At 31.6% G+C, this 57470-nt stretch overlaps 6 protein-coding genes and 1 non-coding gene across 13 annotated transcripts; 3 read left to right on the forward strand and 4 right to left on the reverse strand.

Annotated features, from left to right (window-relative positions):
* Nucleotides 1–976: 976 nt before the first annotated feature.
* LOC105786481 (aldehyde oxidase GLOX) lies at nucleotides 977–2771 on the reverse strand. Its single transcript, XM_012612936.2, has one exon. The coding sequence runs from the start codon at nucleotides 2730–2732 to the stop codon at nucleotides 1125–1127; it is 1608 nt and encodes a 535-aa protein (XP_012468390.1). The 5' UTR covers nucleotides 2733–2771; the 3' UTR covers nucleotides 977–1124.
* A 14079-nt stretch (nucleotides 2772–16850) lies between these two features.
* On the forward strand, nucleotides 16851–20557 carry LOC105786484 (BEL1-like homeodomain protein 9). Its single transcript, XM_012612939.2, has 4 exons — nucleotides 16851–18119; nucleotides 19309–19676; nucleotides 19751–19811; nucleotides 19902–20557. The coding sequence occupies exons 1-4, from the start codon at nucleotides 17343–17345 to the stop codon at nucleotides 20346–20348; spliced, it is 1653 nt and encodes a 550-aa protein (XP_012468393.1). The 5' UTR covers nucleotides 16851–17342; the 3' UTR covers nucleotides 20349–20557.
* Nucleotides 20558–23300: 2743 nt separating this feature from the next.
* On the reverse strand, nucleotides 23301–24410 carry LOC105786485 (dynein light chain 1, cytoplasmic). The gene is made up of 2 exons (XM_012612940.2): nucleotides 24160–24410; nucleotides 23301–23673 (listed from the first exon to the last, which is right to left on the reverse strand). Exons 1-2 carry the CDS (start codon nucleotides 24295–24297, stop codon nucleotides 23476–23478), a joined length of 336 nt encoding a protein of 111 aa, XP_012468394.1. The 5' UTR covers nucleotides 24298–24410; the 3' UTR covers nucleotides 23301–23475.
* Nucleotides 24411–27326: 2916 nt separating this feature from the next.
* On the reverse strand, nucleotides 27327–29013 carry LOC105787123 (protein NRT1/ PTR FAMILY 2.8). Its single transcript, XM_012613565.2, has 2 exons — nucleotides 28802–29013; nucleotides 27327–28721 (listed from the first exon to the last, which is right to left on the reverse strand). The coding sequence occupies exons 1-2, from the start codon at nucleotides 28988–28990 to the stop codon at nucleotides 27327–27329; spliced, it is 1584 nt and encodes a 527-aa protein (XP_012469019.2). The 5' UTR covers nucleotides 28991–29013.
* A 641-nt stretch (nucleotides 29014–29654) lies between these two features.
* LOC105786486 (protein RETICULATA, chloroplastic) lies at nucleotides 29655–32313 on the reverse strand. Of its 4 annotated transcripts, XM_012612942.2 has the most exons (8): nucleotides 32158–32313; nucleotides 31502–32067; nucleotides 31278–31376; nucleotides 30971–31191; nucleotides 30817–30886; nucleotides 30654–30733; nucleotides 30384–30448; nucleotides 29655–30059 (listed from the first exon to the last, which is right to left on the reverse strand). In XM_012612942.2, the coding sequence occupies exons 2-8, from the start codon at nucleotides 32036–32038 to the stop codon at nucleotides 29866–29868; spliced, it is 1266 nt and encodes a 421-aa protein (XP_012468396.1). In that variant the 5' UTR covers nucleotides 32039–32067; nucleotides 32158–32313; the 3' UTR covers nucleotides 29655–29865. The 4 variants fall into 4 exon arrangements, 3 of the variants coding, with proteins under 3 accessions (XP_012468396.1, XP_052476684.1, XP_052476685.1); XM_052620724.1 differs by having other exon boundaries at nucleotides 30817–31191; XM_052620725.1 differs by having other exon boundaries at nucleotides 30817–31191; nucleotides 31502–32077; nucleotides 32158–32306.
* A 1285-nt stretch (nucleotides 32314–33598) lies between these two features.
* Nucleotides 33599–33672, forward strand: TRNAV-CAC (transfer RNA valine (anticodon CAC)). Its single transcript has one exon. It is a non-coding gene; the product is annotated as a tRNA-Val (tRNA).
* Nucleotides 33673–42504: 8832 nt separating this feature from the next.
* Nucleotides 42505–47949, forward strand: LOC105786488 (delta-1-pyrroline-5-carboxylate synthase). 4 transcript variants are annotated; one of them, XM_012612944.2, is made up of 18 exons: nucleotides 42505–42692; nucleotides 42789–42860; nucleotides 43750–43853; nucleotides 43947–44049; nucleotides 44353–44514; nucleotides 44594–44871; nucleotides 44955–45270; nucleotides 45346–45423; nucleotides 45506–45595; nucleotides 45684–45770; nucleotides 45894–45980; nucleotides 46465–46561; nucleotides 46631–46734; nucleotides 46851–47104; nucleotides 47182–47250; nucleotides 47325–47391; nucleotides 47462–47532; nucleotides 47640–47949. In XM_012612944.2, the coding sequence occupies exons 1-18, from the start codon at nucleotides 42642–42644 to the stop codon at nucleotides 47725–47727; spliced, it is 2178 nt and encodes a 725-aa protein (XP_012468398.1). In that variant the 5' UTR covers nucleotides 42505–42641; the 3' UTR covers nucleotides 47728–47949. The 4 variants fall into 4 exon arrangements, with proteins under 4 accessions (XP_012468398.1, XP_012468399.1, XP_052476699.1 ...); XM_012612945.2 differs by having other exon boundaries at nucleotides 46878–47104; XM_052620739.1 differs by lacking the exons at nucleotides 46465–46561; nucleotides 46631–46734 and having other exon boundaries at nucleotides 46878–47104.
* The last annotated feature ends 9521 nt before the right edge of the window (nucleotides 47950–57470 follow it).

The raw sequence follows: 57470 nt of genomic DNA on the forward strand, positions 1-57470 counted from the left end.
CCCAAAAATGAAAAAAATTAAATTACTTATATAACCTTACCATTTTACTTTTTTTTATAATAAATTGATTTGTTTATTTTTTTCCTCCACTTAAATTAGTGTTTAAGTAAGCACTAGCTTCTAATGGCACATACGTTATATATGATTTTATGCGTTTAATATTTAGTAAAATTTTTAAATATTAAATTTTAATTACAATAATTAACGAAAAATAATATTTATTATTTAAATTATTGAATATAATTAAAATATTTTAATTAATCAATTCAAACATTATAATAGAAAATTTTCCAATCATAATTAAAGCATTTTTAATATATTCAATATGCAATAAATTTACACAATTAATGCAAAGTAACATTATTTAAAACAATAATTAATTAACATAATTAACTCTAACATCAATTAAGTGATAATTAATATACTTAATATTCTATTAAATTAATAACTCTATTTTATATTAATAAAATTAGCACAGTTATTTTACCAAAAATACCACTTCTTTTTTACATCAATTTTTAAATAATAATTTTAATTTTAATTTTAATTGTAATTGCAATAGTTTTTTCCTATATTTTATGCTTAGGTTCGATTCAAGTAATAACTCTATTTTAAAATTATCACAATTTTTAACTAATAATTGTGAATTAAATTATAATTATTTTTAAATGTGTAATGATCACAACTTCTATTTTATTTCTCTTTTTTATTTTTTAAATGCGATTTTAATAATATGATGAAAATAAAAAGTATTCTCGTCAGTTCAATTTCTGCTATAAAATAGTATATTTGTTTATAAATTAATTGAATTTTGTCGATTAAGTCTTAGCTTGATTAACATGGACATTGTTATCAATACAAAAGGATGTGAGTTCGATTGCGCTGAAATGTATTATCCTCCTATTTATGAGTTGGGAAGAACTATGGGTAGTTCTAGGTATTGTGTAAAAAAAAGATATGATCGAAATTAAAAAAATTTAATTGAATTTTTGTTGAATTTAAATTAATTGAAAATTTCAATATAGAGAAAAAGTTGATAAAATTGCAAGATTTTTTGCAATATTGGTCATGAATTTTTTTTTTAACCAGTAAAGCAAAAAAAATGTTTTTAAAAAATTAAACAATTAAGGAACCAAATGAACCCAACGTGCGACACTTGGCACGCCCTGGTTAACTGCAAAAGCCATATAATAACCCGGCGGAGCAACCGCTCCATTAGGCGGCGCCGTACACTTAATCCTATACCGACCGTCTACCGGAACCGATGGTGTAACGGTAAGTTTGACCAACCGTTGACCCTGCGAAAACGAATGTGTAGCGAATGGCGCATTCCCGAAATTAACCTCGACAACGCCGACAACCGGCAGCGGCACCGTCACGAAAACGTCAAACGCCTCACCGTAACGTACGGTTTCGGGTATCCCTTCAATTATGGGTCGGATATTAGCCCGATCCAAAGATAAATACTCCGGCGAAAATGCTTCAAGCCTTAACTCCGTCGGGAATTCGGCGGCGAAATTATACAAATAATGCGGGTTACTACCCGCTAATAAAACCCGACCATCGGGTAACAAATTAGCAGTTGAATGATACATTCGAGGAACCGTACCTGGGTTTAAAGTCATAAACCGTAAACCGATAGGTTGATCGGGTCGGTAAAGAACCGGATTCAAACATGGGTTTGAACCCATTTCGAAACCTTGGGTACCCGATTGAGCTCCATTAATGATCAATACATCACCGGTAGGAAGCATTACCATATCTCCCATAACCCGCCCGAATGGCATATCTTCCATTTCCCAAACCGGGTTCTGATCCGTCGCAATAATACGACCACAACTACCGTGAGCCGGTGTGTCCGTACTCCTTTCTATAAAAGCTCCATATTCAGCTCCGCCGCAGATAAGAATCACCGCTGTTTTGAAATCGCCGTCGAGTGCTAACATTACCGATGATCCTGCCGATGGGTAATTCCGGGGACCACCTAATAATTCTGGGTATTCATGAATTACTTTATTGTCTTCATGATCATACATTACAGCTTTGTTATTAGCGAAAATGAAAAGGTGACTATTGGGAAGAAGATGAACGTAAGGGTATAAATTATCCATTTGATTATCTTCTACTTCAGCTAAGAACTTCAGTTCGACGGCGCCGTTTTGGGTTTTTGTCGGTGGGTAATATTCGACGGTGTTTGTTCCTCTGCCGCCGACGATAATCACCGTTCCGTCCGGTAATATTTGGTTCGTTGCATACCACCTTCCGTTTATCAGCTCCACGTCTTTAAGCTCAACCCAATCACAAAACCGGTCCGGTTCACACGGTTCGAATTTTCGTATCTTTTTAAACCCGTCTAAATCTCCTCCGGTTTGTAAAAGCGTCCCGTCGGGTAAGAACTGTCCCGATGAGCACCACGTGTCGGTGAGGATCATCAACGGTCGGATTTCATTTGTTTGTAAATCGAAGACGACGGAGTGAGCGTAACAATCCTTTTTTAAAACGTCGTCGTGTCGGTCGTAACGACAGTGTCCTTTCGGTAGCATTTTTCTCGACGGACCGATGTTGGTTCTGTCTAAAAGAACAACCGTGTTGAAACGTGTCACCGCCGTATGCATGGAAGCTACACCGGCGTTTGAGACGAGTAGTTCCCACGAGCCTGGAAGCTGAGCGTGGACTGTTGATAGAGTAATGAAAATTAGAAGCCAGGGATGAGAAGAAAAAGAGGTCTCCATTACAAAGAAAAGAGAAAGACAATGGAGGATAATAGAGTTACAAAAAGACACTACTTTTAAAGCAAAAAAATCAAGATAAATGAGTAAATATAAGCCGTTGATAATGAAAGAATCAAAATGATCGTAAGGTAATCTGAGAAAATCAGAAGAAAAAAAAAAGTCTTACTACTTGAATTTCTAATTTTAACTCTTCGTCTATTAATTACAAAATTATTTAATCATTTAATTTATTTATAATTATCTGATATTCGACTCACAAACACTTATCATTACTGTTCAAATCAAATTTATAATAGGTTCAATTTGATTATCCGCATAATCAAAAGGGATCATAGATCACCACTTATTCACCTGGTTAACACCATTAGAATTAGGCTCGAAAGAGAGACAAAATGGTAGAGAGAATTTCTCTACCAATAGAAGATTCAAGGTTCGAGTCTTGATATTGTATTTTGAAGGAGCAAAGGCCTTACTTACACCTTTTAATCTGCTTTTGCTGACATGTAAATTTATTATTAGTTGGATTTAAGAGTTTAGAGATAGTAAAAAGTGGGTTTTTATCGGTAAGATGTTGGGTATAAATATGTATTAATACAAGTATGATTAAATTTTTTCATATATTTGGCGAATTTTTAGAAGTATAGCGAGTCAAAAACTTTTTTTTGAGAGGGCCAATATTGAATTATAAATTTCAAGGGTTAAAATACAATTTAACTTCTTAAGGGATCAAACTATAATTTGATATTTTTTTGAGAGGTTAGAGACCTTGCATACAAGCACAAATGGACTTGGTCCTCAAAAATGGTAGATTTGACTTTGCTCCTTAAATTTTTATGAAATTATATGTTAGCATAATGATAAAATTACACTTTGACCCATTCAATAATTTATGATTCGCCTCCGAGCCCCTAAAGCAAATTTTTAAAATGACCCAATGTTGGAACTTGTGAAAGTATGCCTCGCATTTCAATCAAAACAGTGTATGACGCCACGACGAGCAGCTAACGTCACAATAAGTAAAAAGTCCTCATCCTGACAACCAAACGCCACATCACGACGTGGCGGCGTGTTCCTCAAGTTTCTCGGCTTTTTTTCTCTCAGTTAAACTCTGTTTTATATTTTCCACTTAAACTTTGATTAACCTTGGGCTATTCTGGTCATAAATGCTACGAATTTCAGCCTATAGATAGTCCTTAGTTACTCTAGGTTTTAAATACAACAACATAAATATTTAGGTTGAGAGAATTTTGTTCTTTTTTTTTAAGGGTTTTTTTCGAGGTTTCGGGTTTTGTTTTGATTCTCTCCTTCTCTTGTACTCTTCTAATTATAATGAAATCTCCTTTTGCCCGTGATTTTTTATCCTCTTTTGAAGAATTTTTTCACCTTAAATTTGTGTGTTTATCTTTTCAGTCTCTTAATTATTTTTCTTGGTCAGTACACACGGGTTAATTCCCTACAAAATTCAATGAACAACAAAAATATGTCATCTTCAAGTAGACAAGGATGGTGACAATAGAGTTTTTGTTGTTTCCATTATTTTCACATGGAATTTTTTACACAGAATGTTCCATGAATTTTATAATTGAAAGATTTATAAACATATACTGTATTCTTGTTTGATTCTTTTGGTCATTTTAGAAGAAGACGACGCCCAAATGACAACCTGGCTATTTTCTAGCCAATTAAGACTACCTTATCTAATTCACATGGTATAATCACATATGGCTGCAGTCGGTGACAACCCCTTGTGCCTAATTAGGTGTACTCATTGTTAGGGTTCATAATTGTCTCTATTCAATTTAAAATCTTTAACAGGTAGCTAATGACCAGCTCTTCAAGTTTTAATAGTTTTTGTTGTTGTGAGAAATATGATAGCTACTCGTATTATGTATAAGTTGTAGAATTATTTAGGTCATTTTTAGTCTCTCTGTCTTTTAAATTTTATAATTTCAGTCATGATTAAACAGTAGCTATTCAGTTCATTGAGTTAAGTTCTGTTATTTCCAAGATTTGATGCGGTAAATATATATGATAGGTGTAATGTCACATCAGTTTGTTGTTTTCACATATATTACTCGTTAAAAAAGTTAGTTAATAGATTAACTATAGTTATTTGTGTCAAAATTGAAATTTCGAAATTCGAAAAGTATAGAAACTAAAAATGATCCAATTTGAGAACATGGAGTAAATAATCTACAACTTTACACATAATACAAGACTAATAACGTAATTTAACAAAACGGATTTAACTGCTATCGTTCGGATCAAAACTGAAATTTCAAAACCCGAATAACATAAATACAAAAATTTACCAATCCAAAAGGCATAGAGACTAAAATTGATCAAATAAAAACTTAAAGACTCAATCCACAATTTAGTAAGACATAGGAACTAATGGTAGAACGATATGATATTTAGGGCTTCCTATATTGTATATTTTTTTGACACAAAGCTTAGAATTACCCGACCATAGTCCCTTCTCAATCCATAAATAGAAGGATAATGCATTTCAGTGCACTTAAACCCAAGTTCTCCTACATTGGCAACAATCTCATGCTAATCAAGTTAAGACTTAGGGTGGGTTTGGATGGACGGTGTGTTTACCTGCGGTTAGTGTAAAAATAACGGTGGCGGTGAGATTAGATACTGTAGCGATACTGTAGCGTGAGACAAAAAGTAAGCTAAACGCACTGCACCGCAATCAATCGCCCATCCAAACCCACCCTTAATCGGCATTCGAATATTGCATATTAAATATGTGTTAGTATGCATTACTTAAACTAAACCCGAAGTTGATAAGTCGATTATAGATTATTTGAAGAGAGGAATATTTTGGTACATCATGTTGATTTTTTTATTCTCCAATTACACCCATAGTTTTATTTTATTTTATTTTTAAAGGAAAAAAGAACACAAGACTTTTATTCCAATAGCTTTCTATACAATGGGGAAAAAGAAAAAGGTATACGTAAAGACAATATGATATAGGCGAACTTAAAGTCGTGAAAGTGAAGCAAAAATGAGTGAGAATGATTGGTAATATTACAATATATATATGTAAAAGTAAGAGTTGTAGGAATCATATCCATGGCAGGGATAGGGTTTGAGTGGACATGGTTTTGCTGGAAAAGGTGATAAAATTCAGGGACTCGACTTGCTTCGAAGAAGTTAGTGAGGATTATTTGGGATGTTTGTCTTTTGACTTTGTAAAGAGATTAAATTGGAGGCGAGATTCACCGAGCAAGAACGTCTTGTTAGATAGGATCAAATTAAATCAAATCGAAATTCATCGGTTCATATCAAATTCTATTTCATTGATTCAAACCATTTTGGTTGATGGGTTTTTAATTAAATAATAATATTTTTTTTTTTTTACTTTTGAATTGAAAATCGAATCAAGTTGAATACATCTAAATACTAATCAACCCTAATTTAATAAAATTGAACTATATACTATAGTTAAAATATTCCTTATTTGACTTTTTTCGATTTTGTTTTGTTGATAGTTTGGAGCTTATCTATAGGCCTATTCAAAGGGGTTACTCACCCAAGCTTAAAGCTTGATCTAATAATCGAGAGGATTTAGACAAAAATATTAGGTTCAGAAATGAACTTAAACAAAAAAAATTATACCCATTTAAAATATGAGTTGAACTTGGACTTTAACATTTAAAACCCAAATTTGACCTAGCCCGACTCTTTCTTCATATTGTAAGAAATTATAAAATTTATTTTGAAAAGTGGATGCAAGAGGAAGCGGTGTGGATTCTTTTTTTCTTTTGGACAATGCTATGGCATGGTTATGGTAATTATTTGCCTTGCCCCACCTCGTTTCACTATATGAAATTATCATTTTACCATTGCATATATATATATATATATATATATATATATAACTATTAAAATGGTAAATGGTAATAAAGTATTATAGAATAAAATTCATATATTTTATGTTTAAATATTACTTGACTTTAAAAAAATTGAAAAAAATTAAATTGAAGTGGAACGGGGTAGGGCAAGTATGGATGCGTCTAAAATCCATTGAGGTGATAGTGGTTTCAATATTATACATCCATAGCAAAGCGAGACGAGTGATAGAGTAAAGTGTACCAACTGTGAAACAATGATGAATTTAACAACATCCATCTTGCCACCACTTTATTACCATCCGTAATTATCCAACCCTATCCATGAACACCTTAACCAACATATGGGCTCATAACTTGTCATTAGAATTTTGTAGCCTAGCTGATCAATGGTGACCGGTTCTAGTCTTTCATGGCCACATGGGTCAGTTGAAAAACCCAACCTAAAAGTAGACTAAGTCCAAACCTACTAGGCCCAACTAGATAGATTGGGTTAGGTAGATGATTTACTTTTTAAATAAGTCCTTATATTTTTTTATTTTTAATTAAATAAGTCCTATTTTGTTTTTTTATTCATAAAAACCCTTAATTTTAACTACAAGTAAAAATACCTTTGGAGAAACCTTAATTATTTAAAACAATTTTAATTTTAATTAAAAATTAATGATTTTTTAATAAAAATAAAATAATATGATCTTTTAAAAATGATTTAGGTGAACAAAGTGTACTAATTCAAGGACTTATTTAATATATTAGCATTATGAAATACATACAAATAGCCAATCTTGTTGGAACAAAATTGGACTCAGGAAATGCAGCTGCTGGGGGAGTTATTCGGGATGAGAATGGAGATTGGATCTTTGGTTAGAGCTCGACTTTTTATGCCGCACTTTGGGGCATTTTGGAGGGTCTCATGGTTATCCAACGAAGAGGTCATGACATAGTAACAATCCAATAGGATAGTTTGGAGGTTATTTAAGCTATTCAAGGAAGCATTTCCTCCACATCGAACTCAACCTTGATTAGACGAATTCAGAGTATTCTATCACAAGAGAAACAATGGTCCTTACGTTACATCCCTAGAGAACAAAACCAAGTGGTTGATTGCTTAGTCAAACAAGCCTTGCTAAAAGAAAAGATGATTTGCAGATTTTTGATCTCCCTCCCATTATGGTCTGAGCCTTTCTCGAAATGGACAAGACAAGAGCTTTTTATCTTTTCAGAATATTATGTTGTAATTAGTTTGCTTATGTTTTTATTTCACCAAAAAAAAATACATAGGTCAGTCCCCAGTAGAGGTGTCCATGGGCCGGGCCCAGAAAAAAATTTCGGCCTACCTCCTAGGCCCGGGCCTAGCCCCGCCCAAATTATGAGCCTGAAATTTTGTCTAGGCCCGACCCAAGAATAAAATCTTAAGCCCGAGCCCGGCCAGACCCGGCCTATTTTTTAATAAACACCAAAAAATAATTTTAAAAATAAAAAAATTAAAATAAAAGTATTTTAAAATTAATAAATAAAAATAAAAAATATATTTTTATTAAATTCGGGCCGATCTGGGCTGGGCCAAAAAAGTGGTGCCCGAACACTCCCATATTTCGGGCGGGCCGCCAGGCCCATGGACACACTAGTGCTCAAACAGGGGTATTAAGCCTACTTTTGAGCAAACCGAATAATAAACCCAAAAATAAGAATCTGCCCAACTCCAAGATTAAAAAAAAAATGTGGCTTAAAATCCAAATAAAACCCTTAAATTGAATTCATTATTAATAATTTCATATGTATATTCATAATTTTAAGCTTAATTACTATATTGTATCTTACTATAAGCAAAAAAAAAGAAGTATAATTCCTGGTAAAATTTAAGTTTAATCACTTTATTTTAAAGTTACAAATTAATTCAATGGTAAAATTTCATTTTCCCGAACCAACAAGTCGTTGCAAGAAGTGGAAATAATTTTTTCTCTAATTGTTTTGACAAAGTTTAAATCTTGAAATCGATATTATTGAGAGGACTTTACTTGAATACCATCCGACCCGAAGAGGACTAGGTTTAAACCAACTTAAACCATACATATATCGAATTTCTTTTTTAAGACAAAACATGTACATATATGGATGCGAATTAATCAATAATTATATACTTAATGTTTTGAAAGGCTTAAAATTAAAGGTAAATTACCAAAATAGTCACTTACGTTATCGTGTTGTAACATTTTAGTCATTGAGCTGTTAATTGCTGTTAACGGTGTAATAATAAGCTGACGTGGCACATTAAATCATCATTTCAAACAAAAATTTTAGGTTAAATTCTACAATTGGTCCCTATATTTTTTTATTTTGAGCAATTTATTTTTTTCTTTTATGTTCTTTTAACTTTCCTTTTTTTTTTCCATTCTATTCTACTTCTCCTCCTGTTTTCCTCATTTCTTTATTTCTTTTAGCATAGTTTTCTATGTTTTCCATTTGTTAAAACTAGTTCACAAGCTTGCCTCACTCGAAAAAATTAAATTGTTCCAAAAAATAAAAGTATATGGACTAGTTTTAACAAATGAAAATATAAAAAAAAGTACGTTAAAAGAAATGGAGAAGCAAAAATAATGGAAAATAAAGAAAAGTTCAAAAAAACATAAAAGAAAAAAATTGCTCAAAGCGAAAAAACTAATCTTTTTTTTTTTGAAATGATGATTTAATGTGCCACGTCAGCTTACCGTTACACCATTAACAGAAATTAACGGCTCAGTGGCTAAAATGTGATAACGTAAGTGACTAAAACGTAGCATTTCAAATATACGTGACTAAAATGTAACTTAAACTGAACAAAATTTTGATGGTTTAGGGTAAAATTAATGACATAGTCGGTGAGGATAAAGGGTTGAAATCGTTGTTAGTGGCTTTAAGAAGTTTGATTTATAACCATAATTGAAGATTATTGCAACACTTTCCCCTTACACAATTTGACTGGAAACAGTCATTAATGTTTTTCAAACGCACATTTGTTTGGTTTGGTTTTGCTTTTTGAGTTATAGTTATATAGTGCTTACAGCTTGCACCACAATTATTTCATCTTTTATGGGTCCATCTTAGAAATTTTCTATTTGCCCCCACTCATATAGCATGCATTAATTTCACATTTACAACTTGTAACATGTTTGTGTATATAGGGATCATATAATCTTAGGTTCATTTTGGTCTTTGAATTTGACAATTAGATCTATTTTGGTCCTTGACTCGAATTCTGTCAAGATTCGATGATGTGGCTAGTGTAACTGGAACATGATCAGATCTGATTGATTGAGAATTGATTGATATAACGGTCCGAATAAAGGGGTTGAATTGATTGACTCGAAAACTGCTTGAAATTAGTAATTATTGTTGGTCTAGCGGTTGAATCGGGAACCAGCGGTCTAACTTGTTTAGCCATCGATCCGGTTATGGACATATTTTGAAATTAACAATATTAACAGTTGGATTTGAAGTTAGAAATTTAATAAGTAGATGATTAAATTCCTAGAAATACAAATACAAGGACTAAATTCCTAATTGCTGAAAAGTACAAGGACTATAGGCATATTTTAACCTTATATTTTAATTTGTTTCACTATTTTCCTAGCGACTTTCACTCTTAATAATGGTTAAAATATGATATAAGCCTCTATACTTCATAAATTTAAAATATAGTCCCTACACTTTTATTTGCAGTAATGAATTTAACAAAAGAATTTTCACAATATTAATAATTGAACTTGCATTTTAAATCTAAAAATAGATTTTAACCTTTAATATTTTTCATTGGTAAACTACAGATTTTAAATCTAAAGTTACGATAAGATCCCTAACGTTATAAATTTACTATATTTTGGTCACTAAGCCGTTATTTGTTGTTAATAATATAATGACGAATTGAAATGGCACGTATGAAAATTTTAAGTAATTTCACAACTAGTTCCTTTTTTTCTTTTTGAGCAATTTTACCCCTTTTCTTTAATTTTCTTTTTAACTTTCCTTCCTCTTTCTTCTTCTCCTATTGTTTTGAGTACTTTGCTCTTAAACCTATACCACAGGGACCTTCCAAAGAAATTGACCCATTATTTCACTGCTAATGTCAAAGCTAACCGAAGGAGAAACATACAGATTACGTCTTGTCTGAGTTCCCCTCGATCGCCAATGAGTTCAAATGAAATCAAACATGTCATGAAACAAAGAAGCTGTCTTTGAGAGACAAAAGATGACCCAATGAACAGTCTGAAGTGAGGTTTTGAAGAATGAAGCGGACTGCAAGATCAGTGAGCTGGATACGCAATTCACGTTACACCAAAAAAGAAAAAAGAAGTTTGAAGGAGATACTGTCAAATGCCAAAGGTCACAAAGTTCAACAATGTTTTTTGTCTGAAACTTTTCGAAGTTTCATCTTTTGTGGTTTAGGGTTTGGGACCTACTACTACTAATGCCACCGGCAAAATTCCAAACCCAGATCCAATGTTTATTTTCATCACGTTAGTTGTGTATTTTTCGAATTTCGAAATTTCAACATTAGATGATTGTTTCAAAGTTTGTTGATGGTCTCGTAAATTATGAATTTTAAAATTTTAGTATTGAACCAAATGATAGCAATTAAAATTGTTAGGTCAAAGTCTGCCATTGGTCCCGTAAGCTGTGGATTTATTCCGTGTTTTATAACTTCACATTTTTAGTCTTTTTGCTTTTCGAGTTTTGAAATTTCAATTCTGATTCAAACGAATAGATTATAATGAATTATATTTGACAATAGCAACGCTCAAATCTATATCTTTATTGTTGTTGCAATAATGACGATGGCGGTTAAGCATCGTATTTTAAAGATATTTTAGAAATTTAAATACAAAATTTTATAATCTAAAATAAGTAGAAAAAAATTTTAATCATTTGGATCAAATCAAATAATTGTGAATTTTTAACTTGCAAACCACTTGCATTTAAGTGATGATTGGACTCAAATCAAATACAAACTCTATCACTATTACTATTACTCTTACACGTTTTAATACGGGATTTGCGATTTAGTCATTCAAATTTAAAAAGTTATTGAATTATTAAAAAAATTTCTTTCAAATTATTGGGCTGTTAAAATCGTTCTCCATTCGAATTGTCTATACTAATTGAAAGCTTTCTCCTCTTACTTCTCTTCTACAATTTAGTTTTTTATTGAAAAAACTCGACACGAATTTACAAACCAGAATACAAACAACTCTCCTCTTTAATATTCAATACTAGCTGTAATTTACTGTACCGATCATCAAATCGTCACGTGAAGCTCACTAGTCGAATTTAAAAAAAAATTTAAATAATTTTTTGAAATTAAATAATTAAAAATAAAATTTACTAATAATTTTAATAAGTTTGAAGTGCAATTTACTCCAAAGTTGATTAAAGGGTTATATAAGTTATAACTTAAAACATCGTACTACTTCCACAAAGGAGAGTCAAAAACGTGGTTTCTTACAAGCAAAAAAAGCAGAGCAACTTTAAGTTGGGTTTTTCATTGGACAAAGCCAATGTCTGGATTTTCTGGAAAACGTAAGCAAGTAACCAATAGACCTTTTTTTTTTTTTTACAGTAATGGAGGCCGCCAAACAGTAGATACTGTGCCAGTAACAGTAGATTTGAAACCCTAACTTCGAGGGAGAAAAGTTAGCGTCGTTTTGCAGTACTGTACTCAGAGTGTTCGTTTTTGTTATTTAATTTTTGTTTGGAATTTTGAACAAAGGATTTCCTTTGCTCAATGCTCATACACATACACTACTTTCAATGCTCAAACAAGGGATCCATCCTACTCTTCACGCAACTGCTGACGCCATGACAGTCATTTTTCTACTATTAGTTGAGGGTTCAACTCTTTTTTTTTTCAAAATTAATCCTTAAAAATTCTTGGAAGAAAAATAGTTAAATTTAAAGTCTAATTTGAATAAAAAAATTTAAGCCCAGTGTCAGAATAGTTGTCAAGTTTCAAATCCTTAACGGTGTTTTAACCCCTTTTTTTAAATTATATCAATCTCTCCACTATAAATTATGACGTGGTAGTTGTTCATCTTGCCTCTTGATTATATGACTAGAGGTTCGATCTTCATTCATAGGAATGAAATAGGTAAAATTATCTATATTATGAGTCAGATTGTATTTTGGCTTTTCTACTAAAAATGAGTAAATTAATCCGTGTACGTTAAATCAATGAACAAATCAGTCCTTTCAATTAAAATTTTTATCCATTTGTACTGTTAAAAACTAGAGTGGTTGACGGGATAACCAGAAGTGACACGTGGTGTGCCACGTGTACATCGTGCTAGTGCACATGGATTAGTTTTTAACAATAAAAATTGATGGAATTTTTAATAGAAGAATCAATTTGCTCTTTGATCTAACATAGATGGACTAATTTACTCATTTTTTGAGTAGAGGAAGCAAAATATAATCTAACTCCTAATATATAGGCCTCCAGAGTACTTTTATCAAATGAAATAAATTTCATGACTAATCGTTTACCTCGTTGAAGAACACCCACAATAAAGAAATTAGTCATTATTGCCAATAATATTCAACCCAAAATAAAATTCTTCTCTCTTAATCTTTAAAAAAATCCTACATTTACTTGGGTTAATTTCATCAATATTCCCAAATTTAAATTTTGAATTAGATACTTCGAAATCCTTTAATTCAATCATTAAAATATCATATTAGCAATTAGTTTAAAGTTAAATGGTAACTTCAATATAACTTAGAAATATATTTAAAAATTATAAATCAAATTTTAAATAAATTGTTGTTACTGTATAAATTAAAGATGTGCATAGGCTGAGCCTGTCGAATCTAAGCATGATATTAACATATTTTATGTTTGTCCAAACTCGACTTGACCTTAAACATGGGCCTAAGATTTTGCCAAAACCTACTCATATTTGCAAAAGACTAACCCAAACCCATTTTAGGCTCGTCCATATTATTTTTTATTTTTTTTAAAAATATTTATATTATATTATTTTAATATTTAATAATTTTATACATTTTTTATTTATTGAACATTTTTATATCGTCACCTTAACATTATTTTAATGTTTACATCAGAGTATTATTATATATTTAGTATAGGTTTATTTTTTTAATGTGTTATAAATTACATAATATAAAGTATTATAAACTTAATAATAGGTAGGGCTTGGGGCTTGAGTGTCAAGCCCAAGCTCAACCCATATTTTAAACGGGATTAATTTTTTGTCCGATTTTATTTTTCGGGTCTAATATTTTTACTCAAACCCTCTCAAATTTCAGACGAGCCTTCGGACTTGGACAGGTAACCCGACCCATGAACAAATCTAGTATAGATAGCATAATTATGACTTATTTAAAAGAAATCAAATAATGTCATTTAATTTAAACTTAAAAGACAGTGCTTTTCTATGGTAACATGGTCTGGTTTTTTTTTTTGTTTTTTTTAATATGTTAGATTTAAGTTATTTATATAATAGGTATATATATAGTAGAAAGAGCCTTCATAATGCTTTTACCGTGTTTGGAATATCTAGTGCAATTAACATTTTTATTTAAAAGGTTCAAAATTATAAAATTTCTAGATGTATTTTCAGATTTCTGGGTTTGCTTCGTAGTAATGATTTTTTTGTAATAATCTCATTATAGGTTTTGATCATATCTATTTTTTTGACACAATACTTAGAACTACCCATAACCCCTCTCTAATTCAAAAAGAGGAAGATAATGTGCTTTAACTCACTCGAACCCATATATTCTTCTATTGACAATAATACTCATATAATCTAATTAAGACTCAAACAACTTTTGATCGATAATTTATCGCACTCAAACCCATATTTTTCTTATATTGACAATAATACTCATATAATCTAATTAAGACTCAATCGACTTTTGATCGAATTAAAACCATGCTTAAAAGCTCAAAAACCTCGTAAAACGAGAACGGAATCCCAGTCACAAGCATTGGGCAATGGATAAAAGCGATGAGTGTAGCCTTCCATTCTATCTGTAATTCAGAATAAAACATTATATAAAACAAGTAAAAGTGTTGATGGGTCCAATCAGATTAAATTTTAATTAAATCTTTTTTCTTCACTTAATTATTTATATGTTGTATTAATTTACTGTTGATTCCAGAAAAATTAACCCTCGACATGTAAAAGTTATGTAATTTGAGATTTTCGTTTTGCAGTTTTACTTTCATTTATGGCGTTAATAATTAATTTTAAAAGAACGATAAAAGATAAAAATTATTATCTTAAATTTTTGCTGTTTTTGATCAAATTTGGTTGACAATTTGTTTTTTTAGCTTTTTAGATGAAAGGGATACAAAGAAAAGAAACCAAGACTAAATTAACACAATGTATAAATGTTAAGGGTTAAAGTGTTATTATGCTAATTTTAAAAGTTGCCACATCATTTTCCATTAGCTATTTAATGATTGTGACCAAAAGGAAATCGAATAGATCATTTTGTAACTTTTCATAATTGAGTGATTAAAAAAGAAACTTATCAATAATTGGGTGATTACAAGTGTAGTTCATTCTAACATAATTTATATTTATCCAATTTTAATATGGGTTTTAAATTTTGTGGAAATATATTTATGTTTATGAATGATTAATTTAAACATATTTTAAAATTTTCTCGAGTAGAAGTTCATGGGCCGGGTCAAGATCTAATTCCAAAAATTTCTCTGGCTTGAGTACGTGCCAGACTCGTTTTATTATTTAAAAAAATATTTCTATTTAAATTTAATTATAAAATATATAAATGTTAACATAAAGTTATCTTTATATATTTTTATTAATTTTGAACAATAAAACATGTCCCGCCAAACCGATCTAAGGTTAAAAAACCTAAACCTAAACCCAAGCCCAAGCCGAATCTATAAATACCTCTAGTTTCCTTTGTTAACTCTATTTGATTTACTAACTAAAAATTAATATATTTAGTAATTTATTTTTTAAAATTATTTGATAAGAAAATTCAATTAAATAGAGTTAAAATGATTAGTCTATAAAATCAATTGAGCCATTAGAGAAATATCAACCTAATTGAGTCTTTGATAACAAAAAATCCATTAGGCCTTTTTTTTTCAACAAAAATCTTAAAATTATTTTAAAGATCACTAAAATAATACGTTCAAAATGAATCTAGACAAATAGATGTCTATATATATACAATTGAATGCCTTTTTGTTTAAGTTCATTTTGGATATGCATTTTTAATATAATTTTAATAGTTTTAATATTAAAGATCTGTCTGAAATATGAGAGGGTTTGAATAAAAATACAAGACCTAAGAAATGCGCTCAAGCAAAAAAAAAATTTTTAAAAGATGAGCCGAGCTTGGGCTCCAACAATCAAGGCTCGAGTCTAGTCAACCCATTTTATACTTTTTTAATATATTATTTTATTTTTATATATTATATAATTTATATTGCATAAAATTTTATTTTATTTAAATTGCATTAGTAGTCACCCAATTATTAGTAAATTTCTTTTTTGATCACTCAATTATGAAAAGTTATAAAATGGTCACCAACCGGTTAACGGTGGTAAATTTTGAAATTGACATAATAACAACTTTAACCCTCAACATTTAGAAATTATATTAATTTAGTCTTAATTCTAAAAACATTAACACTCAACAGAGGCGAATTAAGGGGGGCTGGCAAGGGCCCCGTCCCCCCTAAAATGAAAAATTGTTGTTTTGACCCATTAGAAAATTTTAAAAATTTAAATTAATAAAGGTAAAATTACACTTTGGCCACCCTAAAATTATGAAAATTTAATTTAATTCTTTAAAAATTATAAAAATATAGACTACTAAAAATTAAAATTTCATTTCGCCCCCCTAAAAATTTTCTGGCTTCGCCCCTGGCACTCAACATTTACACACTGTATAATTTTTTTTTTTTACAATTGTACTTTTCTTTGTAACATTAAGTGTTAATCTTAAAAAAAATGAAAAAAGATGAAAATTATTATATTGAATTTTTGGGTGTTTCTTTTTTTTGTATATTTTCAATCAAATTTAACTTTTAAATAATTTAGTGACCATTTTATTAATTTTTGAAGTTAAATGACTAAAATGTAAATTTACGAATCATATATGGACATTGTGTGGAATTTATACTAATTAAAAAATAATTCCAATGAATTTTTTAATTTCTTTTTTTGATTAAAAAGAGGACAAAACCCCTTTCAACAAAAAACAGTCGGAAAAATCTGCAACACAGTTTAGTTTCAATTATTACAGCAAATAACCAGTCATCTTCTCTTTCTCCACCCCTATTATCACTACCACCACACTTCTCTCATAGTCATTCATTCGCCATAAAAGAAACAGTAATAAAGATTTTGTTTTTTTGAGTTTGAGTGTTTGTTTTAGTTTGGAAGTGAGTGACAGACATTATTAGATTATGTTTAGTTTCTGTAATAAATAAATAAATAAAAGATTCGTCAAAGTGAAAAACGTGCATCGATACCCCAAAAATCTCAGTTCCTTGAACGTATCATACTCTGCTAACTTGCGCCACTTCTCTCTCTTTTCTCTGCCATTTTTATATTTTCCCAGTTTCAGAAGATTACAATCATTTCATCGTTTAAATTAATCAAATAAAGCTTTTCACTTTCACTGTTATTTAGTTTTAGCTTATAGAGAGGTTGGTTGTTGGTTGTTGTTTTTTTTTTTTTCTTTTGCTTCTTTTTTTGGGGCTATGGCGGAGGGGTTTGAGCCCTACCATGTCCCACAACAAAGCAGAAGAGATAAGCTAAGAATCATGGCTCAAAATGAACCAACAACGGGTGTTTCTCTTTCGGGTTGTTCGGGTTTACTCCCTTTTTATGACCCTTCTTTCCTTTCTTCCGATTTGCTAACTTGCGCCGCTGCCGCAGCCGGAAGCCATGAATATCACCACCCTCCTCCGTCGGGTACAAAAGATGGTGTGAACTTCACAGGCTTTGTTGGTGGGATTTTCAACTCTTCTCCTTCTTTGGATCACTTGAACCCTAGCTCCATTCATGATATGAACAACAACAACAACAACCAATTTCTTTATACCCCACAAAACCTGTCTTATGATAATAATAACGGTGGTGGTGGGGCTGGTGAAGTGGTGGTTTATAAGCCTGAACCTTTATCTCTTTCATTATCTTCTCATTATACCCACCAAAACTCTAGTATCTATACTGATATGGTTCCAGCCATTTTTAGTGGTGCTAATGGTTCAACATCGAACTCAGTCCCACTCGGTCCTTTCACTGGCTATGCTTCCATTTTGAAAGGTTCAAGGTTTTTAAGGCCTGCACAACAGTTATTAGAAGAGCTTTGTGATGTTGGTAAGGGAATTTACACTGAAAAAGCATCTCTCATGGAGCTTCCTCCATTGCAAAATTCCCACACTAACCCTCTTGACGGCGGAGATAGCGGCGGAAGCGGCGGCGGCGGTGATGGTCAAAGGAAAAAATCAACACTAATTTCAATTCTCGACGAGGTTTGCTTCCCTTCTTTGATATACTTTTATTTGGATTTGTGTCATTAAATCTTCATTGGGTTAGCCATTAGGGTCTTGAAAGGCATCATGCGTCTCATGTTTTTTTTTTGCATGCGTAATTGGTACTAAATTATACCCCATGTTCTCCAATTTTGTAAAAATGAAAGCTTTTGCCTTGTTGATCACAAAAAATGGTTACTTTTTTATTAAAAAAGGGTGGTAAGAGCTATAGGTATAGGATGGAATATATTCACCAAGGTTAGTGTTATAAAGAATCTTAAATAAGTCACTATGTTGCCCAAATTTAAGGGCTTAATGTGCCTAATGAAGCTTTAACTTCACCGGTTTTCTCGATCGAATCGGACTCGGAATGATTATTTATCTCCTTTTCGGATGGTATAATTATGGGTTTCATTTAGGATGTACTGTTTTTCGTTCTGGGATTTTTCGTTGTCTATACCATAAAGGGGATTAATCATGAACCCCCCTATGGGGTATACCATGTTGGGTTATAATGTCCTTTGAATTATTGTCCTTTAAAGCTTTAGTGTGCGTGTCTGCTTGTAACCTTAGTTTCTGTAGATTTTCTTTTTAAAAATTTGTTTTCGGTAACGATAAAAGATCGAAAATAGCATGTGTGACGCTTTCGTAACCGATAACACGAACATAATAGGTTGTCCGTTTGGTTCTTGTTTACTATCAAGGTAGCTTATAGGACAATATTGATGAAACGCGACAGTGAGTAAGGTTGATTAACTCTCCTATGTATTGCTCTTCACTTGTATAAGTGGGGTAACTATATATGTTGCATGGTTTAATTCATAACCGATAACCCGAACGTATTAGGTTGCCCCTTCTGTTGTTGTTTACTATCAAGGTAGCTTAATAGGACAACGTGATGATGAATAAGATTGATGTATTCCTTCGTTTTTCTGAAATATATCGGTGTTGCATGGTGGAAATGCAAATAAAGATATCATACGGTTTCTAGTAGTCTCCTAAGTATTGCTTGAATCATACTAAGTGGGGGTAACTATAGTTTCTAGTAGTCTCCAACGTATTGCTCTTCACTTCATATAGGTCCAATTTGTGTTCCTTACTGTTAGCTAATATCCGAGTTTGATGTATCGAAGTATATGGCATCATTGCATTGCTTTATGACTTGCTAACAGTGTTTATCGTTATTTAGGTTTACAAGAGGTACAAGCAATACTATCAGCAGATGCAATCCGTTGTTGCGTCGTTCGAATGTGTCGCCGGACTAGGGAATGCAGCTCCATTTGCAAACTTGGCTATGAAAGCTATGTCTAAACATTTCAGGTACTTGAAGAACGCAATCACCGAACAGCTTCAGTTTACTAATAAAGCTCATGCTCAGATAAGCCCTGGGAAAAACGAAGGTCCGAGGTTCGGAAATGGTGATGGAAGCTTTTATAACAGAGCCGTTCAAAACTCCAGGTTCCTTCAAAACCAACCAGTTTGGCGTCCTCAACGAGGCCTTCCCGAACGTGCAGTGACCGTACTTAGAGCATGGCTATTTGAACACTTTCTACACCCGTAAGTACTTTAAAATTTTCCTTGTAGATAAACCGTTTAGTATGTGTTGACGGTTAATGCTGTCTATGTTTCAGTTATCCGACCGACACGGACAAGCTAATGTTGGCGAAACAAACTGGTCTTTCACGTAACCAGGTGTGTGGTTTATTGTCATGTCTATTTCTTTTATAGTAATCAGGACCGGCTTTCAATTTAACACGGAAAAGCATACCTATTATGGAATAGGTCTCGAATTGGTTTATCAATGCAAGAGTTCGGCTTTGGAAACCAATGGTGGAAGAAATACACATGCTCGAAACACGGCAAAAGGACGAGAGAAATGCCAACAAGTCAGGCGATGAAAACCCATCGACATCAACCCAAAGGGTTGAAGAGAATACCCCATCAAAGCGTACTAGAAATGAACTTCCCAATGTACCTGTGGGAAATGAGCAGCCAAACATGTCAACCTCCTACAACAGCTTTTCTACCCATCCGCATGGCAGCAGTGTTTCCTTAACACTCGGTCTTCATCAGAACAACAGTATCGGATTATCTGAGTCCTTCCCCATAAACGCGGCTCAACGTTTCGGTCTTGGCCTCGAGGTAAACAGTGAGGGTTACGTTATTGGTGGTCGGCATTTCGGAAGGGATGTTGTCGGAGGGCAGCTTTTGCATGATTTTGTGGGTTGAAAACAAATGTTACAAGCAAAAAAAGAAGAAAAAAGCTTTTTCTGATCATTATTATTCAATTGAATAGAGTTATTAATATAATTGCAAAGGGTTTCATGTAGATGAGCTATATATTTATTATAAGCAGAGTGGGAAGCTGAAAAGCATGGTTAGGGTTATGTAAATTTATAATTTATATGATGAAAAAATTAAATATTTTGATGCCATGATATCATGCTTGCCTTAGAATAAGCATAAATTTGCTTGAAGATTCAAAGTTAACCATTAAACAAATTGGTTTGAGCAGGAGGACGACGTTAATGGAGACATTGAAGTATATTATTATCTTATTTATGGGTTATTTATGGGTTGGGGAAGGGTTTCGGTAGATATAATCAAATTTTTTTAAAATCATGGTGATAATTGGATGATTACATAGTAAATAGGTTAAATTACTTTGGAGGTCCTTGTATTATATTAAAGTTTAAGTTGAATATGGGATTGTAAGGAGAGGCGATTAGGGGTTGGCAGGGGTCTTAGCTTCTTAAAATTAAAAATTTTCAGTTCTATCTCTTTAAAAATAATCAAGTTGTAAATCAGTCTATGGTAAAATTGTAAATTGGTCTCTCAAATATGAAAATTGTTTTATTTAATTTCTTCAAAAATAATGAAATATATTTTGAGTTGTCAAAAATATTATAATTTAGTCTAGAGAATTTCTTGCTTCCTTTGATTCAAGTAAATGAATCTTAGATGCATAGAACAAATGGGAAAATAAAGAAAAAGGGCTAAAAATGGGTGAATGTATCAGAGAGGTCCCTTTGTCATAGGGACCTGATCAAATTAGTCTCTCTACAATATTAAATGGATCAACTTAATCCATTTACTGTTAAAAAAAATCAAATAAGGTCAAAGTGGAATAGATTTAATATTTACTATTTAATAGGGTTAATATTTTCAAAGTTTTTATAGTTTTGTAAATAAAATCTTTTGATTGGAATTTAACAGCAATTGGAAAAAAATATTTTTATACAATAAATATTAACTCCGTTTGGACTCATTTAATTCTTTTTAATAATATAGGGATTAAATTTACCCATTTAATTAAAGAGAATAATTCGATCTAGTCCCTATTATACATGGACCTCCTACATACTTTAACCCCTAAAAATGTATCTAAAATTAGGGTCTTGAATAGAATTTTAGATTGAAGGGAAGACAATCATGTAGTTGCATGGATGGTAGGTGATGATCTACTAGATACTAGTTAGTGAAAGTGCTTTTTTTCCCCCTAAAGAGGGAAAAAGAGGGTAATAGTGAAAGGGTTTTCACTTTGTAGTTCACATTTGAGAAATTGAGAGAAAAAAAAGGGTGAAGGTAGTCAAGAGGTCCCTCTATAATATAGAGAAATGATCAATTTAGTTTTTCAACTATTAAATGGATCAATTTAGTTCTGTACTATTAAAAAGAATTAAATAAGGTCAATCGAGAATAGAGTTACCATTTATTATTTGGAAAATATTATTTAATGTTTAATGGGCTAATATTTTTAAATTTTTATGGTTTTATAAATAAAATTTTTGTATTGAAATTGAACGCAATTAAAAAATAAATATTATTTGATTGTTTTAATAGTATAGAACCTAAATCGATCTGTTAAATTAGAGGAATTAATTTGATCTGATTCTTATAATACAAGTATAAAATGGTTTTTTTTTTAATGATTATAATGATGGTAGCATAGTTGTAAATCTAGCAGTTAGGTTAGGCATCTTATCAATGTTTATATATGCAATTAATCCAAAGCTTAGTAAAGTGAAAATAAAGTAAATTCTCCGAATAAAAAGTGGGTTAGAAAAGCTGGCTAAAGATTTGTATGTCAGTAAAAGGATTAGGCAATAATAGAATGGTGATTCCGGTTTGGGATGGTTTGATTTCAAGTTGTTTTGATTTTGGGTCGTCATTTATAAATATTGTTAATATTTGCTCGGAGGTGTTTGTTCTCATGTCAAAGATAATGGTTATACTTGAATTGACGAGTTTTATTTTATTTAACAAGTTTTCGTAAACTTGCTTTCATGGAGGCATGAGGAGGATGCTATGTCAAGGAAAAGTTCCTACCATGGGCAAGCATCCATTTCTAGGTCCGTTAGTGATTAGCTATCCTACTTATTAATTGAACAATTTCATGTTTGTTGGGCTTGAGCTTGTGTTTATTGACTTTGGGTCTAAGTTTATACATTTTGAGTATTAGAATTGTGTGACTCGAATTTTCGTAGTACAGATCATGTTGTATAAGTCGAAAACCTCTTGTATTATTATTTTTTAACATTAGTGAATTTTTTCTTCTCTACTCGTGGTTTCGATAAGAATTTTTAAGTTTTCGATGGTTTAAATTTAAATCAATTTCAAAATAAAGTTGGAATGAATTTGAATCCAACTGTAAAGTAAGCATGAATCTATTCTCTAAGTGGAAGTGAAACAAAAGATGAAAAGAAGAATGTTCAAAGATTCCATTGATTATGCTACTTCAAAATGATAAAAATTCAGACACATGTTTCATTTCCTTGTCCACAAGCCTGACATTGATCTATCACATTAATGATAGATGTCTGTTTATGACATTCGAAATGACATTAAATTCTCTAAAAGAGAACGAAATTCTAGTGGAAGGCAAGCATCCCCGTGTACACTTGATGAATTTTAGTTTTTATATTCCGATTGAGTTTTAATTTGATCGGTATAAGTATTGCTATTAGTATAAGAGGGTGTGAGTTTGAATGTGTCGAAATGCATTATTCTCTTATTTATGCGTTGGGGAATGACTATTTTGAAAATTCAATTTTGACACAAATGATATTCGTTAATTAATTAATTGAATTTTTAGTGAGAAGTCTGTGAAAATAACAAGCTGAGTATGATAATATATTTGTCTTGTTTGGCGAAGACTAAAATTTTAAATTTTGAAAAATACATAAATTAAAAATGATCAAATTAAAGTATAGAGATTGAATTCGTAACTTTCACAAAATACAGGGAAAAATAGCAGAATTTAACCTGTAATATAAACCATGGATACAACATATTGAAAAATCTTCAGCATGCAAAACTTTTGTAGCTAAAATAATGCCTTCTTTGTAACAATTATTCATGATGTTATTAAATGATGGTTAACTCCAATGGCTTCTTCCTTGGTTTCATTTAAGTCCTTGCCATCTTTAAAGATGAGAAACTCCATTATTTCAACATGGAAGAAGATAAAGGTTCCACATAGATGTGAAATGCAACACCCAAAGTCTTTGCCTACCACACAATGCCATGATGTCCCATATGCTTCATCAAATTTCTGCATAAATTGTTCAACAAATTAAAGTAGTAAATGCTAATCCTACACCAATCTGAATTAGAAATGACTCTAAACTCAATTGAACTCCAAATGACTAGAACTTGAAACAATCAAAACTTAAATGAACAAAACATGAAATGGCCCAAAACTTTTAAAACACAAATTGACCCGGTCTAAATTGGTTCAACCTGCTTTAATCATAAAAAGGTCAACAATTTAGATCTCAAAATGACCTGAACCCAAAATGATTGGTGTCGAATGAACCCAACAAGTAACTTGAACTCCTACACCAAACTTGAAATGGAAACACTCGAAATAACCCACCAAAATAAATTCCATAAACAATCTCTAATGACCTGAAAATTTTAAAACCTGAATTGATTCAGCGAGACTGATTGAACTACATCCTAGTCCAACTCGAATATACTATTCATTTTAGAGATTTGTGCTACTTATAAATAGAAGGCTCCGAGAGCAAAAGCAGACCTGTTTGATATAACGAGCTATGGATTGGCAATCCGAGACCTCATGGAGGTCAAGTGCCTGATATGCTAACTCCATTACTCGGCTCTGCATCTCCATTGGCATATCACTTTCACGCACTACGGCTCTTCCTTCAAGCATCCTTTTATGAACAATATGGTCCTTTTTTTGGGTGAAAACTATGGATGTAGTTGATGAATAGAAGAAGGTTCTAAGCTAATTACCATTATATAGTGCAATTGTGAAATGAATAAGAGGTAGAAATTGGGTGTTACATGCTGATATTTTTGTTTAAGTACTGAGATTTTTGTTTGCATTTTGAAATGTTATGATCAACAACAGCTGGCCTGAAGGAAAGGCCGAAAAAGAATCAGACGATATTAGACCTATCAATTTCGATCCGAACCCAAATCCGCCCATTTTCAATAAGATGCAACAAAAAATATATATTCTCAATGTAGGGACAACGTAAAGTATCAAAAGTTACAAGTCCCCACCATGCACAATTTGGGACTCTCCAACATATATGGCTGTAATGATTCAACCTTTTTCTTTCATTTTCTTTTGGTGGGTGGTCAGAAATTAGGGTGCCAATGTTTTGAAGAGAGCTACGTGTTAAAAAAAAGAGTTAAATTACACCTAAGATTACTAAACTATTAGTAAGTTTATGCTTTGGTTACTCAACTTTAAAATGTTATGAAAGGATCACTAAATTATTCGAAAGTTTTCATTTAAGTCACTTGGTTGTTAAAATCGTTGTTGTATGACCTTCTTTGTTCACACTGCTTGCACCATTCAAAAACTCTCATTCCCCTTCTTTTCTATAGTTCAGTTTTTTTTTTCCATCAACTTTGAATGTCACGGATTTGCGAATCAAAATCTAAAAAACTTTATTCTCAAATCTTTGATACTGGCTGTCAAATCAACTTTGATTCAAGGTAAGCGACAATTCGTTGATCAGTATGGTGGATCAACACCCATCAACAAGTAGAAGAATATACGTATATTCTTCTACTTATTGATGGGTGTTGATCCACCATACCGATCATCGAATTGTCGCTTAGAGCTCATTAGCGGGAATTAAAAAAAAAAACTAGAAGGCCCGAAAATACCAAGAGGGGGGGAATTTGAATTTTAAAATTATTTGCAAACTTTTCTAAATGATAAAGAAATCGAAAAAAGCTTGGACAATTCGATTTATAGTGGTTTGACCCAAATTCCCTACCTCCGGTACCTTGGTATACCTTTCAACCAAAGATTTCACAATTACTATTCTTGAATTGTTACCTTTTGAGGAAACTGTATAACCTTTACAATCTCTATTTTTTTCACAAAGCTTAGATAAAACCTTTCCCCCTAGCTTTTACGGCTAAACTAGAACATTTCTTAGTTTTTATAACTGAACTAAAACCTTTCCAATTTACTATTGGTGAAGTGAAAGAAAGTAAACTATGAGACCTCTATAAGTTATGTATTTACATAACTTAAGCTCTCAAAAAAAATGAAATGAGAGTGATTAAAGATTTAACAATAAGCTCCTATAAAATATTTACAAGAGAAATGAAAGAATAAAAATTTGAATACTTTTCTCTTGATCTTGATGCTTGCATATCTCTCTCTTTTAAGTCTTGAAGTGTATTTATATTAAGGAACAATTTTATCGATGTTTATGATTGTTGGAGATGAATTCTAGTCGTTGGAAGCATTAATTTCAAGTTTAAAAATTGTCCCTGCACGTCATGTCTCAAGACAAGGCTGAAAAATAGTCGTTATATAGCCGTTGACAGGCCATGTCTCAAGTCATATAGGCTTCTGTCTCAAGAAAAATGGGCTTTTGTCTCAAGACATGCAACCTTTAGAGTAGAATTTTGTTTCAATGTTGTCTTGTCTCGAGACTATGAGACATATAGTCGTATGTCTCGAGACTTGAATATCAAAGTCTCTTAAAAATACTTTAAACATCTTAGAACACTTTGGTATTAATCCAAAAACATTTATATAAATTAAAACACATTTAAAACATATTTTTGAGTATTTTGCAAGTGTTTGAATTTGCTTTGAAAATGTTTGATAAAATTTTCAATCTTACCAAATGATTTAGGACATATAATACATATAAAGTTTGTCTTAAATGTTGTTATATCAAAAGCTTGGGACATCAAAGAAAACAAAACTTAAAAACCTAGTGACTTAAATAAATTTTTTGAATAGTTTGATGACTTAAATGAGAACTTTCCAATAATCAATGACCATTTTGTAACTTTTTGGAATTGAGTGATTAAAATGTAAATGTATAAAAGTTTAGTAACATTAGTGTAGTTTACCCTTATTTTAAAGGGATAACAAAATTTTTGGCCCTAGAACTTGACAACTAGGTCCACTTTGGTACTTGTATATTTTTTGGTTCACTTTAGTCTTTGAACTTGAGAATTAGATCCATTTTTTGTCCTTAAACTTGAATTCAGTCAAGATTTGATAATGTTTCTAGTGTTACTGGAACAGGACCGAATCGGGCAGACCGATATAATGGTCCTAACAAAGGGTCGAACCAATTGACTCAAAAATTGGTTGAAATTTGCAAAAAAAAAAAAAGAAAAAGAAAATCGGGGTAAAAATCGATAGTTGAACCAGTTTCATAATTTTTAATTTTTTTTTAGATTTTTATGATTTTTTTTATTATTGTTGGTTTGATGGTCAAACTGATCAAATTGATTGAATCTGGAATCAATAGTCTAACTTGTCCATCCATCGGTTTGGTTATTAAAACACTGCATGTGACAATCTGAGATTGTACCACATCACTTGGTAATTTATATAATTTTTTTAAATTTTCAAATGATGATGCGGCAAAATCTTAATGTGTCAAGTTCAAGTGTCAAAGTGAAAAAAAATATTAAAATGAACCTAATTACCAAGTTTAGGGACCAAAAATTATACTAAACCTGCTTTAAAATACCGATATAATTATGAATTGAAGATGTAAGATCAAAAAGCTAATGACAACTTTCATAAGATATTAATAAAATTGAGACAATTCCATATTTCATTTGCTACATGTGACTTATGAACCTATAGAAATCAACATGAATTTGCTAGAAATCGACTAACTATGAGGTTGAAAAAATTCTGGAGTCTGGACTCGGATTTTTTTCAACTTTTTTATTATTATTTTATATTTGATCTTCATTGTTATGTTGGTCTTCTTTGGATTCTTTATTAATGGTGCAAGAAGTGGCGATGAATCGTCTCGCATATAGATTGAAGTAAAGGAAATTGAGTGCTTCTATAGATACCGCGAGATAATAGAAGTTTTCGAGCTTACCGTTGTTAAGATTATGACCGCCTAGCCATGATGTTTTCCCACCTTTCTTGGTCGTTTTGTGGACGATATTGACGAGCATCGAGTTCAAGTAGCTTGCCATGGATAAGCTGATGAAGAAAATAGCACCGGCAACGGTTCTCATGGACTCTGGCAATTGAGTTGTTAGGTACTCCATAATTGCCACGGCTGCAAATGCTTCGACTAGTCCTGATAAAGCAAATTGTGGCAACAACATTAAGATACTCATAGGGGATTTGAATGAGCCGTGTTTCAATGCTGCGGTCCGACGTTTTTTCTCGATGAAAGATGCTACTATGGAACAAGCCATTGCGGATATAAGGCCAATGTTGATCCTTTGTGTCATTGTAAGTCGTTTAGCTTTCCCTGTCAGTCTCTTTGTTTGTAGTACCCAAAGTATCTCATAAGTGGATATCCATATCGAAAGGGCAATCATCGGCGACAATCCCATCCATCCTGGTGGAATCTTAAAGCCCGATCGAAGCACGTTGTTAGATTGAATTGCTTGAAGAATCCCAATTGTAGTTTGTTGATCCATTGTCATAAAACAACCAATTCCAGCTAAGCAAACAGGCATCATCCCAAGCAATAGTTTGAGATTTTCCACTTGTTGAATACTACATAATCTCCAACCATTTTTCGGTTTCCCATCCTCATCTAACTCATTTTGATTGGCAATCACTGCGGCCTTTTCTAAACACCGAAGCTGTTTGGTACGCGGATGGAAATCCGGGTCATAAAACGAACACCTCGAACAATCTAAACGATGCTTCCTAGTAGCGGCCGTGATCACTTTAACCAAGTCCACGAAAACACTCCCGTGGGGCTTCATTATTATGTAGGCGTGATGACCGATTACAAAAATCACAATGGATACCAAAAGACAAGAAGTTGGAATAGCGAAACCGATGACCCAACTAATGTTAGTCTGAATATAAACAACGGCCGTTAATGCTATCACAAGAGCAAACGTAAACGAAAAGTACCACCAATTGAAAAAACTCTCAAGTTGCGATCTTCCTTCCTTTGTCGTCGTATTGAACTGATCTGCCCCGAACGCGATATTGCAAGGTCTAATCCCGCCCGCACCAATGGCCATCAATGTTAAACCGGCATAAAGGGTACTCAACTGCCATAAGTTTGGGTCTATACAATTGATTTGGCCAATACATGTTGGTGGCCTTAATTTAGGCACTATTGCCGTAAGGGTCAAGATCATCATCCCCTAATTGAATCATACATAAATTTCATTATCATACATACATACATACATACATACATACTTACATACATATATTGTTTTACCAGTAAGGACGAGATCGAGCCGTAAAGGAGCATAAGGTATCGACCCAAGAACATATCGGACATCAAAGCACCGCCAATCGACATGAAACTAGAGGTACCGGACCAAATGTTGATGACATTAACAAGAAGTACCCCCTCCATGTTGTATTTGGTTTTTAAATAAACAGTCATGTTCGCAACCAAGCTCATTGATGCAAGTTTCTCGAAGGTTTCGTTCGCTGTAAAAACATGAACATAAATTGTAAGAGAAAACACAAAAACAAAGGAAAAGACATTAAAAATATGAATCACCAAGAATGTATTTGACAGCCCTCCATCCACCAGGTGGTTTTTTTGAAGATGGGGAAAGACAAGGATCATCTAAAAAAGAATTTGATCCTTCAGCCATCTCTTTATCTTTGGTTTAAATGTTTTTCCTTTTTTCTGGTTTACCCTACTTTACACACTTTCTGATTGTGTCTTTGCTGCGAAATCATAGGATCTGTAGTCCGAACTGAGTTGATGTCATAATTATAACCAGTTTAGTGAAGGATTACCAGTTAAAAAAAGGTTAAACTAAAATAATATTTTCATCCAATGTCCTCAAACTATAGCCCGAATTCTAAATTAGACTAAAACTTCATAATGTTATAATTTAATACCTAGAACAACAATATCATGTCAATCAAGTCTTTCAGTAGGTCTAGACTTGGACATTAAATCTAGTTTGGTTTATCATGAATTTATTTAAAACTTACGGATCAAAATTTAAACATGCAAGTTCTTATTGCATGAAAACTCGGATCCATGTTTTTATAATTTGATCAAATGTTTTAAATATACCCCCAAGTTGATGGTTAATAGAAGAACCCAATTGCTACAATATGATACTTTGAGGACTCAAATCAAAAGTGCATTACATTCTTTTGCTTTTTCAGCCTTACAACCAAACAATTCATCTTTTAATTCAAAAGATTTGTGCCTAAAACATTGATGTTTAACAGCATAACTCTAACCACCCCCCCCCCCAAATGGTTAAATAGGGGATATTTATAGGTAAAGTACATGAAAACCATGTTTGTAGTTTATTGCACACCACTCAATCTAGCCCAATCTACGAATTGCATCCCGCCATATATGTTATTGGCAAACCGCACGCCGACGGTGAACGCCATTGCAACGGGTGGAACTTGTTTGGCCAATGGTGATGCCTCCACCAACCGTTCCAATCCGTTGATGATTTGGTATCGAGTATTAGATGAAACCGCGAGAAAAACACCTGCGGAATTCAAGATGAATGATGAATTACAATTACAGAAACAACGTAAAGGAACTTTATACAAGGTCATTAGGTAAACTACCATGCTGTTTGCTTCCTCTACTTAAAAAATAGCAAATTAGTCCCTATATGTTACATTAAAAAGCAAACTGGTCTTTTGATCTAACATAGAACGACTAATTTTACCTATTTTTTGAGTAGAGGGAGTAAAGGCCTCCATGGTACTTTTATCAAGGTCATTAAGTCGATTTTTTTTCGATCATGCTATTGCAACAATTCCATGAATTGTAAAGATTAGAATTCGAGAAGTGAAGGCATCCATACCCCAGAGAGCTGCACTCTTTATAAGAGGTGGCACAGGTATGTCCTCTTCCGATTTTTTCATGCTCCTAAAAGATGAAAAACATTCAGTGAGAAACTAGAACGATCAAGAAAATGACGTGTGCTTAAAAGCACATCGAAAGAACTACAATTTGTTTAATGAGAAACCATCATTTTCCCATATGGCCTTAGATCTCATACACGCACACACGCATGCACATAAAACCGAATAAGTGGAAGTCGACAAAGTGATAAAAATAAGGATGCATTTACCTCTTGGCAGTCATTATCAAATTCGCGATTCCTTGGCCAATAATACCACATGCAAATCCAACCGTTCCATACAATACTCCCTGAAATTTTTTTTCATCATATTAACATCTATCCACCGAAGACAAAGCTATTAAGTTATTCGGCCTATACATAAACGTTTTACCTTATAAAAGTATGTACCAAGTCTCTGGTTTACCGTAAATCGACAACCTGGTCTTTCCGCTTCGAACACACTGTACAAGACCGCAAATATCAGAAGTACACAATAAAATAAGCACATCATGCTGAATCTATATCGAAGAAATTTATGATATAACCTGCTAGGGAGGGCGTTATAAGCATTTTGGATGCCTCCAAGGAATCCTTTCGATATAGATGGTTGTCCAATGCGTGCATAAGGTGCTAACATACCAACTAAAGCAATGTTCACTACCACTCCGACTAAAAGATCAGCAACGTACAACTCGAATTCTGCCCAAAAATCCTTTCCCCTCTTTTGAACTTCCGCGAAGGTAGCACAACACGAATCAATCACTATCTGTGTTACGATGAAGCAATGCAAAATCACCATCCAGTTTCGATCATTGAACAACGCACGTATAAAGATGGATTCAGTGAACAAACCTCAGTTCCGATTTTGAAAAGAAAAGAGGGGTCGGCTAACATTCGGTTTCTAAGCATTCCCCATGACCTCATTGCAAATCCTAAAGGCCAACTTGATCCCTGCAATAACAAGAAGTTAACAACATCATCAAACACAATCGAATCACAAAAATATTCAAACTTTAATTCAAAAAGTTGAACTTTAATCGTAAATCAGCTAACTTTCATTACAATCAATCCATTACCTGCAAATCTAAATATCGAAGAAGAAGCAATTTACGAATCCCAACAGTCTTTGCAGCCTCCATCATGTCTGAAGGAAGAGTAGCTCCTCTAGCATTTGTCTCCTTCATTACATCCTCAAACTTCATTAATGGTCCAAATTCTTCTTCTTCAGGATCACCCTTTTCACCATCACCTCCATCACCACCGCCGTCTCCTCCACCACCGCCACCACTGCCACCATTCCCATAAAAAGAACCCCCACCATTTCCTGCATCAATTTTAGCTTCCCCAAAAATCCTAACTTCTTCTTTCCTAATACTACTCTCACTACTTCCCTTAGTTACTATACTCTTCGCAGCACCAGCTTGCGCCTCCGCCTCAGCCTCCGCCTCAGGCCGGTGAGCTAAGCTTAAAATCACTACCCTTTGTCTCCTCTTCATTGAAAAAACAAATCTTTTATCACCATTTTTAAAAAAGCTCAAATCTTGACTCCATAAATTCCTTAAAACAACATCGTTCTTAACATTCACCAAATGTGACAATCCAAAACTAGACATTTTTTTTTTGTGTCGACAAATTGTTGAAACTGCAAAAAGCTGCAACTTTATTACAACCCCAAAGATTGGTTAAGCTTACAATAAGGAAAAAAAAAGTTAGCTTTTAAGAAGAAACAAACCCTTTGTTTAAGCGGATGTAAAAATGAAAGCTTTGGCGGAGACGCGGCGGCGCGTAGGTTTGAATGGTGAGCTTTTTGTAAGAGAAGAGACGTATAAAATTCCTTTGGATTATTTGATTCCACAGAGTTGAGTTAGTGAAGAGCTAGTGAGGCTGAGGATTTGTACGTACGGTGGGATGTTAACACACGTGTGTGTTAGGGTTTTTTTGGTAACTTAACACGTGTGTTTAGGGTTAATATTTGATTTTTTTTTAAAAATATTTTTTTAAATATTAAGATTTGGTGCTTTGTGTGTCAAATTTGCATTTTGCAGGTTGAGGTTCCGTCTTTGAATTTTTTTTTTAAATATAATAGGAGGGAAAAACTCTAATACTAATACGATTAGTGTGATTCAAACTTAAATTACAGTTGAAACAGTGAACACTTTAATCATCAGGTCAATACACAGAGTTCGGGAAAGAATTATTGTTTCTTTATTCACATCGCACTATTGTTGATGACAATAAAGATTGACGGTGACAAATTTTTTTTCCTTTCGCTCTTATTACTATTCAAAACAATTACTTAGAGCTAATTCGATACTTATAAATATTGAAGTTGATAGACTTTTAATTTTCTTGAACTCAATATTTTTCAATGTAAGAAAGAAATATATATGTTAGATATGACACTTACTAAAGTTGCAAGGTAGGGATGAATGTTCCATTGTTGGCATGCTATGCCTCACCTATTGCTCCATTATGAATGTTAAAATTTGAAAATTATTACCTCCACTATGGGTATTGGATATATTTATATTTATTACATAAACTCATCTAACTGGATAGCTGAATCTGTTACAAATTAGGAACAAATTGAGTTTAAAAGACCAATACTATTGCCAAATTGACATAAGAAAGTGCTTGGATAGAAGGTTGGTAAGGCAAATTTAGCCTATTTGATAAGTAGGTCAAAGGTTGAACAGTTTGGCAACTCCAACACACACTTTCTACCATGCCCATCAATGGCTCATTAATATGCCTCGTTGCTTAATCGGAAGATATTGTCCTTCCACATATTGGTGAGTTTAAAGGATTGGCACCACCCCCAAATTGACATGAAGGAGTGCTTCGATAATACGGAGGTAAGGCAAATTCTATTGATTCTGGTAAGTTGGGCTTGATAACCTTATCAACTTCAACATGCACTTTTTAATGTGTCAATCAATAATTTATTAGTACATCTCGTTCCTTAATTGAAGGATATTGTTCTTACACATATAGAACAAATAAGCTAAGTTTAGGTACCTAATTGAACCTTAAAACCAAGTTCAAGTACCTAATTGAACTAAAAATAATTAGGTACCAAAATATATATTTACCCTTTTTAATTTAAGGTTTTATTTTGTTTTTAGATATTCTAAATATAAATGATTCAACGAAGCGATCAATAGTAACAAGTTGTCTGGGTGGTGTAGTTGGTTATCACGCTAGTCTCACACACTAGAGGTCCCCGGTTCGAACCCGGGCTCAGACATTGTCCGATTTCCCTCTTTCTGTAGCAGTTGGATTTTTAGTAAACCAATCTTGTTATGGATCAATTTAAATTTTGGGCTTGGCATTTTGGTTTTATGGTGCTCCGAGATTTTTTTTTGGTGTATGCGAATATTGTGGTAAAAATACCATGGAGGTCCTCCTACTAAGAGTTGGATTACATTTTGCCCCCTCTACTAAAAAAAAAACAAATTAGTCCTTGTACGCTAGATCAAAATACAAATTGGTCTACCTATTAAAAATTTTGCCCAAGTCCGCCCGTATTTGTAAATAGTTAACCCAAGTTCATTTTAGGTCAACCTATATTTTTAATTTAAAAAAATATATATTTATATTATTTTTAATTTAATATTTAATAATATTATATATTTTATTTATTAAAATTTTATATAAAATCATCTTAGCATTTTTTTTAATGTTTACATATGGATTTAATTTTTATGTATTATAAATTACATAATATAAAACATTACAAACTTAAAAAAAAGAAGAGGTTGGGTTGGGTTGAGGCTCGGGCTTGAAACACTTCAAGCCCGAGCCTGACCTATATTTTAAACGAGCCAATTTTTTTAATACAATCCCATTTTATATGTTATATATCTTTGTAAGAGGATATAAGATATACAGGTCACTTGGTAGTCAAGTTTATGAGATAAATGACTAAAAGAAAAAGACAAGTATCAAAGTTGGAGTAAAGAAAAAGGAGAAAAGCCCTACAAAAATGGAGCATTACTTGAAATGGGCACAAGCTATAGCATCAGCTTGGGTTTTCATGTTATTGGTCGGTCTCCTCTGTTGTTGTCTCAACACACAACGTCAACGCCGACACGGCGATGAAAGCAGCAGCAACGGCGGCTGTTCTTGTGACGGTGGATACCTCGGTGTTTGATAGCAATGCTACTGCTGCTGGTTTCCCTATCTTAATGAACAATGTCTGGTTTTATATACAACTTGTGTCAATTTTTGGTGATAAAATGTTTTCAAATGGTTTGGTTTATAGAGTTTTCATGTAAATTATGAATTCAATGAATCTAGAATTTGTTGATATACGTATTAATGGAAGTCAAGATGGAGAGGATGGTATTTTGGTACCGAAAATAGAGAAAAAGCCCCCTCAAATGAAGTGTTAAAGGTTACTTAAACTATGAGTATTTCGGGTCGGATCCCGGGTCGGATTCTTATATATATTTTTATAGTTATATAACAGAATTCTTTTTTGTAAATTTCATTTTTCTATTCTACTTCTCATGAATTTCTTTGCTATAAACTGTTTTCTGCCTTAGAACTCGAAGAATTTACTTTTGCTTCAACTTTTTTTTTTTATGACTTGAGAATCAGTGTGAAAGCAGCTATTATTCCTTTCTTTAGAGTGTCATCTTAAACTATATGTGTTCATGGGGCCGGGTTATCTTTCTGGCCCAAAGGCTCACCCAAAATTTGGAAGGGTTTTGACAAAAATATTAAACCCGAAAAATAAATTTATGCAAAAAAATTAGGCCCATTTAAAATATGAGTTGGGATCAGGCTTCAACATTCAAGGCCTAGGCTTGAGCCGACTTTTTTTAAGTTTATAATACTTGATATTATATAATTTAGAACATATTAAAAAAATATAAACGTATATTAATTAAATATATAATACTACTCTAAGGTAAACACTAAAGTAATGTTAAGATGATTATATAAAAAATTTCAATAAAAAATATATAAAATAATTAAATATTAAGATAAAATAAAATAAATATTTTTAAAAAATAATATGGGCGGACTTAAAATGAGCTTAAGTTAGTCTTTTGCAATTATGAGCGGGTTTGGGCAAAATTTTAAGCCCATATTCTGGCCCGGGTCGAACTTGAAATATGTTAATACCATGTTTATGCCCGACCCATGAGCACCTCTAAGATAATGTTTTATAAAAAAAAAAAATTTCGCGAATAATAACATTAATATCATTATAGGTCTTTATCATATCTGTTCTTTTTGATATAATGCTTAAAACTACTCACAATCCATCCTAAACCCTTAAATAGGAGGATAATGCACTTCAGCGCACTCAAACCCCGTCCTCCTACACTGGCAACAATACCGATGCTAATCGAATTAAAACTCAATTGACATAATAGATATAAACTTAAATATTCAATATTGAATCTGTTTTATTTTTGTGGTTTTTAAATCCAAATCTAAATTTATTATCTGTTTTTACTTTTAAAATATTAATTTAAAAATTATTTAAATCACTAAACTCGGTTATTTAATGGATTTGAATATACAAAAATAATTTATTTAATTCAAATTCCAATAATAATACTCACAACCCGAGCACAAAGATTGACCCTTGACTGTAAAGGAAGAAACGAGTTTTGACTGCAAACCCTACCCATAAAACAAGGATGAAAATATTAGAACCAAAAGATGAGCTTAGATAATAATAAAAAACGAGCTCATTTCAAATATGGGTAAAACTTTGAATCTAATATTTAAATCTCGAGTCTAGCCTGGCCGAATTTGTTTCCAATTTTATAATACATTTAAACTAGAATGCTAAATTTTTTCATATACTTTTATTTATAAAGTTGTAAAACTTATGAATTTATAATTTCTTAGGGTAGGTTTGGATTGGCAAATAGGGTGCATTTGGCTCACGCTATAATATTGCTATAGTATCTAATCTTATCGCCACCACTATATTTATACTAACCGTAAGTAAATGTACCGTCTATCCAAACTAACCATTAATATATAGTATCTGGGTACTCTACCCTTCTCAAATTTATATACCAATATTTGCCACAGTATACATTAATAATTAAATCAATATAAATCAAGCATTGATGAAATTTGTGGTGAAATTGAGATGTGGGGGCAAGTTATCGTCTATCCAATAATGTTTTCTTAATCAAATTGATAATCGAACTAATTAAATTATCAGTTTTTTATCGATCAATTTAATTTTAATTAAATAAATTATTTAAAAATTATAAAAAAAATAAAAAAATATATAAAATTTGATTCAACTAGTTCAATCGATTTCTTATCTCGACCAACTGTTCGTTTAAAAACAGATTCAACGTATTTAGTCAAACGGATATATCAACCGATTTGCAACTTAATCAATCGATTCACTAGCCCTACGTGTCTAGTATAGACCCATTTCCAACAGTTTCTCCACAACAATGATGCCAATTGGCACTGTTAACCGGTTATAACAATCACAGTCGAACGATGCAATAATTAAGGTCGATAACTTGTCCTTACATGCTTCACTTTGTTCAAACACGATTCTTGAGCCTGACAGACAGCTATAATGTCCTTGTCCTCTTTCTTATGAAGGTTATTTGAATAAAATTGGATAAATTAGTTAGATTAATTAGATCGAGAATTAATTTAGATATTAATTCAAAAATAAATAATGAATTGTTTGAATTACAAATCGATAAAAATCGATTAATTTAATTAAAATTTGATTGATTCGATGATTGAATTAATTTTTATTTTTAATTGATTCGATCAAACCAATAATTTGATCGGTTCAATTCTGATCCGATTCTAATAATATCGTATGTGTTGCATAGATGACAATAGTGTGACATCAAACACATATTTGTTTAATATGGATTTTGTATTAGAGTTTTTGATATTTTAATATTGGGGTAATTTACATTTTGGGTCAATAAATTTAGCATTAAGTATCAATCAAACTTTTAATTATATGAAATTGCATCACTAAACTTATACAATTAACAGATTATGTCACTTATGCTAATTTTGTAAAGTGATTTTAACGAGAAAAAAAAAAACAGTTCAACGTGCATGAGTGACTTAGCACAAAATATTTGAATGTTTAGTATCTGTCCGGTTAGAGGTAAAAAACCGGTCGATTAGTAAATTTGTAAGTACCGGTTGAATTGAGTTAAAAAATTGGTTGAATAAAATATTCCATTTTTAATAATTAATTGCTTTGAATCAATTAACCAATCAAATCAAGAATCGATAATTTGATTAATTTAATCACTAATCCGAGCTTCGTTTTAAAAAGTGAGATTTTGTATTGAAATTATTTGTCGAGAATAGCAATAAATAGCTCTGGAATTTGGAATAATAAAATACAGTGATGTAATTTGATAAAATTAAAAGTTTATGACCTACATAAAATATTGATACTAAGTTCAATGACCCAAAATGTAAATTACCCTTTAATATTACTATACTCCAAATTTGGTAGAAAAATATGTATAGCTGTCAGAATTTTATGATTTAATTATTTTTAGTTTAGTTTATTAATATAAAATTCTTGGTTTGGTGGCTAAGTGAATTTAACATTCGACTCTTCGATTAGACCAATTAGATTGAAAGTTGATTGATATCGATTCAAAGTAAAGGAAAAACATATTACGATGATGACTGAACGAATTTTTATAATTTTTAATACCTTTTATTTTAAATTTTATGAGTTTTATATTAATTTATTTAATTGAAAATAAATGAATGATTTAACTTATTGAACTTAATTAATTTAACTATCAATCCGATTTTAAAATATAAATCATTTGTCCTATTTTTTAAAAGAGAAACTAATTATTATGACTATGAAATTTGAGCAAATATTGTCCATGAAATAATGGTCCCAGTAGACATGACATAATCACTAATAATATTCTATTCCATCTTATTGATGGGTACTGAATTATCATACCGAATGTCAAATCGTTGTTTGAAGCACGCCAGTTAAACTTAACACCCCAATGATTTAAGTAAAATTTTTTTGAATAGTTCAGTAACTTAAATAAAAACTTTTAAATATTTCATCGACTATTTTATATCCATTTAAAATTAAATGATCAAAATATAAATTTATTAATAATTTAATAACCCATTATAAAATATATAACACATACTAACAAGTAGATTGCTTGATAAATCTGCAACAACTGTGAATCAATGACGTAATGGAATCAAACACTTCGGAAAACATCTATATTAGAAAAGACAAGAGGCAAAATTGCCCTAAAATTGCATTATTGTGAAACACATGCAAAACTTGTTCTAAATTACATCATGATAGTTGCTACATTAAGCCTTTTCAAAAGTGGTAGAAAATTAGAATTCTTATCACCACTATGTGGACGAGAAAACATTAGTTTTTAAGAAAAAAATAAATTAAAGTTATGAATGATAAACTTTAATGGTAGTAATTTATTATAGATAATACGAATATAAACAACAAAATTAAATTAAATTTTAATAATGAAAAATGGGTAAACTGCATCCAAGGTCATTAAATTATTAGTAAGTTTACGTTTTGGTTACTCAATTTCAAAAAGTTACAAAATAGTTATTGAACTATTCAAAATTTATTATTTAAGTCACTTTGCTATTAAGCTTCTTCTTTTTTCAAAAATCCAACTAGCGAGCTCCAAGTGACAATACAACGATTTGTATGGTGGATCAACATCCATCGACGAGTAGAAGAACATATCTTAAATCCAAGTTGATTTGATGGTGAGTGTCAGAGATTGGAGAAAAAAGTTGTTTCGATTTTGGTTCGTATATTCATAATGTTCAAAGTTGTTTCATGAAAAAAAATTAAATTGTAAAAATGAAAGGGAATAAAAACTTTCAACCGTGATAATTTAATAACTATTTTGTAATTTTTTAAAGTTAAATGATTAAAATATAAATTTATTAATGGTTCAAAAACGTTGGACATAGTTTACTCGAATACAAATAAAATATGGAAGGCTGAGCAGATTCGAGAACAACTGAAACAAGATTAAGGGTGAGTTTGGATGGGCGGTGTGTTTACCTGCGGTTAGTATAAAAACAGCGGTGGCGGTGAAATTAGATACTGTAGTGATACTATAGCGTGAGACAAAAAGTAAACTAAACGCATCGCACCGCACCCAATCGCCCATCTAAACCCACCTAAGGAATAAAAGGAAAACCTGTCATTTCCATTGCAAACAACAAGATCTCATGTGAATCTTGAACTGCCACGACATCTCATTTTTCTGACAAAAGAAAATACAAGTTTTAGAAAAGATGTTTTATATCTCTGGGAAATTTTCAGGTGGGGGAAACTTCATTACAGTGTTGAAGCTTTTTTGATGTTTGGATATCAAAGTGGAATCTTCGTGGTGTGTATTTATAACGTTGAAGTAGGTGAATAAAATTGAATGGTTTAGGTCAAATTTGATTTTGGTCCTTCTACTATACTCAAATTGAGATTTAGTCCTAATATCCTTTTTTTTTATACAATATTTGTACTTATTAGTCAACAATGCTACCATGTTTTGTTCCTTAAAAACACCCCTAACGAGTTAGATGGGCATTTAAGAAAAAAAAATCCAAATTGGTATTCAATCAAAATAATTAACAGTGTTAAACCCTATGTTATGGTGAATTATTCACCCTTCCTAAAATTGCCTGGGTTTGTATTGTGGTAGTATTGCTTACTATGGTGTGTATAGCCAGTGATTTGCTCTTACCATTAATGGTTTTAGCTATTTAGAATAATTAATGAAATTATAAAAATATGATTTAATTGTCGATTGTGTCTTAGCTCAATTGACATAGGCATTGTTGCTAATGCAAAAAAAAAATGAGTTCGAGTGTGCTGAAAATCCTTCTATTTATGGGTTAGGGAGGGACTTTAGGTAATTCTAAATATTATGTCAAAAAGAACAGATTATTGTAGTAAATACATAAACTTGAACAATAAATTTTAACACTTTTACCCAATTCACCTAACTTCTCGGTTTTACCACTTTTTTTGACAAATTAAAGTTTGAATTTCCGTAAAGTAAATAAACCAAAACCACAAATAATTTTACAATTGGCATCAATGACGATAATTCCTATTGTCATGTTGCAGTACGTGTCGATTGGTTCATCGTCTTCGTTCTATTTCTCTCACTTAATCATTGGGGATGCTTTTGATTGATCACCAACGTTAGCGACTCGCCTCACCCACAAACTCAGGAGAAAACAAGCAGGGGTTGATATATTGTTTGGTACATGAATTTGGTTTCAAATTTCACTTCGGTACCTGAGTTTTTTTTATCACAATTAAGTACTTAAGTTTGACTTCAACATTCAGTTTGGCATCGAGTTTTTGTTTTTGTCTCAATTAAGTACTTATACTTTTTTACAAGAGCATACGTGTCAAACATTCATTAGGCAATAAGATGTTATTTGATTCGGTATCAAATTGAACATTAAAATCAAACTCATATATCAAATTGAGACCCAAAAAAAAAAAAAGGTTAGATGCTAGATTCAATATTAAAGCCAAACTCAGATGCTTAACTCGAAAAAAATCTTTTTGACCCGCATAACTTGAAAACTCCATATCTATGTAATCCAGGATATCTTATTGAAATTTCATAAAAAAATGTGAGGATCAAGAGATTAAATTTTTTATATAATTGTTGTATTAGCATTTTGGGTCAAAATCTGCTTTTAATGATGTTTTGTCACATATCTTACATTTTTCTTGACTTATCTCCAAATTCCCATGTGGCCATTTTTGCCATGTTGTCTGTACCATGCAAAAATTGAATCGGTTTAATAATTTTTTTAAAATTTTTATAAAATTTTAAATATTTATTTAATTATTGTTAGCAGTTGAACTGACCAAATAAATTGAATCGGGAATTAATAGTTTGATCAGTTCAATCATTAATCTGATTATTAGAACATTACACGTGACACCCTAAGATTCTATTATGTCACCATTTGAAAATTTATATAAAATTTTAAATTTCAAGTAATGATGTGATACAATCTCAAGTGTCACTTTGTCAAACTTTTATATTTTTAAAATTTAGGCACTAAAGTAGACGTAATTATTAAGTCCATAGCAAAAAATTATATTATTTTTAGTTTGTATTGAGTCTTTAATATTTTATAATACAAAATAAATATTTTATATTTGAGTAGATGAAAATAATTAAAATATTATAACGAATTATTTTTATAAAATAAAAAAATGAATCGGTCAATTCTATTATCTTTGGTACTCAACTTGATTTCATTTCAATTTTAAAACAATTCGAGTCTTATTATATGTAATTATTATACGTGTTTCAACTTCAATATGTGTTATTATCGTGCATGAACTTTGATCCGAGTTATTTCAATTATTAATTTGTTTATACTTAGTATCAATTTGATTTGATTTGATTTTGTAATAGCTCGAATATTTGTTTGTAGGCATAATAATAATAATTTGAGCCTAAACTTTTACATTTTCGTCAATTTAGTCTTTATTATTATTTTAGCTAAATGCAACTATTAACCTTTTAAAAGAGCCCAATCTTTTTTAAAACTAAAATGCCAACTAAAACATTAAATTTTTAATAATTTTGGTTTGGTATCCGTGTGACGGTTCACGTGTATTTCATGTTGACATGATACTATTTATCTTATATACTACGTCAACAAATAATTTAAAATTTCAAAAAATTTAAAAAATATAAAAATTTCGTAAAAGAAAAAACATAAAGTACACGTGGATTGCAATATGGGTTTCTGTATTTAAAATTTTTACGTTTTTGCCAGTAATTTCGTTAAAAAGCAACAAACTCTTTTTAAAAGGTTGATTATCAAATTTGACTTGTGTTAAAAGGTTGAAGTCAAATTTAGCTTAAAGAAAAAGAGAATAAAAGCTAAATTAACAAAATATGTAAATGTTAAGGGTTAGTTCGTAAATTTTCCAAAAAAATGTATTTATAAATAATAATTTTAATTTTTTTATTGTATTTTCACTTTTTTTTTCTTCCCGAAAACAGGACTATTTATAGAAGGTGGCAAACGTTGCCTTCATTCATCTTCTTCTCCAAGACCCATCTCTCTTCCACTGTTATACACTGAAACTCCCAATCCCAAATAAAAGAACTGAAAGCTCTGAGTTGATCAACTCGACTCAGCTTGACTCACTCACTTGCCTCCATGGATCCTTCTCGTGCTTTTGTCACAAATGTCAAGCGTCTCATTGTTAAGGTTTCTGTCCTTTTTTTAAAATCAATTTCTAATGATATTTTTAATTAATAAAAACTAATTTTGATTTCTGGGTTTTTGATTAAAAAACCCAAAAAGGTAGGAACAGCTGTGGTGACTCGAGGTGATGGAAGATTAGCGGTGGGTAGACTCGGTGCTTTATGTGAGCAGGTAAATAATTAAAGAAGACGAGGGCATAATGGGAAACATGGGATATTTTTTAGGGTAAAACTTTTCATTTAGGCTCTTTAAAAATTTAAATTAATAAAGATAAAATTACATTTTAATCCAATAAAAATGATAAAAATTTAATTTAATCATTTAAAATTATAATGATAGAAGCTATTAAAATGATGAAATTATATTTTATTTTCGTAAAAATTACAATTTAATTTCGCCCTCTAAAAAAGCCATTGTTTTTAGCCACTCTAGTGACAGCTTTTAAAAATGGTATAATAATAATCTTAACTCTCAATATTTATAAATTATGTAGTCTCTATTCTAAAAGAATTAACTCTCAACATTTAAACGTGTAATTTGATTTTTTTGAATTTGTGATTTTGAGGGTTAATTTGAAAAGAATGAGAAAATTTCAAAATTATTATATTAGATTTTTGAGTGTTTTTGTTTTTTTTTTGTGCGTAGTTTTCAATCAAATTTAACGGATAAAATTGCTTTTTTTAAACTTTTTAAGTGAAAAGGTAACAAATAAAAATAAAATTGAAAAAAAGAACAAATTACAAAATGGATAAATGTTGAGGGTTAGATTTTTAAAAAAAAATTAAGACTAAATTGATATAATGTATAAATGTTGAGGGTTAAAATTGCTATTACGCCAATTTTAAAAGCTGCCATTGTCTAGCCAACGACCAAAAAAGATAAAATTGAATAGTTGGGTGACTATTTTGTAACTTTTTATAGTTATGTAACAAAAACATTTACTAATAATCGAGTAATTACTAGGGGTAGTTTAGCTATTTTTTATTGAGACCAGTAGCTTGTTGGTGAAGCATGGGATTTTTTTATGTCTCTTATTTTTTATTGAATCGGTTACTTGCAGCTCAAGGAACTAAATTCTCAAGGTTATGAGATAGTGCTGGTCACTTCAGGTGCTGTTGGTATTGGTCTTCAAAGGCTTAGGTATAGAAAATTGGTCAACAGCAGGTAAGATTATCATCTATCAATCAATTTCCTGAATGCCTTTTTTTTTCTTTCATAAATTAAACAATTTAGTCCCTTTTCTTATTTGTATATTAGCTTGGCTGAGCTTCAAAATGCACAATTTGAACTTGATGGCAAAGCTTGTGCAGCTGTTGGGCAAAGCAGTTTAATGGCTCTATATGACACCTTGTTTAGCCAGGTTAGCTAGTCTTGCTTATAATTGAACCGGATTAATTGGTTAAATCGAAAATTGATTAGTCAGACAATGGTAAAAGTATCATAGTGGCACTTGTATTAGGAGTCGGATTGTGTTTTTCCCCTCTACTCAAGCAATAGGCAAATTAATCCCTATACGTCAGATCAAAGAGTAAATTATTGTTAAAAATTGATCCCTGTACATCACTATGAGGTCCACGTGGCACGCCACGTATCACTATGCAATCTTACTCTTAATACATGGACTTCATATTCAATTATGTAACTGTTTTACTTCTTTATGCAGCTTGATGTTACTTCTTCACAATATCTTGTAACCGACACTGAATTTAGGGACACTAGTTTCAGAAAACAGTTGTCTGAAACAGTGAAATCTTTGTTGTCTTTGAAAGTAATCCCTATTTTTAATGAGAATGATGCAGTCAGCACTCGAAGAGCGCCTTACGAGGTATCCCGTGGATCAAATTTTAAATATGTTTTATGTTAGATTTGAGTTGAAATTAGTAACCTGTTTGTTCGTTTTTAAGGATTCTTCGGGTATATTTTGGGACAATGATAGTCTTGCCGGTCTTTTAGCTATGGAACTAAAAGCTGATCTCCTCGTTATGCTGAGCGACGTGGAGGGGCTTTATAGCGGACCTCCAAGTGACCCAAACTCGAAACTGATTCATACGTATATAAAAGAGAAACATCAATGTGAAATTACGTTTGGAGATAAGTCTAGGCTTGGTAGGGGTGGTATGACTGCAAAGGTTAATGCAGCTGTCTGTGCAGCTTATGCCGGTATTCCTTCTGTTATTACGAGGTATGTTCTGGAACCGAACTCCTTAAATAGGTTATATCGGTGTCTCCTCTCTGTATTTTGATGTTACTTTTGGTTTTTGAAAGTGGCTATGCCACTGATAGCATTATAAAGGTACTTCAAGGGAAGTGTGTCGGGACTCTGTTTCATCGAGATGCACATTTATGGACTTTGGTTAAAGAACTCGGTGTACGCGAGATGGCGGTTACGGCACGAAAATGTTCGAGACAACTTCAGGCAATGAACTCTGAAGATCGGAGGAAGATTTTGCTCGACATTGCCGATGCCCTCGAGGCTAATGAGAGTCTAATTAAGATTGAAAATGAAGCTGATGTTACCGCTGCTCAGAATGATGGATACGAGAAGTCATTGATATCTCGTTTGTCATTGAAACCCGGAAAGGCAAGCATTTGTTGATTTTGGGGTCACATTAAGTCTTTTAGCACGAGTTTCATCCGACTTATTTCGTTTTTACAGATATCCAGTCTTGCGAAATCGATTCGTGTACTTGCCGACATGGAAGATCCTATTGCCCAAGTTTTAAAGAGAACAGAGGTTACAAAATCCTCGAAAAACGTTTTAAGGAATGCGTCGATATATGTCCTTAATTTGACACTTTCGACTGCCTTTGTCCCAGCTTGCAGATGGACTCATCTTGGAGAAAACATCTTCTCCTCTTGGTGTACTGTTGGTCATATTCGAGTCTCGACCCGATGCTCTTGTTCAGGTAATTGGAGAATTCACCTTAGACGTATCAATCTGGTATTGTTTTAGCATATAAGGATTTGTTGAGATTACAATTTGATGTTCAACAGATAGCTTCATTAGCCATTAGAAGTGGGAATGGCCTATTGCTCAAAGGTGGCAAAGAAGCTAAGAGGTCTAATGCAATCTTGCACAAGGTTCGATTCCCCATGTTCTCGAGAAATCGATCCGATTAACTGAAATCCGAACTTGGGTTCGGTTTGCTTTTTATATTTATATGAGATCATAACCCTTGTTGCCTTATCACTTTTGTTTCTCAGGTGATCACTTCGGCCATCCCGGAAAATATCGGAGAAAAACTCATTGGACTAGTGACTTCGAGAGAGGATATTCCTGATTTACTTAAGGTTATTTGTATGATTTTGAGTTGATATAATTTCTTTGTTATATATACATATATATAAAAGTATCATGGAGTCTCCAATATTAGGAATCAAATTACATTTTGTCCTTTCTACTTAAAAAAAAAAGCAAATTAGTCCCTAAACGTTAGCTAAAGAGAAAATTAATCTTTTTGTTAAAATTTCCATTCATTTCTACGGTTAAAAGCTGGTCTCTGTACATTAGTATGATGTACACATGGCATGTCATGTCTAGTTTCTATTAGCCATGCTAGTTTTTAACAGTACAATTGAATGGTATTTTTAACAGGAATGACCAATTTGCTCTTTGATCTAATATTCAACGACTAATTTATCCATTTTTTGAATAGAGAGAGTAAAATTCAATCTGACTCTTAATACAATAACATCCATAGTATTTTTACCCATCCATAGTACTTTTACCTATACATATATGATGGTTTTTTTAAAAGTCTGTATTTTGGCACAGCTTGATGATGTGATAGATCTTGTAATCCCCAGAGGCAGCAATAAACTTATTACTCAAATTAAGAATTCGACCAAAATCCCTGTTCTTGGTCATGCTGGTAAGAAAAAAACGTATGCATGTATGTATGTATGTATGTAAGTATTGATATTAGGACGTTTGTGTATAGATGGAATTTGCCATGTTTATGTGGACAAATCTGCTAAGGTGGATATGGCTAAACAGATTGTTCGTGATGCAAAGATAGATTATCCTGCAGCATGTAATGCTATGGTAAAATTTCATTTTAATCCAAATGATCCGACCCGAAACTGAAATGACCCGAAAATTTTAAACTCGAAACCCGTATTGATCCAACCCAGAATCAACTTAACCCGTTCAATTGATAGGTTTATTCGGTTCCCATCGGTTCTCAGGAAACTCTTCTACTACACAAGGACTTATCGAGTAACGGTTTGCTCAATGAACTCGTTTCGGATCTCCAACATGAAGGTGTTACAGTTTACGGTGGACCGAGAGCAAGTTCGTTGTTAAACATACCGGAGACTCATTCATTTCATCACGAATACAGCTCGATGGCTTGCACGATCGAGATCGTGGACGATGTCCAAGCTGCTATCAATCATATACATCAACATGGAAGGCATGCCATGAATATCCGAACTCAGAATTCGTTTTTCTTCAGCTTGGTAGTATGATTAAACTTACTTCTGTTTGCAGTTCTCACACTGATTGCATTATCACTGAAAATCATGAAGTTGCTGAAACTTTCTTACATGGAGTCGACAGGTTCGGGTTTTAGGGTTTAGAGTTTTCGTTTTTATTGTTCGGATTACTAGTTAAACATCTGTTAATTGTTACAGTGCTGCTGTATTTCATAATGCAAGCACTCGGTTTTGTGACGGAGCACGATTCGGACTCGGTGCCGAGGTATTTAATCTTTCCAAGTTCTTAATGTTATACAACATTGTTGATTGATGTTCTGCTTTTTGGATTACAGGTTGGAATAAGTACCAGTAGAATTCATGCCCGTGGTCCGGTGGGAGTCGAAGGATTGTTAACAAATCGATGGTATGCGAGTCCCGAACCGCATCTCTTATTATTTCAATTTAGAATGATTTTTTTTATGATAAAAAATGATCATCTTTCGTATTTTTTTGTTCGTAATTTTTTTATAGGATTTTGAGAGGCAGTGGGCAGGTAGTAAATGGTGACAAAGGGGTTATTTACACTCACAAGGATCTTCCCCTTCAAACTCCATTATAGATTTAAAAGGATATGTTTTTTAACCCTTTGATTATTGTAAGATTATGCACGTTAAGTAAGGGTTTGAGTCGAGCTTTGTGGATGAAAAAAATAATGGTAATTCGACTCAAGGTTTCTAAAATTAGATCAGTGATCAATTTGGTCAAACCTTGGTTCTTAATCTGATTGGTTTGGCCCGTTCAATTGAATAAATTATTAAAAAAATAAAGAAAATTGCTTCAACCGATTCACGAGTTAACTACTTTAACATCTTATTCTGAATTGGTATCCTAATCAATTCTTGATCTAACCTGTCCATTTCGATTCTGAAAACAGATGTAGTGACTAGGGATATTCAAATGGTCAATCGAACCGAATTAGTATTAACCGAATTTTTAATCCTTTAACCGTTAATTGAACCGATATTTCAGTTAATCAAAATTTATATGTTTTTGTTTTTTTTGGGGGGTTAAAACAAGTATAAAACATATAAAAAGATAAACTGATAATGTTCATTTGTCCGAATTAAAACTACATATAATTTGTATTATTAATTATTAAGTTCAGTTAATTCGATTAATTACCCGATCTCAAACCGAATTAACCGAACTGAACTTCTAAAAATTTATTAATCGACCTCCGATTGAATTAGATCAATTAACTGAATTAGATCGATTCAATCGATTTTAACCAAAATTTACAGACTTGCTACCAAATTCTAACCAATATTTCAATATTTCATCCTTAATTAGTAGTAGAGAAAAAAGGTTGACTATTTCAATATTTCTAATAATTATTTCTTTAGAGTTGACAATAAAATTCTAACCAATTTTGTACATAACCTGTTTCAAGCAAAGGTAACTTTCACGTTATTTCTTTCGAAGTTAAATGTCTTTCTCAGACACTATTTTTTAAATGTTTTTTTTTAAAACTTATCCATGTTTAAGAAAATGACTGCTTAACTATCTCAATACCAAAAATTTCAATTTTTAAAAATGTTTTCAGCAATTTAGTCCTACTATTCGAAAGAAAAAAAAATAGTGGACTGAACTTATTTAATTAAAAACTTATTCTCGTCTTAGTTAGATATTTAAGTTGGCATTTAAAAGCTACTGTCGCATAGGTTTGCCGTTAGGGAGGTAATGGAGTTTAACGGCAAAGTGATCACTTCGTAACAAGACAATAACGTAAGTGACTAAAATGTAATCTGAGGCAAACAAAAGTGACTATTTTTATCGTTTACCCTTAAGTTATATTTTTTTAGATTTTCAGTTGTGAGTTTGTTGGACAATCAAAGTTGTTTTAAATTCACGTGTTGAAATCTTGCATAATAAGAAAACATATTCAGATACATTGCAGCCGGCTGTTCTTATTTGACAAATTGAAAAAGGTCTAATTTTGATTTTCATCCTTTTACTTAATAAAAATGGATAATTTACTCCTCCCTACTTCAATTTGTTAGAATTTGAATCTCATAAACGCATCAACTTGAGCCATTCCAAGCTTTATGTACCCTGTTGGATTAGTTTCTCAGTTTTCATAAAATACGAACACAAACTTTTGACAATTTAAAATGGAGGGATTAACTTCTCAAATTTGTAAAATAGAGGGATGGAATCTGAAATTATACCAATTTAAAAGTATGACCAGGAAACAGTAACCCCACTCACCAACTCCAGAAACCACACACCCACTTTCACAACAATTCAAAGGAACAAAAAACATCCCAAAACACAAATTATTCTTAATTACTACATTTAATTCAACAATTAACATGACATAACGAGAAGCCCCTTCTTTGTCTTTACAAAGCATTAATTCTATTACATTTCTTTACACTATAACAAGAACAAAAAGTTCATAGGGATCAATCCCCTTTGGTTCTGTCCCTATACATCCTTGAAACTTTTTGTTCACAACACAAATCACTTATTAATAAGCTTATCGAGGGAAGGTCGTCTTAGACCTTCAAACAGTGAAAGTATTGTGTTTTAAGTGTCTATGTTCGATTTTATCAAGGGAGCGTCTTACCACTAATGCCATACAAGCATGGACACTCCATGTGAACCCGATTGGATTGGATTGGATTGGATTCAGAGTCAAGAAATAAAATCAAGCATGGACACACCGGACACAATATCTCCGCTGTTTAAGGATCCGTCCCTCGACCGAATTGATTAAAAAGAAAAAGAAAACACCATATGTATTGTAAGTGGCACACCTTCAGCTTCCTTCAGACATGTCACTGCATTCGATGTAATAATTATGAAACGACACGGCGAGAGGTGATGAAACGACGACAGAGAGGTGAAGAGGAAGTGGTGGTGGTGGCAGAAGAGACAGGTGAAGAGGTTGAAAAATTGACACAATCTGATTGAAACAGTTGTTGTGTATCAGATGTTTGAAACCGACCAGAATCACCAGTTGGGAGTCTCATGTAAGAAGCTGAAGGTGAGTCATTGAACCATGTTGCTAAAACATGATGGCCCTGTCTTCCGTTTTTGTATCGGATTATTGCTCTATAAACAAAAGGAATAAGACCCTCCATTGGAATTATCCGACAGACACAGAGAGAGATTTGGGGTTTGGTCTGAAATTTGATTATGATTTGAGCTTTGAAGGAAGGAATGTATGGGGGGAGATTGGTTTTTAATAAAGGAAGGTTGGTGACGTGGAGTAATGGGTTGGATTCTGTCTTTGAAAGGGATGGCTAAACTGTAATAAATACAAAACGGGAGGTCCTCCCTTTTAAGTCACCAATTAAGCAAATATTAAGGGTTGATTTCACCAAACATTGTCAAATAACTATCTAGATTTTAAATTAGTCCCTAAATTTTCAAACGTTTTAATTGAAATTAAAGTACGAGTGTTGTATCTTCAAAACTATTAAAACTAAATGTCGATAACGACAATATAGAACAATCGCAAAGCAATAAGAAAAGAAAAATAAAACACAAATTTTACGTAGAAACCCTTTCAGGAAAAAACCACTGGCAGAGAAGAAGAAATTCACTAATGTTTAAAATTGAATGATATAAGAGGAGTTTCGACTACATCTATTTAAAAGTTGAAAATATCTACACAGCTCTCACAATAACTTTTCATTAGCTTAATCGTCAATTTAAGTTTAAAAAACATGGATCGAATTATAAACACATAGATAACTTGAATCTAACGTATTAAAAATCAAACATTATCAATAAAATTTAGAAAGTACAATTTTTTAAAAACATTATATTCATATTTTCTATGTGGCAAATATCTACGCGTTTACAATTCGGTCCAAGTGTTTCATGTATGGGTATGAACAACAATTCAAGCCCCATATGTATAATTGTACAGAGTCAAAATTGATGTAACAAATCCAACATCAAACCAAAATTCATATATAAATTATAAAAATGGGCAGATAATAAACCTTGGTCATCCCTAATTGCAACCAGTCATTATAACTAATAGTGTCCCTTTGTTATTTAACAATATATGGTTGTTTGAACATGGTTTTAGAGTAATTTATTTGATTAAATTAAGTTGGTGGCACATCATTGGGTCAATTGTTTAATTGGTGTTGAGATCTTGGAAAAATTCTTGGTTTAGCATATAATATATATATCCCAATCCCAGAAGAAATCATATCATTATCATATGTTTCTGGATTATTTTGAATAAATAAATAAATTTTAAAAAATATGTGGTGGTTCCCCAAAATCTTTCATTCCATGATTTAAATCATCCATTTTCATTTATTTTTAAATATATATATATTTTCATGTTGATTCAATCCGCAAGGTATTATTGTCAATACAGGAGGACGTGCGTTCGAGTGTGCTGAAGCGCATTATTCTTCTATTTATGGGTTGAGGAGGGTTTATGGGTAGTTTTAGACATTATGTTAAAAATAATAGATATGATCAGAGCCAATAATACACATGACTACAATCCAAGTTACTTTCTGCTTTTTTTTTAAAAAAAATTATGAAATTTTTGTATATATATATTTGAATATTTTTATTTTTAAATTATTTGTTGACGTGGTATATAAGACAAATAGTATCATGCCAACATGAAATACACATGAACTGCCACACAGGTTGCCACTCCAACGTTGTTAAACAAAAACTATCTGACTCTTTTTAAAAGGTTAATAGCCAAATCTAGCTAAAATAAAAAGAAAAATAAGGGCCAAATTGATAAAAAAAATTGTAAACATTGAGGGCTAAATTTATCATTACGCCTTTTTAAAATTAGTCCTATTACTTTTAATTCAAGGAATTCAATCCCTCTATTTGTTTGATTTTAAAATTAAAGTCCAACTTATACCACATATTCAATTTATAATGGAGGTCAATTAACATGGTCTTTTAAATCGGATAATTAAAAGGATTAAATTCTTAAGATGAAAAGCAGACGAACTAAATTTCAAAAGCTCGAAGAGTGCTGGGACTAGGGCATAATTAGACCTTTTTAAGGACCCATTAGTGTATATGAAATAAATAAAGATATTGAGAATTTGGGTTTAACCATGTTAGGCAAATTTCCTTGTCTACTATACAACTTGATACTCCCTATTAAGACAATGTCTAATGTGGTCTTTTGTATTTTCTTCAACCAATTTTTGTCAGCATTGACCAATATTGTCTGTCTTTTTTTACCGACCACTTCTTTTAAGGTGGTTTTTTTCCCCAAATATCATCGTTGATTGAAAAATATGTATTTTTATCGATAAATATTTGGGCATATTGATAAATTTAGCTTTTAACGTTTACATTTTTTTTTTCAGTTTAGTTTTTAATTTTTTGGTTAAATTTGACACTCAACTTTTTAAAAAGTGTCAAATAGGTTTTTAACGAAAATGTTGATTCTAATATTAAATTTTTAACAATGTTGGCATGACAATTCACATAGCAGTTTCTGTGTACTTCATGTTGACATAATACCATTTGTTATATATGTTATGTTAACAAATAAATTAAAAATGATAAAATATTCAAAAAAGACATACAAATAATTCATAAAAAGTCCAAAAAATATCATGAAGTACCCGTAGATTGCCATACATGTTATTATGTTTAAAATTTTAACGCTAACACTTCAGACTTTCTAAAATGTTGATGGCCAAATTGACAAAAAGATCTAAACAATTAATAACTCCAATTATTTAGTTAAGTATAATTAGATAGCTATTTAAAATCGAAATAATTAACCAATATAGTTTGAAAATAATATTATTTAAAAATTTCATTATAGATTCTGATCAGATCTGTTTCTTTTTGACATAATATTTAAAACTATCCATAACCTATCCCCAACCAAAAAATAGGAGGATGATGCATTTCAGCATACTCGAATCCAAATTCTCCTGCATTGAAAATAATACTCATATTAATCGAATTAAAACACAACCCGCGTAATTTGATAATAATTAAATCTAAATTCTAGAAGGAAATTAATGAAAGATATAAATAAGAGTAAAAACCCAAATAAGATCCTCTCATCCAAATCTTCAAATTGTTGACATCTATTAGCTGTATTTCAATATCATATGATTTAAATAATAATTAAGAATTTGCAAATCAATCCTTTGGGTTGGCAGCACATAGGAATAATATATGGCTCAATTTTCTTACACCCTCACATGTAAATTTCTTTTAAATTGAAATATTTAAAATCTAAATTAATTAAATCTAATTATTAAAATTAAAAGTTGATACCCACTCTGTTGTCTTTAGTGTAGATGAAGTCATTGTTTGCATCATCGGACGGTTGGAAATTAATCTTATCTAATAAATAAAAGAGATAACCTCGACTTCGTAATTAGATCTATTGTGGTCTTTAAATTTGAATTTTGTCAAGATTTGATGATATAATTAGCGTTAAATCAATAACTGATTGATGTAAACAGTTCAAATAAAGCGGTTAAATTGGTTGGCTCGAAAGTTACTTGAAATTGGTAAAAATTGAAAATCAATAGTTGAATAGGTTAAATCGGTTAAATAAATTTTTTTTTAAAATTTTTATGAATATTTATTTATTTATTTATTATTAGTCCAATGGTCAAACCGATCGAACTGGTTAAATCAGGTTCTGGTGGCCTAACCTGTTCAACCATTGACCTGTTTGTTAAAGTACTGAATGTGACACTCTGAAATTGTACCTTATCATTAGTTGAAAATTTATATATATATTTTTTCAAATGATGATGTGGCACAATCTCAAAATGTCACATCATCAAATCTTTATATTTTTTAAATCAATTAAAAAAAGTACAAATATATAGTTACCACATTCAAGATGAATAATGTTCCTTACTTTTAAATAGACCTATTTATGGGCTAGGTTATCCGCCCAGGCCTAAAGGTCTGCCTGAAATTTAGGAGGGTTTGGGTAGAAAAATTAGGCTCGTTTAAAATATGGATCGGGCTTGGACCTGAATATTCAAGGCCTGAGCCCGAACTGCTTTAAGTTTATAATAATTTATATTATGTTATTTTATATATTATGTAATTTAGAATACATTAAAAAAATGAACCTATACTAAATATATAATACTATTCTAATGTAAACATTAAAATAATGTTAACATGACTATATAAAAATTTTCAATAAATAAAAAATGTATAAAATTACTAAATATTAAAACAAAATAATATAAATATATTTTTTTAAAAATTAAAAATAACATAGACGGGCCTAAATGGGTTTGGGTTAGTCTTTTAATTTATTTCGCACCCATTTAAGTTTTTATTGTTAATTAAATTGAGAAATTAATTCGTGTACGTATCACTAGTCACACCAACCTTTAACGTACATATGAATAAAATTTTCAATAAAAAAGAACACTTTTTTGAAATTTTAGTGTTAAAGCTAATCTAGTGTCGTCTGTTATTATCTCATAGCTGAAAGAGCCAGAACTTATAAAAGTGAACTGAAACAGCAATGAGGGTCATGACACAGAACTAAAGAGAGCCATGACCCTAAGCTATGAGTTGCCATGAAAAGCTAAGGTAGACATGAGAGTGACGACATTGAATGATCGCTAAATGTTAAGCAGAAAGGACACTTGCAAGAATCCACCTAAACATCATGAGACATCTCTTAGCTAAGTTGTGACCTTCAATATTGTTTAAGAGGAAGACCAAAAAGTCTAAGTTGTACGTTGCGATGTAAGACTGAGATGAAGCTGTAACACGCTATACAAATTGTCAATGGAAGATGAGTCATCAATTGAGAGTCCTGTCGCTCTTTATGTCAAGTATTGACGTCGACTCAGATATTGGATGGTTACGGATGGGTAACTTAGGTACTTTTGGATGAGTGTTTATATCTCTAGTGCGGTGCGTTTAGCTTTCTTTTGATTTCACGTTATAGTATCTAATCTCATGCCACTGATGCTTTTACACTAACCGCAGGTAAATGCACCGCTCATCTAAAGCGGCTCTTAGTGAAAAATATGAGATAGAGTCATGATGTCGGTCTTGCAAAGTCGTGACCTCTACTGAAAATTGCAATTTCATTAAAAGTAGGTTTAGATAGTACAAAGTAACTGAAAGTGTAACTATTATGATAGCAATTACGCTCTCTTGCAATTACAACAATTACAAAGAATTTGTTGGTCTTTGACTAAGTTAATCATCATTTGAATTTGAATCTGCATCAGTGTAAGATTATCAAGATCGTCTTCTTCCATGTACACTTTAAATGGATTATTTCAATTCCACCTATAATTGAAGTAATGAAATATGTAACATGCTAGTACAATCTAACATTGCTTTTTATGCTATACTAAGGTGATGTTATTATGAGATATTTTTTTAGAATAACGCATGTCTTCTCAACCACATTTTGAAACCTTAAATGTCTAAAATTTAAAAGTTCATGAGCTGCCTATGTTGCTTGTGTCAAGCACAATTCTTTGAAATGGTCCCATGATATGGTGCAAGAAAACCTTTTCCATTTGCATAATTGGCATCGACCTTATAATATTTGCTTACACGGTCCACAACTCCGATCTGCGTCGTCCACCGTCGGATCAACTCCGTTTCAAATTATGGGCTTCTCGTCATTCAGATTATCAAGATCAAACTTGGAACCCGAAATCTTAAGTCAGGAGCAAATGGTGATGATTGGATGTAAGGATCAAGCAGGAAATCTCAAAGTTTAAAAACTTAGAGGGTCAAATTGTACTATTTGCGTAAATTAGAGGGGCCTTTTTGTAAAGCCCCCCATTTTCCATCTTTTTGGTTTTTTGTATTATTCTTGAAAATATTTCAACACAAAAAATTATACATTATTTTTTAAGAGAAAAATAGTATGCATTATTTTAATTTGACAAAAGTATGGAAATTAAGTATGTCGGCATTATTTTATTTTGTTTAAAAGAATGTCAACTTTAGACTGCAATTTTATTACTAAATTACATTAACTTGTATAAAAATATATTTAACCTCCAAAACAACAATTTAAATCTATTTGTCTTGTCTTATAACAAAATTTTATTTATCTTGTCAAAGTCTAATTTAAAAAAAAATGTATCTTGTCTAATAAAAAAAAACCTATTTGTCTTGTCTCAAGTTATAAAAACATCTAGCCACTTGTCAAAATCATGATGATATTGAAATTTTGATTGCTTAAATTTGAATTTACATATATAAATTCACATAATATTAGTAATTTTTTACCCTAAATTTGAATCTCGAATTTCAAATCCTAAATTTTAAACTCGAACTTCAAACCCGAACTTTGAACCCTGAATTTGGGTTTGGGGTTCGAGATTTAAGATTTAGGATTGGAGGTTCAAGGTTTGAGGTTTAGGGTTCAAGGTAAAAAAAATTATGCGTGGATGACAGGAAAATAATTACTGAAATGTCATTAAATAGATAAATTATTTTATGGACCCTTCCCATCACATCATCCATGGTGACTTTCCAATTACATAATGATATTTCAGCAATTTTTCCATGTCATTGACACATAATTTTGGTAAATTTTTTTTACCTCAAATTAACCTTGAACCTTGAACCCCGAACTCGAACCCTAAACTTAGAACCTTGAACCATAAACTCGAGTTTAGAGTTTGAGATTTGGGGATTCAAGTTTAGGGTTTGAAAGGGTTTCAGGTAAATTTTTTTATCAAAATTATGTGTCAATGACATGAAAAAATTGTTAAAATTTCACTAAATAATTGAAAAGAGACCATGGATGATGTGGTGAGAAGGATCTATAAAATAATTTCTCTATCTAAAGATATCTTAGCTAGGTTAAGTCTAATTTGTCATTTGTGCTTTGTAATGATTAATTACGTTTGTAGTGATAAAATGTATTAACTTTTTAATTACCAATTAATATGATTATACTTCTATCCCTTCTCAATAAAAACAAATGATGCATATGATTTTGTCATGTGTCGAAGAAGGAAGGTAAAATCGAGAGGAAATTTAATATTGTAATACTACGTAAAGTAGATGTTTTATAGTCGATCGAGTCTAGGTATGATATTATACACTTTATGCTTACTCAAATTCGGGTTGAAATATGACTTAAAATTTTGTCTAACCTTATTGATATTTGTCAATAGCTAATTCAAGCTCATTTTAGGTTAGCTCATATTCTTTAAAAAATTAAAAAATATTTATATTAATATTTAATAATTTTATTTATTAAAATATTATATATAGTCATGATCTTAACCTTTTAATATGTTATAAATTACATAATATGTTTAATTTTTATGTGTTATAAATCACGTAATATAAAACATTACAAAC

This window comes from Gossypium raimondii, chromosome 1 (genome assembly GCF_025698545.1).
Source record: "Gossypium raimondii isolate GPD5lz chromosome 1, ASM2569854v1, whole genome shotgun sequence".
Classification (NCBI taxonomy): Eukaryota; Viridiplantae; Streptophyta; class Magnoliopsida; order Malvales; family Malvaceae; genus Gossypium; species Gossypium raimondii.

Excerpts from the sequence above, each read along its gene's own strand:
- LOC105786488 (XM_012612944.2), top strand. The coding sequence starts at position 42,642 with ATGGATCCTTCTCGTGCTTTTGTCACAAATGTCAAGCGTCTCATTGTT. Across the intron at positions 45,424-45,505 it reads AAGTTTTAAAGAGAACAGAG|CTTGCAGATGGACTCATCTT; the intron begins GTTACAAAATCC and ends CCTTTGTCCCAG. Across the intron at positions 45,771-45,893 it reads CTAATGCAATCTTGCACAAG|GTGATCACTTCGGCCATCCC; the intron begins GTTCGATTCCCC and ends TTTGTTTCTCAG.
- LOC105786486 (XM_052620724.1), bottom strand. The coding sequence starts at position 32,038 with ATGTCTAGTTTTGGATTGTCACATTTGGTGAATGTTAAGAACGATGTT. Across the intron at positions 30,449-30,653 it reads TTGATAATGACTGCCAAGAG|GAGCATGAAAAAATCGGAAG; the intron begins GTAAATGCATCC and ends TTCATCTTTTAG. Across the intron at positions 30,060-30,383 it reads AAAGAGTGCAGCTCTCTGGG|GTGTTTTTCTCGCGGTTTCA; the intron begins GTATGGATGCCT and ends TGAATTCCGCAG.
- LOC105786481 (XM_012612936.2), bottom strand. The coding sequence starts at position 2,732 with ATGGAGACCTCTTTTTCTTCTCATCCCTGGCTTCTAATTTTCATTACT.
- LOC105787123 (XM_012613565.2), bottom strand. The coding sequence starts at position 28,990 with ATGAGCTTGGTTGCGAACATGACTGTTTATTTAAAAACCAAATACAAC. Across the intron at positions 28,722-28,801 it reads GCTCGATCTCGTCCTTACTG|GGGATGATGATCTTGACCCT; the intron begins GTAAAACAATAT and ends TGATTCAATTAG.
- LOC105786485 (XM_012612940.2), bottom strand. The coding sequence starts at position 24,297 with ATGCTTGAAGGAAGAGCCGTAGTGCGTGAAAGTGATATGCCAATGGAG. Across the intron at positions 23,674-24,159 it reads TAGCTCGTTATATCAAACAG|AAATTTGATGAAGCATATGG; the intron begins GTCTGCTTTTGC and ends CAATTTATGCAG.
- LOC105786484 (XM_012612939.2), top strand. The coding sequence starts at position 17,343 with ATGGCGGAGGGGTTTGAGCCCTACCATGTCCCACAACAAAGCAGAAGA. Across the intron at positions 18,120-19,308 it reads TAATTTCAATTCTCGACGAG|GTTTACAAGAGGTACAAGCA; the intron begins GTTTGCTTCCCT and ends ATCGTTATTTAG. Across the intron at positions 19,812-19,901 it reads CTGGTCTTTCACGTAACCAG|GTCTCGAATTGGTTTATCAA; the intron begins GTGTGTGGTTTA and ends ATTATGGAATAG.